This window comes from Centruroides sculpturatus, unplaced genomic scaffold, assembly GCF_000671375.1.
Source record: "Centruroides sculpturatus isolate CEXI.00-Female unplaced genomic scaffold, Cexi_2.0 scaffold1644, whole genome shotgun sequence".
NCBI lineage: Eukaryota > Metazoa > Arthropoda > Arachnida > Scorpiones > Buthidae > Centruroides > Centruroides sculpturatus.
In genome coordinates this window covers 66,171-138,259 of record NW_019385784.1, presented here as the reverse complement: position 1 = coordinate 138,259, position 72,089 = coordinate 66,171, and the positions used below count along the sequence as shown (strand labels likewise).

General features: G+C 32.8%; 2 protein-coding genes and 1 pseudogene across 3 annotated transcripts; all 3 read left to right on the top strand.

Moving 5' to 3' along the window:
• Positions 1 to 792: 792 nt before the first annotated feature.
• Positions 793 to 6,464, top strand: LOC111642113. The gene is made up of 7 exons (XM_023388394.1): positions 793 to 835; positions 1,818 to 1,949; positions 2,022 to 2,231; positions 3,574 to 3,793; positions 5,571 to 5,802; positions 5,888 to 6,017; positions 6,180 to 6,464. Exons 2-7 carry the CDS (start codon positions 1,833 to 1,835, stop codon positions 6,381 to 6,383), a joined length of 1,113 nt encoding a protein of 370 aa, XP_023244162.1. The 5' UTR covers positions 793 to 835; positions 1,818 to 1,832; the 3' UTR covers positions 6,384 to 6,464.
• A 35,532-nt stretch (positions 6,465 to 41,996) lies between these two features.
• On the top strand, positions 41,997 to 44,397 carry LOC111642111 (annotated as a pseudogene).
• A 15,030-nt stretch (positions 44,398 to 59,427) lies between these two features.
• Positions 59,428 to 71,816, top strand: LOC111642109 (leukocyte tyrosine kinase receptor-like). 2 transcript variants are annotated; one of them, XM_023388389.1, is made up of 28 exons: positions 59,428 to 59,653; positions 60,199 to 60,418; positions 61,281 to 61,414; positions 61,493 to 61,621; positions 61,696 to 61,851; positions 63,677 to 63,804; positions 63,869 to 64,041; positions 64,116 to 64,207; positions 64,276 to 64,317; positions 64,387 to 64,413; positions 64,491 to 64,650; positions 65,125 to 65,269; positions 65,347 to 65,466; positions 65,545 to 65,710; positions 65,785 to 65,961; positions 66,029 to 66,280; positions 66,359 to 66,454; positions 66,522 to 66,717; positions 67,425 to 67,515; positions 67,595 to 67,659; positions 67,726 to 67,855; positions 68,331 to 68,428; positions 68,505 to 68,597; positions 68,681 to 68,782; positions 68,856 to 68,990; positions 69,073 to 69,163; positions 69,235 to 69,342; positions 69,473 to 71,816. In XM_023388389.1, the coding sequence occupies exons 1-28, from the start codon at positions 59,479 to 59,481 to the stop codon at positions 70,031 to 70,033; spliced, it is 4,062 nt and encodes a 1,353-aa protein (XP_023244157.1). In that variant the 5' UTR covers positions 59,428 to 59,478; the 3' UTR covers positions 70,034 to 71,816. The 2 variants fall into 2 exon arrangements, with proteins under 2 accessions (XP_023244157.1, XP_023244156.1); XM_023388388.1 differs by having other exon boundaries at positions 61,490 to 61,621.
• Positions 71,817 to 72,089: the final 273 nt, after the last annotated feature.

Below are 72,089 nucleotides of genomic sequence, written 5' to 3'. Positions count from 1 at the left end.
TCTCCACGTCTGTAACGCCTAAATAGAGGCCAGTTTCCCTTAAAAAGATTTCTCATAAGGCATCCTCTTAGGCAGGTCGACCAAGTGTTGTGTTGCCATAACTAAACAAACAAACTGTCCATAAATCAGACAGACCAACCCCCGAAAAATTCCTAGGGATTACTTTTACCTGTCCGGATTTGATCCCGGGTTCCCCAGGGCGGTAGGCTGCCACCTTAACCACTCGGCCATCCGGCCGACTAGAGATACTATTATGTGCCAGGCTGCAACATACAAATTTTTGAGAATTCGACCCAAACTCGAAACGAGTTCAGTGTCGGACCAACAACGAATTTCACCGAGAAATATACATCTATATTGGCATACCGCAAATACCGTCAATCCCCAATAGCCACTCTTCCTCCACAGAAAATTTCTCCAATTGGGAAAATTCTATCTCTGTGAATTACAACATACATTATTAAAAGGGACGTTCCCACTAAAAAAACTGGAAGTTTCCAGCACGTAGTTATAATTTTCTTACAAGTACGGCTTTAAATAAAATTGCTTGTAATTTATAAATTAAAAATATATTCAGTAAATAGTTTAAAGAATTTTATCAATTAATTTTCATACAATTCGTGTTATTCAGTTATTTAACTTTAGTTTAAAAATTACATTTATTAAGCAATAATATTTTGATAATTTATGTCAGATATTTCAACTGGAAAGATAATAATTATCTAGGAAACGTTTGTTAGTTCTCAGGGTTTTATAATTCCTGATAAAAAAATTATCTATAAAATGTTTTCACAAGTCATTCGATATTTACAGTTCTTTATTATCTGTGTATCAAGTAAGTATTACAAAAATTCGTATTTTTTACTTGAAACTTTCAGTTATATGAAAAAAAAAAATTGTTAGAATTTATCTCATATACCTGAAAATTGAATACGAACTTAATTAATATAAAGTTTAGCCCAAAAGTCAGATAACTGATATTTTAAACAACGCTTTAAATAATTCTAAGACCCTTTTAGAATCGCCGTTTCTTGAAGGACACCTGTGCACACACAATTTATCACGGGTAGTACGAGTAGTCTGTGAAGTTGACATACTCAATTCCGTTTTTTAAGTAACCTGTGCCATTCGTTTGCCAATATTTTAATTAAAATTATAAGAAATTCTGGCAATCTGGATATCCCATGGTTAAATACAATAGATAGAAGGAAAAACGCTCATAGTCATCATATTGTAAGGTGATGGTAATGTTTGTAAAGAGTAGCTAGAGGTACCAGTGGTAGAGAGTAACCAGGCGGTGAGAAACGATGTCGACACATCCGAAGAATTTCCGGGTAATTTTTGGCCCAAATTCGATCCCGGTCCTGCAGAATGTTAAGATGACGCGTTATCTTTGGCTCTGCGACTATCTAAAAGATGAAATAATTTTAAAATATATTCATATCATAAAATTACAAAAATGAAGGATAATATAATAAAATTTCGATGTCTTCTACACGGTGTTTTATGTTTTTACTCTCACAAAGGTAAATTTTTACAACTAACTTATGCTAGAGTAATTTTTAAACTCTTTATACGTAGCTTTATATGTCGGCAGAGAAGAGCCTAAATAAAAACGTCGGCTTTTCTAGTGTTGATTGAATTCCGATGGTCGGAATCCACATGCAGAATCCATCTTCAAAATGTTTTTGTATTAGTCTTCATGTGTGTAATTTTATTTATCTAGGTTAACTGACTTTTCGGCCACTCTACTAATATTTAAATGATTTTGAAATTAATTAATTAATACTTTTATTAATATTATTTTGTAAATTTAGGAATAATCTGCAGAAATGGCAATCATTTTACCAGTATTGTTTACATATGCTATGGTTGGGATTACTTTTGATTACAAAAATTATGTAAAAGAAAATTTTGCTATTTATGGCACTTTATATGATAAATCAACAGTAAGTAATAATATAACGAACTTTATATTAAAAAAATTTAATTGTTAAAATATATAAATTTATATTTTTAAGGTAAAAATCGATGAGAAATATTCTTCACAATATAAAGTGATCGAAATTCCTAAAGACGTCAGAGATCTTTATGATATTGATGCAAGATTATCTTTGCGTATGAAACTCTATTCTTATAGATCGAATTCTTTCATTGATAATTTAATTAAAAATTCTATCGGGAAAAAACGCAACGATGTAGAAATCCAAATTTATGTTCAATATCAAAAGGTATATAAAAAATACTGTATTATTCAGTAAAATTCAGATTATTATAATCCTCAAAAGTCGAATTACAACACGATAAAAGAAAAGGCACTGTGTTACAAAATTCGCAGGAAATAAAGAGTTGCTTGAAATATGCAAACCATCAAAAATAAGCAAAAAGAGATGCCAAGCAAATTCATTTATTTAATAACGAGTCTACGTACAAATGAAGTAATAAATTATATTATCTGCAACTATATGCTATTTACAATATTATCGATTATTGCCTTAGATGGACGTCATGTGACATCAATATAAAACGAAGCAAACATATAAATTAAAGGAAAAAGCTTTCAGTGAAGTTGTCAACCGATAAGGTACCATACAGGCTCAATTGGTAATAAATCGGTGCATATGACGTTCCTGTGCTGATATATATGAAATATGTACAAGGAATCACGCGAGTTTTTATCTTAAACCATAATGCTGGGTGTTGGCCACTCTACTTTCCCATGATAAGAATTACAATGTAGCGTTGCTTTTAAATTATCTTGCTTCCACTTCTGTCTAAGTTGAAATAGTTTTTAATATAGACAGAAGTAGGATTTATCGATGCATAATGCTTGTTTCTGCTCGAATTTTTAGTGTTGTCGAGTTCTCTACAGAGCCATGCACTGAATCCAGTATCACAGAGTTAATGGTATGCTTTTGGCATGTTCTCTGGCTTGGAAGCCAATCTCATGCAAATGTTTCTTAATTGTCTGTATTATTACAATTACACCACCAGTATTCTGTACATAAGCCATAATTACCCTTCAGCAGAAAAAGAATTATGCACTTTTAAGTTCCTAATATGTCAATTCATTATTTTTAAAGTTTGCTTTTGTACACTATTCCCACGTCGGCATTTTCTGAGTGTTTTTGAATTCACTATACCATTCAGCATTGCACAGTAATGATATTAAAGCACAAATGAGTAGAATTGGAATTGATGACAATCCATATTTATCTAAACTAAACAATCATGTTTTGGTAGATACCAATCACATAGCGTTGTATTATAATTTTTTATATTCTGTGCATACTGTAAACTTCTAACAGAATTTTCTGCATTTATTCGTGCCTCATAAGGAAGTGATATATTTCCAGTGTAACAATTTTTATGCCTCTTCCGTTACTATCTGTGACATAATTCGATACTGAAGTTTAACTATTTGCATATCACAGACTCCTCTTTTTTATAATTCTATAGACTGACGCCTTTTCTTTCATTGTATTGCAATTTTACTGTTGAAAAATTTAGTTTCTAATTTATTCGGGTTTTTATAAATAAAATAATGATATTAATAGAACTGTATTTTAATAGAGTATAGTAGGAATTCCCGAAGATGCTAAACCATCCTATGACTTAGAATCAAGGCTTAATAAATCTTCTAGCACTCATTTTGTCAAGAGAACAAGAAACGGTGCAATAATACAAATAACACTCATATTTCCTTGTAAATCTGAGGATCATCGACAAAAAGTTTTAAAGGTTGTACTAAGCCATTTACAAAAATCTGGTACATTCGATAAAAACTTTATTGGTAAGATCTTGTATTGTTTCTTAGTATTTATCAGTATTTTAAATTCTTTATATACTTGGCAAAACATAATTATTATTATTTTTAACTCTACCAGTCTTGTTAGCATCAAAAGGTTTGTGATTACGTGGTTTGATTATTGTGGATGCCTCACCACGCAGACAACAAGAATAAAATTAACAATACAGAGGTACTTTAGTTACCTCTGTGCTTTAATTTTATTCCTGTTGAACCGTGCTGAATTATTTATTGCTTTCTAGAAAATACCTATATGTAATGTTGTATAGATACCCAGTAGTCCAAATTAAATCATATTTTGTACACTGCTATTTCCGTACATACAGAAAAACTTCTGCAGCAAAATATTTAGTTCTCAAACCCATCACTAAGGAAATTGTGGCGCTTCAAGCGGCAAAACTAAACATAGCAAATTTATAGTGTACAGTACAAGTGTCGATTTTTCTAGGTATAAAACTGCCTATAGTAAATGAAATATTATTAGCATTATTGTAGACCGGTAGTGATGATCGTTTATGTGCCTTGTAATGCTGTTTAGTAAAAAGAATGCTAATGCTCCATTGAAAGTAACACATTAACGAATCACAGCGTTACATGTTCTGCAGAGGTGTGGTTTTGAACTAAACGTTTTCTTGGTGTTATATCTAATTATGTGATAAAATTAAATGCTAAAAACAAAAATCAAAGAGGTTTAAAATATAAATCAGAAATATAAACGGGTAAGTTATCAATCCTTGACTTATGATACATCACTGTGGATCGTTCTAGAAGAAAGAAGTCATAATGTGGATACCGAATTTGTCCTCGAAGTTTTCTTCTATATGTATCGTGAACATTCTAAAAAATTTCGCCGACAGGTGTATAAGGGATTCTTAATTTTCTTCATTCTCACTGTATTTTTTAGACCATGATTCCAGATAACTCATACATCAAAATAGCTCTGTTACACCTCACTGTTACATATATAGATTAAAAGAAGGCACTAAAAACGATTTGGAATATAAGTCTGTAATACATATCTTTATTGATATATTTGTATTGTTTTTTCACGTTCATAAACAAAAGAAAAAAGCGTAATGTCCTTAACACGAAGAAAACGGAAAAACAGTAAACTTCATCGTAAATTTAGAAGCACTGTACTGCAATTTATATAACATTTTTTTTACACTTTTCGAGTAAATTTTGAATTTATGTCATCAATTCCTTCTGCTCTGAAGAAGGCCATTTTTCATGCTCATAATGGATTCATCCTGGACTCCAAACATCGATAGAACCCAACTTAACTGAATCAACTCACCTATAAAAATTTCTGACTATTAGAGTAATCAGAATAAAGACACTGCATTCCCTTTACTCTTAAAAAATTCTGAGGAAAAAAGTAATTTATTCCAGTAAACAGTATTTACTTGTAGCCAGGTAGATAACGCCATTAAACACTGATAGTTGGCTATTAGTTCGCACCAACCAACGGGCTGGTATCATAAAATAGTTTTACCCGGTGCCATCCCATGTGTTGCGTTGCCGTCTTCCATTAAACCAAACCGAACGATTACATGTCTTTAAAAATTAACTTTCAAAGCAATTATTTCAATTTCCTAACATTACAGAACTTTCATCTGGCTTTTCTGTACTTTCAGGATGAATCTTTACTTCAAGGATTTAAAACTGAATGATTAATAAATTATTTTATGATAATCCTTAAATTAGAAGTAAAACGATATAATTATAAATTAGTAATATACTTTAATACTTTTTCCTTCAGAGGGACTTCAGAATGTCGAAAAAGAACTTGGAAGTGATTACCCTGGATTCTATTTTCGACAACAATATTGTGCTGGATGTAGATCATTCTTAAAAAATAACTTGAAAGATATTTTAGAAACAGCTGAAAATCTAAATGAGATGTTGAAAAATAACAATGGGGTTCCAATTAAGATGGAACTAGAAGATCTTTCAACTGTGTTTAAGGGTCTGCCAGCATTTGAAGAAAACCAGTAAGTTTTCTTTTAAATTCTAAAAGTATATTCTGAAGTAGACATAATTTCTAAAAGTTTGGCAAAAATTTTATGAATTTTAAAGGGAAATAATTAAAAAATTGGATGAAGTTGAAGAATTATACAACGATATTAAAATTGCAAGAGAAACTTTCTTAGATTGGGATTACGATAGACCTATACCGGATGATAATGACTCGGAAGAAGAAAAAATGGTAAATTTGTTTTTATAACTAAAACTATTTTTAAAATATAATATATTTAAAAAATAAAGAACATAAATAAGCATAAAACAAAGTATAATTTAACATACTAATGATTATTCCTGAAGTACTAACAAATTTTTAATGTTATTTAATGGTTTTACTTTTCTACAGGTTCGACAATTTCATGTTGATTTACAACATGCAAGAGATGCATTTACAGCAGCTATAATTAATCTAGATATTTCTTCATCGGCTTCAATAAATCAATTCGATGAAGCTTATAAGGCGTATGGACCTACAGACACACACGATCGGTTCCAAAAGAGATTGGAAGAAATACAAAAGAAATTCGATAAAATTCATTCTAAACATTAAGATATGCGTTTGTTGTTCAATGTATATTTTTTAATATGAATAAATATGTTACAATATAGAAGAGTTACAGACAAACTGAAATTTGGCGCATTCGAGCTTTGGATTCACTTTAGAAACAGGCTTTATCGGAGGAAGTTACGTAGATATTTGGCTGAAATCTTAACTTCTATATTAAGAGAAACTTTTATTTTTTTGTAAAATTTTTCGTATTCAAAAAATATAACTTTTTGTTGCTGGTTTGTTTGTTAATATATAAATATAAAATATGAAACTTAAAAAATTATTAACGGTGTTGGTCTCTCTCGATTCCCGAAAGATTCTATTTGGAAGTATTTAGTGACTCATAACTCGAATGACCTGAGATGAAACTTCACATAATTTGAGTAATGGAATCTTTACTTTTGATGTAATAACTTCATACTTAATGTTATCAATACTGTTGCTCATTAGCATTGATTTTCAATTATGTAGAGTTTTGTCTATTTAACAGATCATGGGAGAAGTTCGTCAAGAAGAACACGTTCTTGATTTCTCTCATTTTAAGTTAATGTTGCGAGAGATCGGATCAAAGTTTCCAGTAGGATGCATGGCAATCTACACTATGATATGTATATGTTATTTAAACAGGTAGTGAAACTTCCCATTGCTCAACTTTCAAATACGGACAATTAAAATATTTTTTACAGATTTATAATGGACAGGTTTCATTTGACACACGTATAAGATAATTACATATGTTAAAAGAGTATGGTAAATATACATAAATAAACAATGTAAATCACGTATAGTACACTCCAATAACACGGTAGATACGTTCCGTATTTTATGAATTCCATGTTGTACGAGTCACTTAAATACATGAGCAAATTACAGCCCAGCACGTGTGCAGTTTAGGAAGTACGGCTGTTTGAAAGGTTTTCTTCCATAAAATTTATCGATTTTAGACTAATTTGACTCAACATTTCCAAAACACGTATAATTTTTTGAGAATAATCAATATAAAATATGCTTTAAACAAAAAATTGTAAAATTACTTACCGAGTGTGCACCGTTTGACGATGCCATTGTTTAAGCTTGTTTTCGTCGCGGAGCGGCGCATCAAACGGCGGGCGCGTGTTTCCTAATAAGTTAGTTTTCTGCGAAAAATTCGCTGAACTTTGGAGACATCATTAATATAAATATAATTTTTATGGCCGTTAAATAATAAATGGTTTTTAGTAGGTCTGTTGCTCGTTTAAACTCAACTGTTTGTGCAATATCCGCTATTGGTCTAGATTCGACCAATCCTGTCGCGACACGAGTCGGCGATGACATTTTACCGTATTATACGAGTCTTTTTTAGTGTGTTTATACGAATACGATCGCAATTTTTTAGCCGCTTTATACGAATCCGTATTATACGAACCCGTTTTATAGGTGGTTTACTGTATACAGTACATCTTAATCTCGAGTGCGCGAGGCAAGAAGTAAATAGCGAAGTGATTAGTAAAGTCATATTAATTAATTAATTTAACCAACCAATAGACACGCTGTTCTTTCTTACGTAAGGAAGAGTGGAACTAGTTGTGACACAGACAAGCAGCGATAAAGCTTATAACTTTTTTCTTTGAGGCTGATATACTGAATGCCATCATTGCAACATTCTATGTATCCCTCTTAATATTGCATATGAATTAGAGAGAGAATATTGCGCAGCATTTAAGTTTTAATAATTAATGTGTTTTTAGGGTCGAAAAGTAAAATTTGCGTTTGTGGATTAAATTACGTAATAATAAATATAAATAATATTTTTGTCAATCCAGGAGTATTTCAAATGGTCAGAAGGCAAACAAAATGCAAAATTTCAAAACACAATTTACATAAACAGACGCGCTGTCTATAATTTAACAATTTTTATTTAAATTTATTGGGTCCATTAATTCCGACGCGATATCGGTAAGATATTCATAATTGTGGCATGCGAAATGTTACAAGATTACGTAAAGGCGGCTAAACAAATAGTCAGAAAGATGTATTTTACAGCACTTTTATATCTTTAGAATGTCTGTACTGTAATGTGTCACAAACCACTCTTTAAAAATATTTGTTTTATTAATCCTTCCCAAAATTCATTAAAACCAAACTAATGGAGATTTTCTATTTTTCATTAAATACGATATTAAGTTTACCATATGATGTCCTAAACTAGGCTCACCACCAATTGTTAATTCACCTTTTACGTTCTATCCGTAATGATTTTGTCTCAGTTTGTCGATTAAATGCGAAATATATTTTCGACATAACTGCGGGACAGATATAATTATTTGTTTAATAATTGCATTCCACCATTGTTATCATCATCATCATCAGGTTTATCCTCGGATTGAGACGATACTTCTTGAATTTCGTTTGGTACGACAGACACTTTGACAGATTCTTTTGGCGCATGAACTGTTCTCTGATATTTTGAAATCAGTTGACTTAATAATTTGACTTTACTATTGTCGGCAAAATCGGTGCTCTCGAGTAAATCCTCGATATTATTACCAATTCTTATTTTAGGTTATTGATATGCCGGTAAAAATTTGGGATGAACCAGTGCCATTTGCTTTGCCATTAGATTCTTTTTCCTATTACCTTACCAATTAGCCCTCCTACCATGGACAATAACGGCACCAGTAGAAGAGGAAGAAATCCACGAGATTGATTAACCAAAACTTTTTTCTTGGTATTTAAAGCAACATGTTTTTCACTTAATATCCTAATAATTTTTTTTATATTTTTATAATTTATGACCATCAGCGGGTATAATCCCTTTCCGCAAATTATCGCATATTTTCGCACAAAACTTTAATTTGATCGGAGTCGCTTCCTTGAACATTGCGCTTCGTTGAAAAGGAGTAGTCTTCGCTAAAAGCTCCAACATATGATAATTTTTATGTTCTATTGCGTGACCTTGTTATATTGCCATAGAATTAAGGCACTGCCGAACAGAAAAGTGATTCCTTGCACTTGATACAGAAATGACATTTTTGGCAACCTTTATTCAAAGAAGATCCTTACACCTGACGGTCTCGGACAGGCGATCTTCGCAGAGAGGCGATCCAAGAAAAAGACAATTACAATCGATTGATTTGCTCTGTATTCTGTTTGTACTTCGTGCATATTTTCCTTTAGGCGTGAAACGTTCGCATCAATGTGCACTGTCTTCTTAATTAAAATAATTTTTTATTTATATATTTATTTGAACAAACCAAATGGATATGTAAACCTTTTCTATTTGTTTACGGAAAAGTTAGAAAACAGTTTACAAAAATGAAAAAGAAACTAGAACGTGGGGTAAAACTTGATAAAGTGTTAAGCCAATGTCTATTGCACAGTATATTTTCTTTTTACTATATTTCTAAAGTTTAAGAAATTTATCTTATTATTATCTTATTGGACACTCTTGCAATGATTAACTATTTCAAAGATCGGCGATTTCAATGCAATTTAAAACATCAACAACAAACATTAAGGTTATTATATCATTCTGTACTTCTAACCTGTAAACACTATCATATTATAATGTGTAGTTTATATTTAGTTTATATAGTTTGTCTTTTTTCCATTTCTTTTCATGCTAATTGGAGTATTTTATGATGTGCATAGAAATACGTTCGATATTTCACAAAAACCCAAATAACTTCTAAAATAGTACAGTAGAAAGCGACTTTCTCAAGGTATTTTTTTAACTGTCTATCTCCATTCCGCCGAGTGAATTTTAAAAAAAAATCGTTTATAGTTTGCATTCTCGTGGCGTACCCTAACTGTGTACCAAACTTCAAGTTTTAATTCCTAATCGTTTTTGCCCTGGGTTTATTATTATCATTATATCAACCCATTTCGATTATATTAGATTTGCTAACAGGTGGGTCTATTTCTTTTAACTGTAGCCGAGAAAAGCACGCAACTGTATGCAGGATATTTCAATGTTGTTTTACTTATGTGGATCGGTGTTTAACTTTACATTACTTGGACTAGTGAATTTGTTTTAATCGTTTCATTATACTTCATATGTAATTGTTTCGTATTGTTAAATTTTACTTTTATTTGTGGCCCTTATGCCAAAGTGGTATTTTTGATATGCAGCAACTGACTTAGTTGCTGCCTACCAAAAATGTGTAATGTTTTCGTGATAAAATATCAAAATAGTAGTAGCCCGGGGCGTCCCCTAGTCGGCGTTCTTTACAAATTTCCATGAGGCACAGTTCCTTTAACTTTTTTGTTCTTATCAATATGTTCTACAGCTCTGTACAGTCCCAATCGTATCATACGGATCTATATTTCTATCTATTAAACATTCTAAAGAACTTTAAAATAGTTTAATTTGTTTATTTACCTTCGGTTGTAAACCTCCATTTTAAATCTATCCGCCATTTTTTCAGCAAATTTCCCGTGAGTCAATGCGCGACGTTCACTGGCTTGTAAGTCACGAGATGTTGTAAACATGCGGCGCAAGGTTAATCTAGGCATATAATAAGGCAAGGCAAGGCATATAATAATTATTTATACCATTACGCGGTAAAAATAATTAATTCGTATCAGTAATAAATTTGTATTACAATAAAAATAATTTATTGTTAATTTAAAATCGTCGCTAGGGCGCCTCTAGTGCCCATTTTTGGCATACCGTTACGCGGACGGTCGGAGGACGGACTGACACGAGTTGAATGGGTTGTATAGATAGATAATTATATAATTTACTATAAAGAATCCAATGAAAATTATATTATCAAAAGTAACATAACAATTAAATATCGTATATAATTATCTATTATTGTTTTATTTTAAAATGTAAAATTAAAAATTGAATTAGAACTTACCTCAGATCGTGTTAATGCTCAGTGGGTCGGTTCGATTTACGTCAGGCAGATTTGGCGGGTTGATGCGAAGCGTTGTGATGATAGGTCGGTGTTGTGCAACTACCGTCTCCTATGGCACGACATTCGTGTCGACGACAGAGTGTAGGTCGCGTCGTCGGACTAAGACATAGTCGATCTGCGACATTGTGTCTCCACTGCGAAAAGTGGGCCGTTCCGGCAGTCGTTTCTTGAACCAAGTGTTGGTGAGGACAAGATCATGGAAATCAGCAAAGTCAAGCACGCGTTCACTATCGTCACTGCGTCGACAACAGCCCTTGCCACCATCACATCGGCTTCCATCAGCAGTCTCACCAACACTCTACTCTTAGTACAATAATACAGCAAAATGACTTCGGATATCAAAGAATACTTTAAATGAATGTAAGAAAGCAAGCGATATTGAAAAAGCTGTGTATATAATATACACCCGAAACTAATTAAATTAATGCTTAAAACAAAAAATGATGACTTTAATACAAAAGCTGCATCTTTCAGTCATTATCACCCGAATATAAAAATGTACCTGGATTGATTTGAAGACACAGATTATAAACGAAAACTGACGAAAACTTTTGAAAAATAATGAAGAAACCTCATATCAGTACGTCTTTTCTAATGAATAATGAATGCTACGATTATTTTTCATTTTATTCGACCATGTGTAATAAATTTTTACTTGATAACCTTAAAAAATTTTATTGCGTAAGCAGGGCTGTGGAGTCGCGTAAAAATCTACCGACTCCGACTCCAACTTTTCCTTACCATCCGACTCCGACTCTGGCTAAGGGCTGTTTCACACTATGACCGACTAGACCGACTGGCCCGACTCCGAGTCGTGTTGCCATGGCAACAGCAGTCTGCCGACCGACTAGTCGTTCCAGTCGGACAGATTTGAAAAGTTAAATATTTGAAGTCGGGTCGGAGTAGTCGGTGAGCTACAGCCAATGAGAGCTTCGAAGCTATAACCAATCAGAGTTTAGATTTATCCAATCTATGTCGAAGTTAGAAAATGGCGGAAAGTATAGATTTCTCGGAAGCTTTAATAAAAGAAGTCAGAACATATCCGTGGCTTTATGATATTCGGCGAGCCGATTATAAAGAGAACATAAAAAAATATTTCTTGGACGGAGATTTCCAAGAAACTAAACGTTGAAGGTACACGATTGACTAATCTAATAATCTAATAATGACGCGATATATCTAAATGCACGATCGTTTTCCATGATGGCCATGTTTTCTGTTTAATTTAAAAAACTTACCATGATTGGCTAGTGTATTGATCTATAACACGCGTTCTGATTGGTCCTTATGAGTCGGCCACCGACATATAATCGTACTTAGTGTGAATGCTTTTACTACTAGTCGGTCCGATTATAAAATCGGTCGGGTCGGACCAGTCTGTCTAGTCGGTCATAGTGTGAAACAGCCCTAAAACATCAAAACTCCACGACTCCGACTCCACAGCCCTGTGCATAAGTCACATTGTGATCGAGCTCGTTTTAGTACATTAGTAAATTCCAATTTTAATAACATTAATAAATTTTTGATACAGTAAACAAGTGAAGGCATTTCTATTAGTAATGTAAACACATTAAATGAAAATGCGAATACATACACAAATGAACATTAGCTCTAAAGGTATAGAGAAAATTAGTCATCTTCATCATAAAGTAGCTTTATTGACAGGTAGATGTATCGGCAAACCCAGCAAGTTTTGTTATATAATCTGCAGTTTATATTAATTTTGCATTTCGTTCAGTTTTATACATACAAAAGCAGCATGAATTCGAACATCGAACAAGAAATTTGCATGAATTGTTTCCTCGAACCTTGTTGGACAACAATCCTCATTTTTGGATTGGATCCTTTTCAAATTTGTTCTTGTGAACAACCAATTTACGAATTTAAATATCCGAAATTTAAAAAAATCTACATTAACATTGTTCAGTTCATATCCTGGCAAATCACTATTCTTTTCCTATGGCAAACGTTACCGGGTTTAGGCGAATACGCGTTGTGTCTTGGATTCTTTGATGCATTCAAAAGTAATGCCACTATAATTAAGATTACATTTCTACTTATATTTCTCGCGTGTTCAATCACTTTAACATTATCCAGCCGCAGCAAGATCAATCTAATAACCAGGTTAAGAAACAGATTCTTCTATGAAAAAATGATTCTCGAGAATAACGTTCTAGTGAGAAACGTCTCTCTTTATGTGTCTTTGATTGTCATCACATTGGTAATTGGTCTTCAAACTTTAAATTTGACTTTGTATTATCCTGCTTTAGTAAAGAAGCAGCACTTTCAATTTGAATCTTTGCTATGTATTGTTGGAACTGGAGCTGGAACAATTTTTCTTATCGGAGGAGTAGCACATGTTTTACTCTTAGCTGCTTTAATGGCATTTGTCTGTTATAAAGAGTTCGAAGAACTTCTTTGCGAATTGGTTTCGATAAAAAGAACCGACAGAAATGTGAAAACAAAATTAGAAAATTTGATGATTCGTCATCAAGAATTGTGGAATTTTATGAATCAGTTCAACACGAAATTCGAAATAGTTGCTGTAATTCTTTACTTCGGAATAATTTGGGGAACGAGCTTTCTGTATTACGCCTACTTGCATCTTGATATGCATGAGTATTTTAAAATTGCGAACTTTGCGTTGATGATTATTTTTTCATTCATTTGCATTATTTGTGGCTGTATACTGTGCTGCATTGCTTTTACGGTACTTACATTCGATTTAATCACACTTTTGTTATATTTATTAAATTAATATAATTTTAAATTTTCAGATGCAAAATGGATTTCAAGACATTCGGCAATTTGAAATTTGTGATTTACAACTGCAACAAAAGCTTAAAGTATATCAAAATTTTCTTTTTATAATAAATGAAATTAAGTTTCTTTAATATAATATTAAATTCTATTTTATTTCAGATATTGAACTTCATGAAAAGATTTGGTAAAGTTTCCTTGTGTCTATCAATTGGAGGTTTCTTCTGCATCAATAAGAGAATTCCTCTCAAGGTGAGTTTACTGATTGTGGTCTTTCGATATTAGGCACTATAATATTCAAGCACTTGTCAAATTATTCTTGATCAACACATAGTTTTAAATGAAGGCGATAAAGCATAACAAATACACATTCACGATTCATAATTTCGTGCTTTCCACGTTTACCCTTTCGTTGTTAGTGTTGTTTACGACAAACTGTTGAGTAGAAGGTTTTGAAAGATATTGTAGAAACATACTAAACGTGAAAAGTTCTTTAACTATTCTGTGATAATTGGACTTCGAATAAAATTTTACAGTGCAATTGATTTTTTGCAGAACTTTTGTCAAATCAACTTATTTCAATTTCAGGCAGAATTTTTGTTAGAAATCAACAACTGCTCAACATCCAATTGCTAAAATAAAGTTACATTAAACTTACAACTTTTCTTTTTCGTTCGTTTTTAATTGTAACTTATCCAAATTGTTTATATTTTTTTCTATTATATGTTACTGTATATTATGTAGTTTAATTATATTTCATCATTCAAACAGTACCTATTTTGTTGTCGGGAAATTAAATTCACTTGCACAGAACTCAACTGTAGCAAGTAGAATTAGTTAAAATGAGAAATTTTGCATAAAATACGTGGAATTTAAAATACTCGTGACTCAACAAACTGTCGTTTGTTTTAAAAATTAGTAACAATATCACTATTTTAATCAATTTTTTTTAAAATATATCTCCATTTGCAGATGGCCACAACTTTGCATTCTGTGTTTTCCGGATTAGTGAAGTTGAAGAATTCATCAAAACTTCAAGAAAGATGTGTTGAGATCTTTAGAAATATTTCACATGCGAAAGAGAAAAATTAATTTTATTTCGTTTTATCAGATTTTTCACAAATTTACAATTATTAATTTATTAGAGAAATGAACAGAATAAAGTTTGTATTGTAGCTCTGGGTGGATAATGAGAAAAAATTACAAATATTAACGAAATAAAATATTACGATCAGCTAATGAATCTTTCTTCGAATATATAATTAGGCCTACAACCAAAATTAAACTGAAGGAGATTTTCGTATGAAAATTGTTTTCGATTACTTCATTTTTATTATTATAGTTTATATTGAATCAGCGGAAAAATAAAGTATTGAGTGCTGAAAGGGCATTCTGTAGAGAGTGACATGAAATTAAAAGATGGAGCAACCTGTTTTTATTACTTGATGGAAGACGTAAAGGTTTTAATTGGTTTAAGTGGTTACAATACAACTCAGAATCTTCAGTGAGCAGTTGTCCCATACCAATTGAAATTGCGAAGAATTTAGAACCTGTGAAGACTTCTGAAGTTTTCATATTCTAAACACTATTTCAGTTCTTTATAGAGGCAAGACAAAGCTAAGCCAGCGGATCTATCTGGCCTTCGTGCCTTTATTGTACTGTAATTTATATAAGGACTCTCTTTTTGTTAACAAATTATAGAAAAATGATAAAGTGTTTATCTGTCGTCGTACGGTTACGAGAAACATATATTATGTCATTAAATATAAGATAAATAGGTACTTATTTCAGATTAATAATGTAACGTTTTCGAAAATAAAACTAAAATATTGCATAAGATGCAGACAGTTTACTATCAGCATGAAAGTTCGTTGTAAAACGGAAGTTTCTTGATTGAAACGCTTAGTTTGCTAAGATATATTTTTGTATTAAGTAGTTACAATTTTATTATTATTTCATATTTTAATATTGTATTTTATTCTATTGTACTTCACTTTCATGTTAAAATTTTTGATTTTGGTGTTTTTTATATTTAAATATTAATATTCTTATATTGTATATTTAATATATTTTATTGTATTTAGGAAAGTTTGTAACATGTGACTCAAAATTCAATCACCTTAGCACGGCCTATTTATTAGGTTGACAACGTTAGTGTATAAGCAAATAAATGTTTTACAGCAAAAGATGCTTAGTAATAATTTAGTCTTTTATAATGTTTAAATTTATTGTAGTTTTTAAGTCTACAAAACTCATCATAGACGAAACTTTTCCGAAAATATCAAAGTTACGTAAAGACCTTAACTTAGATCGCCATTATTTGGATCTTCCACTAAACTGAAATACTTTTAATTAAAATCCAATTAAATTCCTCTTTAAAATCGAAAGTCATAGCCATTATCTATGTATATCTTCTGTAAAGTATAAATCGATTTCTATGTAATGGGTTTATATAACTAATTGATATGCATTTAAATAGATAAACTATTCAAAAATTTAGAGTATTTAGGTTAAAGTTTTCATTAACTTATTATATTAAAAGTAATATTCTGGTTAAAAGAATAAATTTATAAACAAATTTTAAAGTGAATCAATTTTATAATACATATTTTCAAATAAAATGCTCACGTATTTTAATTCTCTGATACGTGATATAAGAACTATAAGTTTCATAAAACCACAATCAGTTGCAAGTATTTTCTGAAATAATCATTAAATTTAAACGGATTTATATAAAAGTTTATTATTTTAAAGCTGTATTTTGAGACACAGAAATTAATCAACTTTCTTCCCATTGAGAATGGAACACTGAATTACGTTAGATTTTGAGAGGGAATTTTTTAATTTTTTGAATTTTCGGATTTTTTATTAAAAATAATATATTTTCATTCTAAATGATTTTTCGAATAATGTTAATTTAAATATTTATTAGCATTCTTACTACTTTTGAAAATTATATATATATATATATACAATGTTTTTATATTTAATTCATTATAAAAACTAACTTAAAAATATAAATAAAATTACTTAATAAAATAACAAGAAAAATCAAAAGTAAACAATATATATTCAATTAATATATTTTTAAAAAGGTATATTTATATAAGTTTTAAAAAGTTTTCAACGAATAGTCGCTTTAAAATAACGAATATAATAAAAATTACTCTGATCTTTTTAACAGTCTTATTTTTGATTTGCTTGGTTCAATGTTACGACTTGATAAATTTATTGACACTTGGCAAATAATTTCATCATCAACTTTTAATTAATCTATATAGATACGCGTTTCGGGCTTTCGCCCCGCTTCAGTTACATAGGTTGTATCTTGTGGACATGCGAGATTAGAAAGGTGTTAAACTACAATTCAAACATCCCACACTACATAGAAGAAAACATATTCAACATGGAGTATGAAAAAATCGTTAACAGAACAAGCTCATTACAGAAGAAGAAAAAACATCTCAATGAACTGCGAACTAAATACCTATTAAACGGCTATTCACAATGAATAATAAATAACTGGGAAAGTAAAATCAATAATAAATGGCTGGAAAATAAACAAAACAAAAATAAAAACAGAGTAAGATACATATCCTTTCCCTACATTCGTGGCTTCTTTGAACAGATAAATAAAAGTTTTGATAAAATAAATATAAAACGATCTCCAACTTATAACAACTTACAAAAAAGAATCCGAAAGGCTAAACCCGGCAAAAATAAACAACCAGATAAATACAACACTACTGAAGTCGTTCATAAAATACCTTGCACATGTGAACCACCAAAAGCATACATTGGAAAAAACAAAACGAAGATTAGAAACAAGATTAAAAGAACACATCGCGGATTTGAAATATAATAGAATCAGCACTGTTTTTTACGAACATTATACAACTCATAACTACGAAATAGATAAGAATTACTTTATAATAGTACGCAAAGAAAAAAATTGGTACAAAAGAAAATTTAAGGAAAGCTACGAAATTACTATAGACAAAAATAATATTAACAAAAATCTAAGCATAGAAATTCATAAAAACTGGCTACAGCTATTAATTAAAATAGAATGTTTATACAGTCACAGGTAAGGCTGTGTGTGGCACTCAGGGGGTGAGATGTTTCATATTGCGAGGCATGTGGGGGAGGCCGTCAATTCGAAAGGGAAGGGAAGGGGAGTGGGAAGACGTAAAACGGAAGATGCCTGACAGATGTCCACAAGATACAACCTATCTATGTAACAGACTAAAGAGGGGGTGGAAGCCCGAAACGCGTATCTATATCGATTAAAAGTTGATGATGAAATTATTTCCCGAGTGTCAATAAATTCACCAAGTCGTGACATTGAACCAAGCAAAACAAAAAGAAGACACGGTTTCGACAAATAAATAAGACAAGTCTTGTTTTTGTTATTGAATATGTACAGTACTTACACCATGTAGTATCTGTATTTATATATGTTACTGTCAAAGACCGAAATTAAAGAATGTCGATAATCTCCGGTTAATGTTGACACATACAAAATACGTCGGTGAAAGTCCGAATATTTGGTTATATTATTATACATTCGAACAATCGCCGGTGTATGTCGACAAGCACAGATAAGCTTTGGTGGAAATCGAAACGACACCCGAGAAGCCGATGTCGACAGAGAGGCGACAGTCTGTCGCCAAATCTTCTGTGGGTAGCTGGAGGTAGCACAAGGTCTTTTGATCCCTTGAGGTGAGGATCGGTTTGTCAGGTCGAATGGCGGAGGATGACAGGGGTCGTCGGTAAGGCGTCGGCTATATCTGAATAAAGGACACCATTAATAGATCAGTTCGTAATCACGTAATAACGTAATCAGTTCGTAATTTGTAAAGAAAAGTTACTTTCCATAGATGAGATTTCTTCTCAAGAAATATCGTTGAGAGAAGCCGCTGCAGTTAATTCGAAAAGTGGAGGGCAAGGCTATACACGCTGTCATTGCAAAAAAAAAGTGTTCCACGAATAAATGCAGTTGTAAAAGCAAGGGACAAGAGTCCCTTGCTTTTAACCATTGCAAAGAGAAGTGTTCCACGAATAAATGCAGTTGTAAAAGCAAGGGACTCTTGTGCAATTCAAAGTGCCATAACAGTTTAAGTTGTTGCAATAAATAAGATTGTATAACGTTAATCACATAATTTATGTGTAAGTTTATTATTGTATTATTTTCTTTAATGATTAAGAATGTACTGTTCGTTTTAGGTTCAACAGTTTATTTAAATGTTCTGTTACTTAAGCTTTCTCCTACAGTATTTTCACATATTAAAATGTTGCATTTTTGTCTTAACGTAATAAAAATATTCTTATTCAACATGCACCATCAGTGCATGCCGAATGTCGACATTTGCCGGTGTAAGTGAGAAATAATGATATTTAGCAAATATTTCGTACATACACGAAACGACTGTGTGAATGCTGACATTCNAATAGCAATGACATGGAATTAAAGTTATTTTGTTATTATTTTAGATTTTTAATATTGACGTAATAATACAATATGGTTGAAACGAGCACACTCGTGGTTGTGTATTCAACGTATACTTAATGTGTAATTGCATTAAACCTCTGTTCGTATTGTGTTGGCCTATGATTATATGCATCGTTATTTACACGTTTCTTTGCGTGTGTATAGGACAGGATAGCGAATCTTTTTGTGTCTGCGTGATATAGAATAATCATACTTATTTTTCAAAATATTGATAAGTGCCGAATTTTTACACTTTGAATTACAATATTTAAATAATGAAATGAATATGATTTAATAAAAATACATGAAATGAAGCTGATCAAAAAAGGCCAGTCGGGTGAAAAACCGGAAAAAATATTTGAAAAACATGTGATAATCTAAAATCACATGATACAGTATGTTCCTTGCCACAAATTTTTTTGACGTGCTACTCTGGACACTCATGATATAAATTCCCCACTCCTGGTGTAGGATATATTTTGTTCTTTCAGCTGAAATGCCAATTATTCTGACTTCATTAACGTGGCAATAAAACTATGTAAAACTAGAAACTATAGAACTAAGAAAAACTAGAAACATTTAAATATGATAACAAAAATAATACATAATATAATACAGTAGTATATTACTTAGTTTAATCTAGCAGAAAAATTACTTTCGTTTTCGTCCAATCTTTCATTTAGATATGATATAAGATTAAGAATATTGACGTCCAACGCTTCCATAAAGAACTGTATTGCGTTTCATAACACGGGAAGATTATAAGAATAATACGGGAAAATTCCATAATATGATATAAGATTAAGAATATTGACGATGCCATAAAGAACGCATAAAGAATGCCATAAAGAACGCTTATGCGTTCTTTATGGCATTCTTTATGCGTTCTTTATGGCGTTCTTTATGCGTTCTTTATGGCGTTCTTTATAGCATTCTTTATGCGTTCTTTATGGCGTTCTTTATAGCATTCTTTATGCGTTCTTTATGCGTACGCATAAAGGTACGCATAAAGAACGCATAATCTTCCCGTATTATCGAACGCAATACAGTTCTTTATGGAAGCGTTGGACGTCAATATTTTTAATCTTATATCATATCTAAATGAAAGATTGGACGAAAACGAAAGTAATTTTTCTGCTAGATTAAACTAAGTAATATACTACTGTATTATAATGTGTATTATTTTTGTTACCGTATTTAAATGTTTCTAGTTTTTCTTAGTTCTATAGTTTCTAGTTTTACATAGTTTTATTGCCACGTTAATGAAGTCAGAATAATTGGCATTTCAGCTGAAAGAACAAAATATATCCTACACCAGGAGTGGGGAATTTATATCATGAGTGTCCAGAGTAGCACGTCAAAAAAATTTGTGGCAAGGAACATACTGTATCATGTGATTTTAGATTATCACATGTTTTTCAAATATTTTTTCCGGTTTTTCACCCGACTGGCCTTTTTTGATCAGCTTCATTTCATGTATTTTTATTAAATCATATTCATTTCATTATTTAAATATTGTAATTCAAAGTGTAAAAATTCGGCACTTATCAATATTTTGAAAAATAAGTATGATTATTCTATATCACGCAGACACAAAAAGATTCGCTATCCTGTCCTATACACACGCAAAGAAACGTGTAAATAACGATGCATATAATCATAGGCCAACACAATACGAACAGAGGTTTAATGCAATTACACATTAAGTATACGTTGAATACACAACCACGAGTGTGCTCGTTTCAACCATATTGTATTATTACGTCAATATTAAAAATCTAAAATAATAACAAAATAACTTTAATTCCATGTCATTGCTATTTATTGATTCAAGGATTAAAATATTCTTTCTTTCGATTTAAATAAGAAACAAATATTAGTTTTATGCTGCATTCTACAATTTACAGATTATCGGTCTGCATCTTCGCCTTCAACAAATTACATTCAGAGATATTAGCTTGAACCGCAATTTCTTAGTTAACTACCTGGTGAAAATATAGGAATACAGTATCATAAATTTTACATAAAATTTCTGATTTTTTTCATGTTTTCGTTCATTTATATATATTAAACATTTTCACTTCAGAACAAAATGAAGGTAATAACCACAATAATAAAGCCGAAGAAGAATAATTTATTATGGCCAATTTTAAAGATTTATTAGGAAAAATAATTTACAATCCAATGGTGAAGATAAGTATTATTATAATTTACATTATTAACTTATCATTTGGCATATGGGGCACATTTTACATGGAACATGGTGTTAAGTATAAACATTTATTTGCAAAAGACTCTCTAATTACAGAAAGCTATAAGATTTCTCTCAAGTACTTTAGAAATTATTCATATCCGTTTCACGTAATTATTTAAGAAACGTTGGATTACTCAGATATAAAAGTACAAAAATCGATAGAAAGTCTGCTGACAAAATTCGAGACTCATCCAAATATTGTCAGAGAAGAATTCACTGTGTCTTGGCTGAAATTCTACAAAGAATTTCAGAAAAGTCCAGTAGCAAAATTTTTATTACAAGGTTACAATATGAAAAACAAACAAGACTTTATCGACGGCCTTCAAAACGTATTCTTTAACATCAAAGCAGCCACGTCACTGTCTAATGACGTCGTTTTTTAACAGTAACAAAAGTGACATCATAAACAGTAGATTTCTTATTATGGAAAAAAAATTGAATTCGTCACCTGCAGAAAAAGACACACTAAAAGATTTATTGAAAATTGCTGAAGAATCCGAATTTCCTATAGAGGAGAAGGTGGTATTATGGAACCCCAATTACATTTAAGTGAATTGTAAACAAGGTATCATAACTACACCCACAGTTTTTGTGCGAAAAGTACTGGTAACTAGTAAACTAAATGTTCCTAATTGGATTTTTCGCTAGTGTAATTATAAGTATGGTTTTTGAAGGCTTTTGTACAAAAAGTCCGAAAGTAGGCTTAGAGAAAATCGGGTGGTAATATGGAACCTTACTGTATATTTTCAAAAAAATGCTTTAATGTAGCCAAAAACAAATAGGAAAGGACAAAAAATGTTAAATAATTACCAAATTATTTACTCCAATGTATTTTATCGCAAAAATGCTTTTATAATAGAAAAATATGACCTCCATCAACAATATATATTCCAGCAGCTCTTTTTCGATATTCTCGGGAAGAATTGGCTTTCTACCTAGTGTCTTTTTCACAAATTGCTCTGGAGGAATGTCTGCTTGCAAATAGAAAGTTCGGAGGAGTTGAGTTCCATATTACTGTAAAAGCACCAATGGGGTCCGTATTTCACGCATCGCCATCTCGAATTAACTTATGTCTGTCGAGACCAAAATTTAAAAAACGTGAACATCACACAGATTAATATGTACCCCTAAGTCTCTGGAACGGAATACATGCACCAGTGAACCTACAACTACACGATTTATATTTTAAAAATAATTAAATTCACTTAGCATTCAAAACTTGCGAATTTTGAAAAAAAACAAATTTGCTGATTAAATACGGACAACTGTTTAACTGAAGTAAAACGGGTTTTCCCATTGCTATGGATGTCTGCCTAGTTCAGTTCAGTCACATTCCGCTACAGTTTGCCTTTATTATCAGTTCGAAATGAGGTGGTTCCATAATACCCGCAGTGTTCCATAATACCACCTTCTCCTCTATTGCTGTATCGTGTTTTCTCGTGTCTAATCGAGCAAGGAATTGGACAAATGATTCACCAATTGTTTTGGATTACTGCTGTATTGATAATGGCAGTTTTTCTATTGTTCATACCAAATATATTAATCGCAATTACTGTTGCAATATCCATCGTATCTGCAATGGTAGAAACATTAGGTTATATATCATTCTGGGCCATCAACATGGATATTATATCAATGATGAGTCTTGTTCTGTGTGTTGTATTTAGCGTGAACTATCCTGCACATATTTCGTATTCTATGTCACCTCACAATGCAAAACATCAAACGAAAAATTAAAAGATTCTCTGTATCGTATTGGTTGCCAATACTTCAAGGATCGTTGACAACGGTAATAGGAATACTGGTTTTATATCCTGATGTATATTTTCTTTGCACATTTGCGAAAATTGTAATACTTGTTGCTATGGAAAAAGCTTTTCGTACTTTTTTTCGTTCCTGTTATTCTTTCTATCATTTATGCCATTTTCAATATTATATAATTAATTAATTTGTTGTAATGTGAAAAATCTTCATCTCATACTAATTTTTAAAAATCGTAGGTAAATATGGTATGTATATTATTGTTGTATATTATGTATAACTATTATTGTTAATATTTCAAATCAATTATTTAAAAAATAAATTTACGTCTCAATTTATTACAAAAAATATTTTAATAAAGTTATCTTTTTGAAGCTTTTAAGCACTATATTGAAAGTTTTATAATAATTTTTTTTGTAATGGTTTATGTTTTTATTTTTTATTTTTTATATATGCATAAGTAATTGTTGACCTACACTAGTTAATTACGATCAATGAACAAACTTTAGCAGACAAATTTTAATTTAATATACAAATTGAAAATGTATTCATTTTATTATTATATTTTAAAAAATTCATAAATGAAAGTTTTTGAAAGATTCAGTATAAATAATCTTCCCACAGAAATTTTTATTAATAGTATATGAAATACAGAAATAAATTTATTGTATTAGTATATGTATTTATGTATGTAACCTGTGAAGATATTAAATTAAATTCTTATGTTATAAAAATACAGTATTATGAAATTTCCACTGTTCACGTTTGCTTCATAAAATGCTATTTCTTGTAAGTAAATTTTTCTGAGATTGGACAGAACGAACTAAATTTACGCCATGTCAATTGTGATTTATGGGAATGTGTTACATGGAACGAAGTTACTGTTTTAACGTCTCAGTGACATTAAATATATATAGATATACAGAAATTTAACTCATTGGGCTGCAATTTTAAATTTTTCAAACCTGTAAATTCAGACTTGTAAATTTCCACTGTCATCTGTTTGTCAGTCTGACTGTCTTTCTGGAATCTCTAAAAAGGATTTATATATGTGAATGACCAGACAAGATACGGAAACAGTTTGAGCGGAGACACCCAATGAACTCTTGAGGAACTTACAATGCAAACCTGGAAGTCATGTTATTTCAATTCAATAATATACCCCACACACACGAAAGATGTTTGACAGATGACCGAAACGACTATATTGTTAAAGGAAAAATATGACGTCCCGATCCAAGCCACTTTGAAATGGAAGAGCTCATATTTTATATGAAATAAATTTAAATTATGATTAAAAATCGCAGCTCGGCATTTTGATGATGTCATAATAAATAATTACTCGTTACCCTGTAATCTATATATATAACCCATTCAACAGGTAACTGTCCGTCCGTCCGTCCCGTAACCGTTTGATAACGGACACTAGAGGCGTCCCTATCGTGTGTCATATTTCAAACATTCAAATTAAATTAACAATTTTAATTATTATTTACATTAACAATATAAATTATTATTATTCATTTGGCCAATAAATTATTATTTGGTCAATATAACAATATAAATAATTCAGTATATTTGTAATAGGAATTTATTGTAGTCACGGAATGCATGTAATGTTCACTAGGGGGGCGAATAACGAAAAATCGGATAGGTTTGAATCAGTACGTAAGCCAATAAGGTTTGAAATAGTTAAGGTAATATAAGGTAATATTTTAATATCTATTAACCCATAGTCAAGTTCAAATACACTTTAGAGCCAGTTAAATTTTAAACTTAATGTATATTGAAAGTAAACGTATGTACAGTTACAATTAAAGTTCACATATAAGAATTACAAACATTAGATATTAACAAAGTTCAAGGTAATCATCCACTGCAACAGGTCCGTCGGAAAAGCACCTTGCAATGTACAAATTCAAAGTTCACAACAATACAACAAGATGAGGCAAACTTCTAAAACAGCTTAGGCGAGCTAAGGTCAGCGTGAGTTCACTTCCTATGTCCGAAGCAAACTGATCTTCCCGCCAGAACTTCAATGCTTTTATAGGATTGAAACAGCATTGGAGTCCACCAATCAGCATTTACCAGCTCTATAAGACGTCCGCCGATGGTCTGATGTCTTTTAACCAATGAGCGGTTGAGTCTTCAAAATGGTCTGATCGCTGTTTCTATGGCGACAACGGTCATTCATAAAAAGGCGGGAAAACAGTGCCAGACGATTTTTCCATCCCGACACCCATTCAACGGGTAATGGCAATTTGTAAATAACGCCCACTAGGGGGCGTCCCAGGCTATTTTCTATAAGACATATATAATAGAAAAAAGGTTTTTTACGGGATAGAGATTTTCAGCTATTTCCGAGACATTGCCATCACTAGGACCTGTATTAAGTTTTTTAAACAATCGAATAGTGTAATTTAATTGCATTTAGATAGCGAATAGGAAAATTATTGCATTTATTAAAATGCAATAAATTAAACATAACATATATAATGCCAGTGGCATGCCGTCATTGGAAGCAGTGGATGTGCCACTTTCCTTGTATTTTCTAACAAATAAATACATATTAATTTTAATTATATGAAAGTAATCGTACAATATTTTATTATAACCGCATTATGTATCTTATTACAAATTTCTATACTACAAGTAATAATAATAATAATAATAATAATAATAAGATTGCAATTGTATATTCGAATATTAGTGGCAGAGTGGAATCTCTGTATTGTCAGAATCCAAAAATGCCAGATTCGCGGATGCGCTTTACAGAACACCAACCTCACCCGGTTTAGCTGGTGGAAGCCTACGACCTTGGGTGGATGCAACACGTATACCGCATCCAGTTCTATCCAGGACCGGTTCTGGGCTGTTAGCCGCCCGCCCGCAAGATATTTGGCCGCCCTCACCCGATTACGCGAATCACGAGTAGATTTATAACTTAACCCAACCGATAAGAATTTACTGGTATGTTTTTATGATAGTTCTGTATAGTTGACAGGAGTTTTAAAAAATCCATTAAAATATTTGATATTTTTATTCCGCTCTCCGATTTTATATTACTCACGGATTTCAATCTTAAACCAGTAATGTTACGATTTCGTATATCATATCTCTAAGGATATAGAAAGAAACAAGTACAATTCTTGTATAATATTAAAAAATTAACTGCTACTTTGACAGCATCATTTACAACTAAATTTAATTAATGAAAGAGATGCACGAGGTACAGAAAAAGCTCTAGAATTTATTTTCCTTAAATTTACTACTTATGTATTCGTTGTCATAAAAATTTGTCTTTCCACTTTTTTCACGAGACTAGAAATATTCGAGTACAAAGTAACCGGTTTCGACTTATTTCTACTTAAGAAGTTAAATAATTAAGCGATTAGGGAAATGGGGACACAAATAAAACCCTGCTGAAAGAACCGGAAGTTTACTTGAACAAAAACTTAACCCAGTACAGTGGGACTGATTTCTTTGAAATATTAGATGTAATAAAGACAGAAATTTTTCCAGTTCAACGAGAATGACCGAAAAGTTGTAAATTTTGGAAATTTCCATGAACAACACCTTGTCCTAAAACGAATTAGTTAGAAAACAAATGACTTCTAAGTTTAACAAATTTAGCTATGGTGAGAAACGTTTAAAATTTACAACAACCCTGTCGCGTCCTTTGAGATATACCAGTGATGAGACAAAAGAGGCAGTTGACATTAACCGGTATCGGCACCCTCGTAATTTGACAAGCATGCACGCACCGCACACCTACCAAGACCGTCTCTGATTCCATCCAAGAGCCATTGCTAGGGATCAATTTTAACTAGGATTGTTTTAATATTTAAAAATAAAGACTATTCTATATTATTGTTATGTACGTTTCTTCACAAAACTATATTTAATTATAATTTTCTTTAAAAGTATATTTATACAATTGAATATTTTGTACCAGGTATGTATAATTGTATATCCATCACACATTTTATTTTAACAAGTAAGTTTTTATAATTTTATTTTTAATTTTAGCTGTTATATTATGGCTAGCAATTTAGAATGTAATTGCGATATTTAAAATTTATTTCAAAAAGTTTTCGCTCGAGACTATATAATGAAAAAGAAAACATTATTAAAAGAGTAAGACCAATGCCTAAATGTAAATATATAAAATTACTTGTCCTGACTGACTTAGTTACTGACTGACTTAGTGACTGATTCATCATAACCCAACTAAAGAAGTGAAATTTGGTACACAGTTAGGGTACGTCATGGAAACGCACACTAAGAAGGGATTTTTCGAAAATTCCCCTGCGGGAAGAGAGAGAGAACATTAAGACTTAACCGGAAGGACGGCTTCTACTGTACTATTTTAGATGCGATTTTTTGTTTTCAATAACGTTTAGTCTTCATTAAGTACTTAGGTGATTTAATTGATAACATTTCAGACATTGTTATAAATATTTTCATATATTTCGATTTTTTAACCAAATGTTCGAACCGCTTTAAATTCGAATTTGTTGTTGCATATTCGTTCGATATAGAACGATTATAAACGTTCCAGAAAGTTGATCAAATTGAAAACAGTTCGTTTGATTCTCGGCAATTCTCATCATTCTCAGCGGTAGGTGTTATATAACAATTACTATGGTTGTTGAAATACTGAATATAAATAGGGTTTGCTTGCAAAACCTCCGCAGGCGAAGTCGCGGGTAACAGCTAGTTAAATATGCGTACGTCAACAAAAAAGTTTGTTCGACATTTTCAGTATAAAATTTATGAATATATAAAATGGCTTTCTGGATGCATAAAAATGCAAAAATTGTTTTGTTGGCCTTTCCTACTAGTTTCAAATAAAATTAGTGTGTGGAATGAGATTGGCTTTGACGATTTAAATAATTTGAGTAAAGCTGGAAAAAGACACGAAAATTGTAAATCTCCATCGATTCTTTCGTAAAATTGAAGCAATTTGGAAATCAAAATAGAATAGAATTAACATTAGTACACAATATAAAATAAATATTGAACATTATAACAAGATAGTTACATCTAATAGATATATTATATTTTAATTAGTAGATGTTATCGAAACGAGGATTGGCATTTAGAGCACGTAGAGAATCTATTGAATCTAATATAACAGAGGTAATTATATTGAACTTACTTATTTGTTAAGTGGTTAGATAATCTATTAATTAAAAATACATTTAGAGAAGTCTACGGTTTTTACTGGCTTATCGAACAAACGAATACGAATGGTCCATCACTGACTAATTGCCCCTGGAAGTCGGCTTTTTAGAGAAACACAGCTTCCCTATCATCAAATGTCACCGCACGCCACTGTAAAACGCTATAACGTTTTTCAAACAATTGCTTTATTGTAACAATTTAAAGTATTGCCACAATGTTTCAATAATACTGTGTATTCTAATTATTTATCTTTGAAAATAAATATATATTAATATTTACAAATCAAACACACAACACTTTAATTTGCTGAGAAAATTTTAATGAAAAGCAAATTAAGGTGTTGTGCTTTTCATTTACATGCAAATGCTGAGTGAGTGTACATCAATTAATATTTACTTTCCAACTTGAGTGGTTTTTGTGAAATTTTTTTAACAAGAAATGGTCGGAAGATATTTCAATTGTAGAGTAACATTTTCGAAAAAGGCGGTCGACATATTTCAATATTTAAATTCAATATACATTACATGTACATTATAAAAACTATATATCATATATCGTATCATATATATGATAAATAATAAATAATGTCTACTACCACTCCTTGACATTACAGCCCAAGTAGGGCCTTGGCCTCTATGACAACCGCAGCCCAATCTTGACGATCTTCTGCAGTTTCCTCCAATTACCGACTTATATCTTTTTCAAATCATCCTCCACAACATCCAGCCATCACTTCCATAGTCTTTCTCTACATCTCCTGTCACTCGGATTCCTGTATAGTTCTTCTTGGCAGCTCTATAATCTGACATTCGCTCAACATGCTTCAAATATCTCAGTCTGTTACTCTTTATTTCCACATCAATATCAATATAATCATACAGTTCTACAAATTCACTGTTTTTCTGCATCCTCCATTGCCCCGCCTCACACACTGCTCCAAATATCTTCTATAGAATTTTCCCCAAATATAGAATTTTCCTCTTCTCAAGCGTTCCTCCATAGTCATTGTTAATGTTTCTGAACCATACATCACCACCAGTCTAATAACTGTGCGATAAACAGCCACCTTCAATCTTCTACACAGGCTATAGGATTTAATAATTGTAGACAGGGCCCAGTAAGCTATATTTTCCGCTTCAATCCTTGTCTTTATCTTTTCTTTCAAGCTGTTATCACTAGTACTCCCAGGTACAGTACTTGAATTTTCACACCTCACATAGTTAACGCCGTTTAACTTCATGCATTTGTTTTCTCTTGCAGCAACTTTCCTAGATGAAAGCATGTACTATGTTTTACTGAAACTCCAATTTTTATGCCTCACTTTCCCATTTATCCGATCTTTCCACCAGCTCTCCCAGGCTGTGTATACAGCATACCAACATCTTCGACATAAGCTATATTTTGGCAAATACAGTCGAACAGATTGCCTGGTGAATTGGCCTCAACCTCTTTCATCACTCTCTCCAGAACTCTATTAAACAGCAGTGTGGCTAACATCTCACTTTGTCACAAACCTTCACCAATTTCAACTACTTTGGTCAGGTTTTCCTCTCCTTTGATTTTACATTTCGTGCTGGTTAGAGTCATTTGCACCAATCTGATTAATTTAGATGAAGACTCCATATCTATTATAGTCTGGTAAAAGGATCTCCTTTACACACTATCGTATGCCTGCTGAAAATCCACATAGAACTAATGTACATTCACATTAAACTCATAGCATGTTTCCATTACTTGTCTTATAGTGAAGATGTGATATGATGTTGATCCACCTTGCTAAATCCACAGTGGTAGTCGTCACCCAGTCTCTCTTCTATAGTGAAGTGATCCTCCTCGCCATGACTTTATACTGTGCATGAGATCTTAGCCAAGTAAAGATAGTTTTCCTGATATTGCTCTGTGGAATGACACAAGTATGAGATAAGCAGGGGGCCTAATGACCACTTACTCTGCACGGGCTGGTAAAGCCCGACTTCTGTGTCGTCGGATGGCTAAAAGAGGACAAACGCCAATGGGGAAGGTTGTGAGCAAATCGATAGATGTCCTTGGATAGACAGGATACAGTTTAAACAATTACACAATGCATTTATTAATGTGACCGGAGGGTTGGCACCTCTTTAGTGCCTTATCAGGACTGACATCACCGTGTCTCGTTTGACAAGGAAGCCGAGATAGCGTGTTGATTCGGATTCGACGTAGGTTACGCAAGCCGCCGCGTGCTCGGGCGATAGTATTCGGCTTGGACACACATTGAGAGACAGCGCACCGGATGTACTGCACTCAGACTCTCGGGTTAATAAAAAATAACCGTTTAATAATTTCTAATTAAAGGTTACAGGACACTTGTCATAATGTTCGGTTAACCAATCTATTTAACGGAGTGGTCACAGAGAGAGAGTTTACATGAGGTTCGCGTGTTGAGATAAATACCTGAAAGTATTCCACACACTAATTTCATTTGAAAATAGTAGGCATGCCAACAAAACAATTTTTGCATTGTTATGCATTTACGGAGCCATTTTATCGTGAAAATGTCGAACAAATTTTTTTATTGAAGCGTTTATATTTAACTTAGTCATTGGCCTTTCTCTTTTAATAATGTTTTCTTTTTCATTATACGATCTTGAGCCAAAACGTTTATAAAATAAATTTTCAATATCGCAATTACATTCTGAATCTCTAGCCACGATATAAGGGCTAAAATTAGAAATAAAATAATAAAAACTTACTTGGTGAAATAAAATGTGTGGTGGATATACATGCCTGGTACAAAATATTCTTCAATTGTATGAATATACTTTTAAATTAAAGAAAATTATAATTAAATATAGCTTTGTAATGAAACGCTTTGCATAAAAATAACAAAATATTCTTTACTTTTTAAATCTTAACCACTTAGTCAAATAGCTCCCTACGAATGGAATCAGAGACGATCTTGGTAGGTGTGCAGTGCATGCATGCATGCCAAATCCGGAGGATGCCGATACCGGTTAATATCAAATGCCTCTTTTGTCGCATCACTAGTATATCTCAAAGGACGCGACAGGGTTGCTGTAAATTGTAAACGTTTCTCGCCATAGCTGTAAAAATCTAAATATGTTAAATTTAATAGATTGAACGTCATTTGTTTTCTAACTAATTCGTTTTAGGACCAGGTGTTACCCACGGAAATTTCCAAAATTTACAACTATTCGGTCATTCTCGTTGAACTGGAAAATTTTCTTTCTTTATTACAACTAATATTTCGAGGAAGTCAGTCCCCACTGTACTCGGCTATAAATTGGTTCAGTTAAGCTTTTGTTTAAGTAATATTCCGGCTCTTTCATCAGGGTTTTGTTTATGTCCCCAATTCCCTAATCGCTTAATTATTTAACTACTTCTTAAGTAGAAATAAGTCGAAACCGGTTACTTTGTACTCGAATATTTCTAGTCTCGGGAAAAAAGTGGAAAGACAAATTTTTATGACAAACGGATACATAAATCGTAAATTTAAGGAAAATAAATTTCTGCGCTTTATTTATACTGTACCCTGTGGGTCTCATTTAGTTGTAAATGATGCTGTCAAAGTAGCAATTAATTTTTTAATATTATACAAGAATTGTACTTGTTTCTTTCTACATCCTTAGAGATATGATATACGAAATCGTAACATCACTGGTTTAAGATTGAAATCCGTGAGTAATATAAAATCGGAGAGCGGAATAAAAATATCAAATATTTTAATGGATTTTTTAAACTCCTGTCAACTATACAGAACTATCATACTAGTAAATTCTTATCGGTTGGGTTAAGTTATAAATGTACTCGTCATTCGCGTAATAGGGTGAGGGCGGCCAAATATCTAGCGGGCGGGCAGCTAACAGCCCAAAACCGGTCCTGGATAGAACTGGATGCGGTATACGTGTAGATCCATCCAAAGTTTTAGGCTTCCACCTGCTAAACAGGGTGAGGTTGGTGCTTTGTAAAGCGCGTGCGCGAATCTGGCTTTTTGGATGCTAACAATACAGCGCTTCCACTCCACACTAATTTTCGAATATACAATAGCGATCTTTTCTTTTTTTTCACGTGTAGTATATAAAATTGTAATAAGATACATAATGCAGTTATAATAAAATATTGTGCGATTATTTTCATATAATTAAAATTAATATGTATTTATATTTTAGAAAATACAAGGGAAGCGGCGCATCCACCGCTTCCAATGACGGTACGCCACTGAAATACAGTATACAAAACGGCAGCTCTTAGCAAAGCCTATTCTCGTTACAGGGAAGAGAGTTCACAAATCGCTAACAAAAATACCTCTATCAACAAATGAACTATATGTGTCGATAATTTCGTAGGGATAGTAGTCCTCGTCGATATGCCGAACTGTATGGAAGTCCGAAGCCGTGATTCGTCTTCAACCGGTGTCTTGTTCTCTCGTTGGATCGGGTCCGTTGTAGGTCTGGGATTGCGCACAGTTACCAAGTATAACTTCCAGTTCGATCGCCCAGAACTTCAGGGACTCGAGCTTTTATTCACTTGTCATGGGAAGGAGGTCACGTGATTTTCCATATTGACGATGACAGTGCATTTTCTGTCCTATGTGTCAACTTTCCAATCTGATTGCTAACAATCAGGGTGACATCCAATCCGAAACTATTCGATAGTTTTTCTATCGAGGTACGTTTACGTAGAATTATTTTAGTAAAATGGGTTAAAACAACTCCCAAAACTCGTGGATATCACACTGTCCCGCGCTTTCTTTAAAATCATTCGTCCTAATTGGACGGTATGATTTTAATTTCTCTTTAACAATTTTCAGACAAACATGGATAATTTGACTTAATTTTTAGGATCATGCATGCTTTCGTTTATGCTAAGATTTACAATTGTTTCCGATAAATTAGGGTAGGTTTACCCGAAAAAAATATCTACGTGACAAGATCAACCATTGACGCGTAACATGTGTTATCAGCACCAAAGACGCGATTTACAAACGGAATGATTTTCTGAGGTCTGTGACCCACTGCCACAGTTTCTTGTGGATTATTTATCCTGTCGGATCCGATATGGATCACCTACAAATTATACATGGCAACGATAATTTAATTAGATCTTATAACAACACAAAACGTATTTATATATATGAATCTATGAATTACGGTAAAATATCTATAAAATCCAAAGTATTCTTACAAAAATTGTATCCTCATATAAATATTAGTATCTCTGAACAGCATACCGAAAAAGAGTCGGTGTGATATATAGAAATCACTTTTGATGACCGAAACTGAAATGGAAAGAAAAATGGCATAAAATTTCGGAAAGAGGGGATGAAGCAGAGAGGACGCCTTGCATATAGAGAAGTAAAGAAAACAGGTTAAACATGAAAATGATGAACCAATATACACGTGGAAAAAAGTACATGGAAAGTAATAGAAGATTTAGTTCATAATTTTACGAGATTTCTTTTTCTATCTAGCTTTATATTCTTTAACACACGAGTGATGAACCTCTTTGAGACGGAACGTCATAAAGTAAGTATATTTATCTTTAAAAGCGCTTATGTGTTTTATTGGTATTAGACTTTAAATTACGATGTTTCAGGAAAAGGAATGAATATCTATTAAGAAGATTAAACGTGTAAAAGCCAATTAGAGAATAAATAATCAAATGACAAACCGAGAGGATTAAAAAGACAATCGATAAGAAGTAGTCCCATAAAACGTTACGTGCCAAATTATTTCTTTTGACTTGCCACAACTTCTCTACTCTTAGTACAATCTTCTTCTTCTTTGGCCTTAGTCCCACTTAACAGCAGGATTGGCACACCTGGATTTTATTTTGAATCTCCATTTGGCCTGATCATGGGCCTAGTCTGGGTGTAGGCCCACGGCTTGCAGGTCATGGTGTAACGTGTCCATCCAACGCTAACTCGGGCGGGACCCAGTTACCTCCAAATTTAGGCCCATGTGGATGATGGAGTCAGAGTCAGCACGGAGCACATGACCATAAAGGTGCAGGCGCCACTCGCGCGCTTTCTCGCTGATCTCAGCAATTCCATACCAGGCTTTGAATGTCAACGTTGGGTACTCGATAAAATCTGGTAAGGCCACTCATCCAACGCAACATCCTAGTCGCCATAGTAAAAAGTTGGCGGTCGATGACCTTTGTAGTTGGCCTGCACCCAGCACCATACAGTGTGACTGGCCAGACGACTGTTCTCTAAATCTTTGACTTGAGTTGGTCCTTGATGCGTCGGTCGCACAGCACACTTATTATTGAGTGCCACTTCAGCCAGGCGGCATTGATGCGTGAAACTGCCTCATGATACAAGTCTCTGTCGGCAGAGATCACAGACCCAAGATAATTAAACTGGTAGCGAAGGCCAACGCCATCGACAATGATTGTACCTTGTTCAGTCGGGCTGTCTGACCGTCTTTTTCAGCTTCAGTTGGAGACCATGTTGTGCAAGGTGACTACACCACATCTGGACGAGCTGCTGCAGGTCGATCTTGTCAGTGGAGTCAAGGAGCACATCGTCAGCATAGAGTAACGTATACGGTACATGTCGCTGGATGTCACGTGTGATGGCATCGAAGACAACGATGAAAACAAGTGGGGGAGAGAGTGGAGCCCTGGTGAACACCGATGGAGACACGGAATGATTTTGATGTCCCAGCGACGCCACAGACACGGCTCGTTGGATTGCAGTAGAGCAATTGCACCCAACTGATAAGTTCCCCAAGAATGTGATGTTGGCGAACAGCGGCCCAGATAAGTTTATGTGGCACACAATCAAATGTCTTCTCAAGATCAAGAAAGGCAATGTGCAGCAGGATCCTCTTCTCATAATGCCTCTCAACGAGAAGTCGAGCAGCGAAGACAGCATCTATCGTGCCACATCCCTTGACAAAGCCTGCCTGGTTTACAGTGAGCTCGACGAGTTCACGGATCCGGCGGTCTAAGACAGGCTCAAACAACTTCGTAGTGGGCGAAAGAAGTCGGATCGGGCGGTATTTTGAGCACTCGGCCAACTGCCTTTCTGTTTCCAGACAGGCACTCTAATACTCTGTTGCCTGTCGGTGGGCATCCTCTTCTCCTCGATGATCAGATTGAAGAAAGTGGAAAGCCTCCAATCTTTCGCCCTCTAAAGATTTGAAGCAATGTCATCTGGTCGGCATGCCCTGTCAGCCTTTATCTTCATTAGTGCACTGTACACGGAATTTTATATACTACACCTTGGTATTCGGTCGGTATTTGCTGGTTTTTCTTCTGGTTCGAGGTAAACAGTCTGTTAACCTCAAACCAGAAGAAAAACCAGCAAATACCAAGGTGTAGTATATAAAATTCCGTATACCTGCGCAAACAAAAAACATTACATAGGAGAAACAAAAAGTAAAGTAAAAACTAGACTGAAAGAACACATAGCGGACCTAAAATACAATAGAATAAATTCTGCATTTTACAAACATTGTACTATAAGCAACTGTAATATAGATAAAGATAACGTAGAAATACTGCATGAAGAAAAATTAACATACAAAAGGAAGTTTAAAGAAACCATAGAAATCATGAAAAGTAAAGACAGTATAAATAAAAACTTAAGTCTTAAAATAAACGAAAACTGGATTAATATATTATAAATAATTTTTTTTCCTGTGAAAAGCAGTTTCTCCTAGAAATAATTTTTCCAAGACAGATTTTGGTAAAAATCAAATCACAAGGTGGCGAACGTCATACGTGGCAACACTTGAGATACCAGCGCATAAGAAAACATAAAAAGGGGATGGAAGGTAAAAAAAGGGGCAAAAACAGTTTAAAAATTTTTACAGTTGTGTTGTATCAAAATAAGTCTAAAAGAGAAGATTTTAGAAGATTTTAACCTTTTAATTTGTAATATATACTAGTTTATTTACAAAAGATTAAAGCAGATTTTACATTTTTTTAAATTAACCAAAAGGTACTGTACGTATATATATCGTTTATGTACTCATTGTTTTATGTAAATTCTCTACTGTAATAAGTTAAAATACATATATTGTAGTTTAGTTGACTGAAAAGGGGCAAAGCCCGAAACGAGTACAAAACAATGTACCGTATCGACTCAACTCATAAAGGAATTTGATGGAAAATTTGCCATGTGTCTTTGAAATAAAACACAACACTAGTGTTTACTACGCCACAAATGTACCTGGATTGATTTGAGGACACAGATTATAAACGAAAACTGACGAAAACTTTTGAAGAATAATCAAGAAATCTCATATCAGTACGTCTTTTCTAATGAATGCTACGATTATTCTTCATTTTTTTCGACTATGTGTAATATATTTTTACTTGATAAACTTATAAAATATTTTATTGCGCAAGTCACATTATGATCGAGCTCGTTTAAGTGCATTAGTAAATTCCTATTTTACTAACATGAATAAATTATTAATACAGTAAACAAGTGAAGGCATTTCTATTAGTAATGTAAACACATTAAATGAAAATGCGATTACATACACAAATGAACATTAGCTCTAAAGCTATAGAGGGTATAGTTACCATAATCATAAACTAACTTTATTGGCATGTAGATGTATCGCCAAATCTAGCAAGTTTTATTATATGATCTGCAGTTTTAAGCAATTTTGCATTTTGTTCAGTTTCATACATACAACAGCAGCATGAATTCGAACATCGAACAAGAAATTTGCATGAATTGTTTCCTCGAACCTTGTTGGACAACAATCCTCATTTTTGGATTGGATCCTTTTCAAATTTGTTCTTGTGAACAACCAATTTACGAATTTAAATATCCGAAATTAAAAACGATCTACATTAACATTGTTCAGTTGATATTCTGGCAAATCACTATTCTTTTCTTATGGCAAACGTTACCGGGTGTAGGCGAATACGCGTTGTGTCTTGGATTCTTTGATGCATTCAAAAGTAATGCCACTATAATTAAGATTACATTTCTACTTATATTTCTCGCGTGTTCAATCACTTTAACATTATCCAGCCGCAGCAAGATCAATCTAATAACCAGGTTAAGAAGCAGATTCTTCTATGAAAAAATGATTCTCGAGAATAACGTTCTAGTGAGAAACGTCTCTCTTTATGTGTCTTTGATTGTCATCACATTGGTAATTGGTCTTCAAACTTTAAATTTGACTTTGTATTATCCTGCTTTAGTAAAGAAGCAGCACTTTCAATTTGAATCTTTGCTATGTATTGTTGGAACTGGAGCTGGAACAATTTTTCTTATCGGAGGAGTAGCACATGTTTTACTCTTAGCTGCTTTAATGGCATTTGTCTGTTATAAAGAGTTCGAAGAACTTCTTTGCGAATTGGTTTCGATAAAAAGAACCGACAGAAATGTGAAAACAAAATTAGAAAATTTGATGATTCGTCATCAAGAATTGTGGAATTTTATGAATCAGTTCAACACGAAATTCGAAATAGTTGCTGTAATTCTTTACTTCGGAATAATTTGGGGAACGAGCTTTCTGTATTACGCCTACTTGCATCTTGATATGCATGAGTATTTTAAAATTGCGAACTTTGCGTTGATGATTATTTTTTCATTCATTTGCATTATTTGTGGCTGTATACTGTGCTGCATTGCTTTTACGGTACTTACATTCGATTTAATCACACTTTTGTTATATTTATTAAATTAATATAATTTTAAATTTTCAGATGCAAAATGGATTTCAAGACATTCGGCAATTTGAAATTTGTGATTTACAACTGCAACAAAAGCTTAAAGTATATCAAAATTTTCTTTTTATAATAAATGAAATTAAGTTTCTTTNGCGTTCGCATCAATGTGCACTGTCTTCTTAATTAAAATAATTTTTTATTTATATATTTATTTGAACAAACCAAATGGATATGTAAACCTTTTCTATTTGTTTACGGAAAAGTTAGAAAACAGTTTACAAAAATGAAAAAGAAACTAGAACGTGGGGTAAAACTTGATAAAGTGTTAAGCCAATGTCTATTGCACAGTATATTTTCTTTTTACTATATTTCTAAAGTTTAAGAAATTTATCTTATTATTATCTTATTGGACACTCTTGCAATGATTAACTATTTCAAAGATCGGCGATTTCAATGCAATTTAAAACATCAACAACAAACATTAAGGTTATTATATCATTCTGTACTTCTAACCTGTAAACACTATCATATTATAATGTGTAGTTTATATTTAGTTTATATAGTTTGTCTTTTTTCCATTTCTTTTCATGCTAATTGGAGTATTTTATGATGTGCATAGAAATACGTTCGATATTTCACAAAAACCCAAATAACTTCTAAAATAGTACAGTAGAAAGCGACTTTCTCAAGGTATTTTTTTAACTGTCTATCTCCATTCCGCCGAGTGAATTTTAAAAAAAAATCGTTTATAGTTTGCATTCTCGTGGCGTACCCTAACTGTGTACCAAACTTCAAGTTTTAATTCCTAATCGTTTTTGCCCTGGGTTTATTATTATCATTATATCAACCCATTTCGATTATATTAGATTTGCTAACAGGTGGGTCTATTTCTTTTAACTGTAGCCGAGAAAAGCACGCAACTGTATGCAGGATATTTCAATGTTGTTTTACTTATGTGGATCGGTGTTTAACTTTACATTACTTGGACTAGTGAATTTGTTTTAATCGTTTCATTATACTTCATATGTAATTGTTTCGTATTGTTAAATTTTACTTTTATTTGTGGCCCTTATGCCAAAGTGGTATTTTTGATATGCAGCAACTGACTTAGTTGCTGCCTACCAAAAATGTGTAATGTTTTCGTGATAAAATATCAAAATAGTAGTAGCCCGGGGCGTCCCCTAGTCGGCGTTCTTTACAAATTTCCATGAGGCACAGTTCCTTTAACTTTTTTGTTCTTATCAATATGTTCTACAGCTCTGTACAGTCCCAATCGTATCATACGGATCTATATTTCTATCTATTAAACATTCTAAAGAACTTTAAAATAGTTTAATTTGTTTATTTACCTTCGGTTGTAAACCTCCATTTTAAATCTATCCGCCATTTTTTCAGCAAATTTCCCGTGAGTCAATGCGCGACGTTCACTGGCTTGTAAGTCACGAGATGTTGTAAACATGCGGCGCAAGGTTAATCTAGGCATATAATAAGGCAAGGCAAGGCATATAATAATTATTTATACCATTACGCGGTAAAAATAATTAATTCGTATCAGTAATAAATTTGTATTACAATAAAAATAATTTATTGTTAATTTAAAATCGTCGCTAGGGCGCCTCTAGTGCCCATTTTTGGCATACCGTTACGCGGACGGTCGGAGGACGGACTGACACGAGTTGAATGGGTTGTATAGATAGATAATTATATAATTTACTATAAAGAATCCAATGAAAATTATATTATCAAAAGTAACATAACAATTAAATATCGTATATAATTATCTATTATTGTTTTATTTTAAAATGTAAAATTAAAAATTGAATTAGAACTTACCTCAGATCGTGTTAATGCTCAGTGGGTCGGTTCGATTTACGTCAGGCAGATTTGGCGGGTTGATGCGAAGCGTTGTGATGATAGGTCGGTGTTGTGCAACTACCGTCTCCTATGGCACGACATTCGTGTCGACGACAGAGTGTAGGTCGCGTCGTCGGACTAAGACATAGTCGATCTGCGACATTGTGTCTCCACTGCGAAAAGTGGGCCGTTCCGGCAGTCGTTTCTTGAACCAAGTGTTGGTGAGGACAAGATCATGGAAATCAGCAAAGTCAAGCACGCGTTCACTATCGTCACTGCGTCGACAACAGCCCTTGCCACCATCACATCGGCTTCCATCAGCAGTCTCACCAACACTCTACTCTTAGTACAATAATACAGCAAAATGACTTCGGATATCAAAGAATACTTTAAATGAATGTAAGAAAGCAAGCGATATTGAAAAAGCTGTGTATATAATATACACCCGAAACTAATTAAATTAATGCTTAAAACAAAAAATGATGACTTTAATACAAAAGCTGCATCTTTCAGTCATTATCACCCGAATATAAAAATGTACCTGGATTGATTTGAAGACACAGATTATAAACGAAAACTGACGAAAACTTTTGAAAAATAATGAAGAAACCTCATATCAGTACGTCTTTTCTAATGAATAATGAATGCTACGATTATTTTTCATTTTATTCGACCATGTGTAATAAATTTTTACTTGATAACCTTAAAAAATTTTATTGCGTAAGCAGGGCTGTGGAGTCGCGTAAAAATCTACCGACTCCGACTCTTCGTTATCATCCGACTCCGACTCCGACTCGAGCTAAAACACCAAAACTCCACGACTCCGACTCCGACTCAACAGCCCTGCCAGGGTTGTGGAAGTCGCGTAAAAATCTACCGACTCCGACTCCAACTTTTCCTTACCATCCGACTCCGACTCTGGCTAAGGGCTGTTTCACACTATGACCGACTAGACCGACTGGCCCGACTCCGAGTCGTGTTGCCATGGCAACAGCAGTCTGCCGACCGACTAGTCGTTCCAGTCGGACAGATTTGAAAAGTTAAATATTTGAAGTCGGGTCGGAGTAGTCGGTGAGCTACAGCCAATGAGAGCTTCGAAGCTATAACCAATCAGAGTTTAGATTTATCCAATCTATGTCGAAGTTAGAAAATGGCGGAAAGTATAGATTTCTCGGAAGCTTTAATAAAAGAAGTCAGAACATATCCGTGGCTTTATGATATTCGGCGAGCCGATTATAAAGAGAACATAAAAAAATATTTCTTGGACGGAGATTTCCAAGAAACTAAACGTTGAAGGTACACGATTGACTAATCTAATAATCTAATAATGACGCGATATATCTAAATGCACGATCGTTTTCCATGATGGCCATGTTTTCTGTTTAATTTAAAAAACTTACCATGATTGGCTAGTGTATTGATCTATAACACGCGTTCTGATTGGTCCTTATGAGTCGGCCACCGACATATAATCGTACTTAGTGTGAATGCTTTTACTACTAGTCGGTCCGATTATAAAATCGGTCGGGTCGGACCAGTCTGTCTAGTCGGTCATAGTGTGAAACAGCCCTAAAACATCAAAACTCCACGACTCCGACTCCACAGCCCTGTGCATAAGTCACATTGTGATCGAGCTCGTTTTAGTACATTAGTAAATTCCAATTTTAATAACATTAATAAATTTTTGATACAGTAAACAAGTGAAGGCATTTCTATTAGTAATGTAAACACATTAAATGAAAATGCGAATACATACACAAATGAACATTAGCTCTAAAGGTATAGAGAAAATTAGTCATCTTCATCATAAAGTAGCTTTATTGACAGGTAGATGTATCGGCAAACCCAGCAAGTTTTGTTATATAATCTGCAGTTTATATTAATTTTGCATTTCGTTCAGTTTTATACATACAAAAGCAGCATGAATTCGAACATCGAACAAGAAATTTGCATGAATTGTTTCCTCGAACCTTGTTGGACAACAATCCTCATTTTTGGATTGGATCCTTTTCAAATTTGTTCTTGTGAACAACCAATTTACGAATTTAAATATCCGAAATTTAAAAAAATCTACATTAACATTGTTCAGTTCATATCCTGGCAAATCACTATTCTTTTCCTATGGCAAACGTTACCGGGTTTAGGCAAATACGCGTTGTGTCTTGGATTCTTTGATGCATTCAAAAGTAATGCCACTATAATTAAGATTACATTTCTACTTATATTTCTCGCGTGTTCAATCACTTTAACATTATCCAGCCGCAGCAAGATCAATCTAATAACCAGGCTAAGAAGCAAATTCTTCTATGAAAAAATGATTCTCGAGAATAACGTTCTAGTGAGAAACGTCTCTCTCTATGTGTCTTTGATTGTTATCGCATTGATAATTGGTCTTCAAACATTAAATTTGACTTTGTATTATCCTGCTTTAGTAAAGAAGCAACACTTTCAATTTGAATCTATGCTATGCATTGTTGGAATTGGAGCTGGAACAATTTTTCTTATCGGAGGAGTAGCACATGTATTACTCTTAGCTGCTTTAATGGCATTTGTCTGTCATAAAGAGTTCGAAGAACTTCTTTGCGAATTGCTATTGATAAAAAAAACCGACAGAAATGTGAAAACAAAATTAGAAAATTTGATGATTCGTCATCAAGAATTGTGGAATTTTATGAATCAGGTCAACACGAAATTCGAAATTGTTGCTGTAATTCTTTACTTCGGAATAATTTGGGGAACGAGCTTTCTGTATTACGCTTATTTGCATCTTGATATGCATGAGTATTTTAAAATTGCGATCTTTGCGTTGATGATTATTTTTTCATTGATTTGCNTACTAATAGTTCACGAAAATTATTATTTTCGTGAACTATTAGTATTTCAGTGTGTAAATTTTCTTTTCTCGTCTCCATACACATGGTCCTTCGTGAAAATTGTTTCAATTTTGCCATATCTCGATGCTTCTGCTTCTGGTGTCGCCAAATGTTTTCCCCTTTTCCATAAGTGCTTAGCACCATATAAGGAAATTTATAAAGATCTTTTAACTAGAAGCAAGCAATCTAAAATTACAAACACTTTTTCAAAAGGTAAAGCATGAATCTGAAAATAATGCAGAAAAATGGAGGATAACGATAACTTGCCAAAAATAAAACGCTCTCGGTTAATAGTGCTTTTAGTGATGACAAAGAAAACTGTTTAATTTATATTAATATGTATCACTTAAGAAAATTTTAATAAAGATATTTAACTTAATTATGAAAATATAGTAGCATGTTTTTTAATTTTTGGAACCTAACCCTCCTTTTCGTACTAGTTCTTTGATTCGCATGACACAGCAATTTTTTGGAACGTAACTACCGTGTTATACGGGGGTTACCTGTACTTACACCATGTAGTATCTGTATTTATATATATTAGAGAGAGTCTGATGTCTGACATCAGCAACGATTTTTTCTGCCAGAAATATTACGAAAATTGAAACATGGAATGTGCGCATTCTATATCAGAGTGGAAAACTCACTCAGCTATTATGGACATTTGATGAAAATTGGTTGGACATCCTTGGTGTCCGTGAGGTTAGATTGATGACAAACGGCCTAATCAGTAGCGAAGGCAAGACCATTTTGTATGCGGGCCAAGAAGAGCGGCACGAACTTGGAATAGGTCTTATTCTGAGTAAACAAGCAACAAAAGCACTTCTTGAATGCAGACCCTTTAGCGATCGGATTATTACAGCTCGCTTCACCCATGGACAAGTTAAAACGACTGTGGTGCAGGTTTATGCACCAACTAATGATACGGAGGGCACAGTAAAAGATGAATTTTATGAGCAGCTTCAAGACGTCTTTCATGGTATCCCGAATTATGACCTAACGGTCACTTCAATGTCCAATTCGGCGGTGATCGTCGATGACTCCAGACTGTGATTAATGCTCATGCGTCCTGTGCTCTTATGAGCGACAATGGAGAAAAGCTAACATCGATTTGTGAACACAACGGTCTGTGTGTTAGGAACACACACTCCAACATCGGCATATCTATAAAAAGACCTGGCAGTCACCATACAGGAACATTTTTAACGAAATAGATTTTATTTGTATTAGTAAAAAGTGTAGGTCATCACTGTGCGATGCAAGTGTTCACAGAAGTACATACCAGTAATTAGAGAAAATTAAATTCAAACTTTGTAATCAAAAACAACTCTCGCTAAAAATACTGTTTGCGATAAAAAAAAATTAAATGATCCAACCATCGCTGAAACATTTACTCTGGGGTTTCATATTCGCTTCGCCCTTCTTGGAGAGATGACAGATACGGAAGATTTCTGTGAAACCTCAGAGACATTACCACAGAGTGCATCCAAAACATCATTGAAAGACATCGTGGAAGACAAAAGAACAGTGGATCCAAGATCGCTCGTGGAAGTTGATTGATGAGAGGAAAGCTGCAAAACATAAATGAGACCAATCTAAAACAATTGCTGAGATGGAGGAACGAAACCAAAGATACACCGAATTGGATAAACGTGTAAAAAAAAGTTGTCATAAAGACAGGAAAAAATGGTTAGAAGAAAAGGGCGTGAAGCACAAAAGGCTTCTGACCGAAATGACCCCGAAACTTTTTACAACATAGTCAATGAATTGACTGGGATGAGGAGAATTGACTGGGACTCCAGCGTTCCAATAAAAGACAACAATGGAAAGCTTCTGATTGCTCAAGATGAGCAGAAAAAGAGGTAGATGGAACATTTTTCGAAAAAACATTTAATCAAGCAGAACCGACCGTCATATACGATTTCGATATTGAGGATACATAGAATGAGCTTCAGGTGGACAATAGCGATATTACCCTTGAGGAAGTAAAGCTTGTAATTAAAAGCCTAAAGAATAATAAGGCAGCTAGTTCGGACGAAATTACGGCTGAGATTTTGAAGCATAGAGAGCAACCCATGTTGAAAATATTAACGTTATTGTTTAACAGGTGCTGGCAGTGTGGGGAAGTCCCAGAGGATTGGAGAAGAGGCACTGTAGTCAGAATTCTTAAAAGGAGAGATATCACCGAATGTACCAACTGGCAAAGTATCACTCTCCTGTCTTTGCCTAAAAAGGCATTTTGTGTGCTTTTAAAGCTAAAATATCGACAAAAAGTTCCAAGCACACCGTACAGTACGAGGTATTCGCTATCTGAACGTCACGACACTAGCGGCATCTCGTGGTAAAAACCAGAACTACGGCTACGGAATCATTCTGTAATTAGACGCCAGTCAATTACTGGGGAACGTCTGAGTCGTCTCTGCACTGCACACGATATAGATATCATTACTAGTAACCTATATGGATTAGAGGAAATGATAGAACTGAAGTAAGTATTCGAGTGGGATTGAAGATGAATCTGCAAAAGACAAAAACTAACGTTTAATGAATTAACTGTAAAAAGGAAGATTATGACAGAAAGAACACAAATTGAAGAAACAAATTAAGTCTCTTTGGGTCAAGAAACAACTAAGGATAACAATATCATGAATGAAATAAATAGAAGAATTAGAATCAGATACAGTACATTTGACAAAAATAGCATAATTCTAAAAGCAACCTGCCACTGTGACCGAAAAGAAAAGTATTCAACCAAATATGGTATGGGCCGAATACATTACTAGAAGACAAGTCGACTAATGTTTTAGAGTGGTACCCACAAACGATCAAAAGTCGAAGACGAAGACCCGAAATACGATGGCGTGACGAAATAAGGAATGTAGTTGATGTAAATTGAAAAACCAAAGCTTTGAACATGGAAAATGAAAAAGATTAGAGGAGTGGATTGATAATGGTTAATCATGATGATGATATTGATATCTTCTTATATACTATTCTATATACAGTACTTCCTTTCATATGTAACTTTCTGTGTCTTCCTAGGCAAGTGGACTCTTTATATAAAAGAATTAAACTTGGTTTTGCAATGTGATAATATTTATCATCTTCATTTTGTGGTGATAAATTTAACTCTTAATCAATCACTTAAAAATTAACAGATATTTTTCTATTTATATTGATATCTTAGAAAGATATGCCGATAAGTGGACAGACACTGGTATAACAATACGAAACCGTGAATTTATCGATATTTATTTAAACGTTATAAAATTAAGTATTTTTCTAAAGGTATACCTTTAGATAAATATTTAAACTTAGTGAATGTGTGCGTTTTCACAAAACAATATAAAATATCGTATTTTTAATATATTATTTTTTATAAGCTAATTAGTTTACGGAAAAACAATGTTTTTAAATCAAATACAAATTACACTATCCGCAGTACATTGTGACTACATAACGGCGTTTAGGAAATTGATTCTGAATCGAAAAGAGGGCAAAAGGGGCCTTTTCCCTTGTTATATATAACACCCGGAAAAGTAATACGAAATTATTTGTTTTGTTTTGTGTAATATTTTATCCTAAAATCAAAGTTAAATGTTATATTAAATATATCAATAAAATAAATATAAACAAATATTTTTTTATATTTGGAGTTTATTAAATACTAGCAGTTAAGCCCGGCGTTGCTCGGGCAAAAGTAACAATAGCGAAGATTAAGATTATTACGTTATAGTCAACCTTACCCGTTTTCACAGAATGCAAGAATTGAGTACCCCCGTTTCCGGACTAATTAGAGAATTTTTAGATGTGTCTAAAAATATGTTCGATTTCTTGCAAAAACGAAAAAAACTACATCTGCGTCTTGCACGTCGCTTTCTCTTAACAATTCCATTGTTACGTAACACTTCCATTGTTGATAGAAGTGTTGTCTGAATCTTGTCCCTCTCCCCCGTGGGGAGGAATTTCGAAAAATCCCTTCTTAGTGTGCGTTCTCGTGACGTATCTTAACCGTGTACCAAATTTCAACTTTCAACTCCTAACCGTTCAACATCCCGGAACATTTCAGAATGTTGTGGAATACTCTCAAATACTCTCGAACGTTCTGGATTGTTCTAGAAATTTGTAGAAGGCGAAACTTATAGCCCTTATATCTTCAACAGCACGCCCTTCAGGTAAAAACGGGAACCTTCTTCGTGGATGGGGGATAGAGGGCTACCATACCATATAACTCCCTTGATCGTACCGGGACTCGTTTTTGAGTTTTAGCGGCACGCACATTGTACACTTACCTTTATAATATATATTGATTTTGTAATCTAGGACCCTTGAAGTGCCCTTGTACCCTTGCCGCTTCTCTCCGGAGCCCAAATTCCAGTCAAATAGTTGCTGATGTGAAAAGACAGTGAACATGGTACATCAAGATAAAATACAGGTGTTGTCCTTATTGATGTTATATGACAAAGAAGAAATCTGCTGAATTTACAAGAAAAAGTAAGGATACAGCCTACCTTTATATAAAGTATATTAACTTGTCACTGGAACTACAGTTGGACTGGAAAATGAATTTGGAAACAGGAATAACCCTGTAGGAACCCTGATTCCTGTTTCCAAATTCATTTTCCAATAACTCCAACTGTAACTAACAGGAACTTACTGGTAACATTATGTCTTAAAATATGTAATAAGCTCTCAGACTAGATGTCAATATATAAGCTTGAAAACATTAAAAGTAACTAAATTAACATGAATTCTACTAGCACAAAAAACTATGACGTATTTATAATTATATCAGAACAGCAAACAAATTAGAGTTTAATCAATTATTATTGTATGAAACTAAATTTCCTATGTTGTTATCTGTTGGTTCGTTAGTTTATCCGATATGCAAATCTTTGTTCTTAAACCGATCCGGACAAAAGTGTGCATGAGTATTACGTATTGTTAGACCCTGGAATCGACACTAAGCTGTATGTTACCCCAAAATAATAGGATAGGATAGAAATTCTACATTCTTTACTTGTTGCACCATCTATTAGCAGAAGTAATATATAAATACTAATTGATTTGTTGATTTTTGGATTGTTGATAAGAGATTGCTGGTTCACTTGCCGAAAACTGCAGAGTAACTTAATTAATGCCTGCCTAAAGGTATCCTCACTGTAGAATCAGGTTAAAAAGTTGCTTCTTTCAACGAATATAAGGGTTCATCTATTGGGAGACAGATCTATATAGAATGTTGCTAATCAACTTTTGCGTCTCGGTGATGGTAAATTCAGTGAAAATTCAAATTATAATTTGATTACACTTACTATATAAACCACAAATGGATATACGAGAAAGCAATATTGGCATCTAAAAAGAAATGCATTGCCGAACTGAATGTGCAAGTCGAAGCACAACTTTCACAAAGTTACGCAATGTACAACTCCATTGGTTTCGTTTAGGCGACAGGTCGGACAGAAAAGTACCCAGTGGAGTTTTTAAACTCCTTGGAATGGCCTTAAACATCACCTCATAACCTAGAGCTATAGATTCGTACACCAGTAATGCTTTTGCAAAAATTTCGACTTACCAAGATTTTACAATCAGACGAGAATGGTCGTTTTTCTCTCATGTCCAAGCAATATTTTTTAATTTTGCAGTTTCATTATTCTAAATACTTGGGTCAATAAATTTACGTTTAGTTAATAGCACTGTTGTTTTTACCATCCTTTCTAAAACCTGATCAACGACAGGGACACATCCCTAGTATTACAATAAGAAAGAAAATTTTATTGTTTTAATTTAAATCAGAGACGTTTACAGTGGAAATGAAATCGCATATATATCTGTTACTCGATACATTCTTCAACTTCAAAAGTCCCGAAAACACAGAATGTAAAGTACTCGCCATCTGAAATCAAACAAAATGAAATTTACTATTTCATATTATCAATTCTTCAAATATTATGTAAAATTTAAAATAAAATTACTTTCAGAGGGATTCTTTTATTGACACAAAAGAAACCTCCAATCCACAGACACAGAGATGTTTTTCCAAATCTTTTCATGAAATTCAATATCTAAAAAATATTTACATTCAAAGTTCAATTTATAAATCAAACTTAATTTATAATAACATTACGATTACGATAAACTTTACCTTTAGCTTTTGTTCAAGCTCCAAATCACAAATTGCAAATCGCCGAATGTCTTGAAATCCATTCTGCATCTAAAATCGAAATATAAATTAATTAAGAAATTTAAAAATTAAGCATTTCCTGCTTAGTAAATAAATACCGTGAAAGCGATGCAGCATAGCAAACAGCCACATATAATGCAGGTAAATGAAAAAGTAATCATCATAGCAAAAATCCATATTTTGTAAAATTCGGGCATATGCACATAAAAATAGGCATAATATAAGAAACTCGTTCCCCAAATTATCCCGAAATAAATATATAATAAAGAAAATTTAAATGTTGTATTCCATTGATTCATATAAATCCACAATTCTTGATGACGGATCATCAATTGCTTTAATTTCGTCTTCAGATTTCTGTCGATTACTCTTATTGAAAATTGTTCATCTGAGAGTTCTTCAAACTCTTTATGAGAAACAAACGCAATTGAAGCTATTAACAGTAAACATTGTGCCATTCCTCCCGTCATTACGCTTGCCGCAAATCCAACATCAACAGTACAAAACAGTGCTTCTAGCCGAAACAGTTGTCTATTCTCCAACGCAGGATAGTAAACAGTCAGAGTAATAACTTCAAAAATCATAATTATTAATATGGCATTCAACGAAAGGGGAAGGACGCTCATTCTTAGCCGAGCATTACTTCTGACAATATTTTTCTGATGAAAATAACTGTTTCGAAGAGTTTTTAGTAGATGGAATTTTGTTTTATTCGTTGAAGTCAAGAAACTTGAATAAGTCGTAAATAGGATTAATGCTGTAATATTCATTATTTTAGCATCGTTCTCGAATATGTCATACCATCCGAGACACAAAGCATATTCTCCTATACCTGGTAACGACTGCCATAGCAAAAGCAAGGTAAATTGCCATAATACAATTTGAACGAACTGAATGTAGATCTTCTTTAATTTCTGAATTTTTAATAAATAATTTGGCTGTATGCAGGAACAAATCTCTAACATGTCCACACCGTAAATAAGAGCTGTGGTCCAACAGAGTCTGAGGAAACAATTCATGCAACTTGTATCTTCCATATTCGAATTTGTTTTGTTTGTACTGTGAAGAATGTTATAATGTTAAGACGGATTTTCTGTAAATGCATATGCAAGGTAAATGCATCTTTTATGGCATCTAAGATACTAGACAATGAATTTTCTTCTGTGATTTCTGATCGAATGTGTACAGGCAAATTAATATCATAAAATTTCATTCCTAATTTTTATGGTTATTAGAATTAATTTGAAGAAATATTTTAAAAGCATCATCAATAATACTTGTGCTAGTTGAAACGAATCCATTAGCTATAAATTCTTTATGTATTATTAAACTTAATTGCCAATTACAGTAAAAGCTATGCCATTAGCAATGTTCAATATTTACTATATTGAACGTTGCTAATGAACATTCGGAATAGTTCTTAGTTCTATGACATAATTGACAAAAATAATTGGCAAGTTTATTTGTTCGTAAACGGCATTGATGCTATTAAACTTTCGTAGTTAAAAGTAGAGGGAATGACAATAAAGATAAATCTTGTGTCATATGTCGATTAAGCACATGAAAATTTTACACTTTATTCGTATTTACAATTTGTTTAAAAACAAATTATTAACCAAAAAATAAGGATTTTATCTATACTAATATTATAAAGAGGTAATGTTTGTAAGTTTGGATGTAGCGGGTAATCTCCGAAACTACTCATCCGATTTCTAAAATTCTTTCACCAATATTTAGAATGGAACTTCGGGATGGACATAGGCTGTATATTATTCCGGTAAACATTGATATAAATTAAAAGATATCATCTAGGGTTAAGGCTTTTATGTCCAACAGATGGCGCTACGAGTACGACGACCTAAGTTTGCTTTTCTGTGAGGATGAACTAAAGCGGATCATCTACCTATTTATATAAATAAAAATGTAATGTTCGTTTGTTCCTACCGATTCCTTTGAAATTTTGACACAACGCTGCATTCGAATACACACGTGTTTTTATATAATACACGTGTCGAAATTCCTCCCACCCGGGGGAAGATGGNTCATCTTCTATCTATTTATATAAATAAAAATGTAATGTTCGTTTGTTCCTACCGATTCCTTTGAAATTTTGACACAACGCTGCATTCGAATACACACGTGTTTTTATATAATACACGTGTCGAAATTCCTCCCACCCGGGGGAAGATGGTTAGGATTAAGTCTTATTGTAAAGAACTCTGCTTCTATTTATACTATTTTAGATGCGGGTTTTTGCGTTTTTGATTGCGTTTTAATAGGGTATGTCAACAGAATGTACACTAAGAAGAGATTTTTCGAAAAATTCCCCCCATTGGGAAAGTGTTATACATTTATAATAGATACATTTTGAGCCACAACAACGCGTGGCGGAGTCTGCTAGTATTCTTAATAATTTTATATTACTGTATTATTATATCTAATAAATGACATGAAATGTGTGTAATACAATCTATTAAAAATTTAAAATTTTTCGTTATTGCGGTTATTATATTTTTACAGATTTTTAATACAGTTGTGTGTCGTGTAGAAAATAATTTACAAGCCCAATTCTTTCCATTGATGCTATTGTATTTCCGTACTTACAGATGAAGAGATAGGGCGTAAAGGGTGGGCATGTGTCATATCTCGAGTGGATACACGAAAATTTCATGTTATTAGCATTTATAATTTGTGTAAACATTAACTCCTATCCCTATTCAGGAAGAAATACAGTAATTGAAAACATTAGTTATAACAAATCAATAACACAACAGATTTCTATGAAAAAATTAAGTAAACCTACTATCTATTATTGAAGAACCATTAAATTCAGTTATTAAGTTAACCATTTAATTAAAATTTATATTCATCTGAGTGTTTCGTACTCCAAGGAACGATTCTACTGTTTTAAATGAAAGGAGAAAATTCATATTCATTTCACAAATTGTTACTGAATATTCTCTTTTCACTCGAGTGCTTTAATTTTTAACTATTGTATATCTCTTTGCACAACACATACCATAGGAATAGAAGCATTATTTAGTTTATTTTCAAAATTTTAATAATAATTGCTTAGCAACAGAATGTCCTAGGTGATAAAGGTGCTCTGGAAGCTGAGATCGCATCTGAGCAGTCAAAAAATTCTAGTAATTTTCACGCACGGTTCGTCCCGGATACTTTAATTAAGGGGTTAATTTAAGCCCTGTCCCTCACCACTCGCTTGTCCCCATTATGAGCTTGGCCAAATACACTATAGCAGGGGTGTCCAACCTTTTTGTTTCTCTGGGCCGCATTGGAAGAAGTCAAGGAGTTTTGGGCCACAAGTATATATAATATATACTTGTGGCCCAATATACAAGTATATTTAAAAACTAACATGTCTAGATTATAATAATAAGTATTAAAACTTTATCAAGAAAAAAGGATATTTTAAAAAATTACTTCTACAGAGACTCAATTTTTACTTAGAAATAGATAAATCCATTTATTATAAAAGAGACTAAAGAAAATTCATTTGAAAAACACAAATATTTGTTTTATTTGGGTCTATAATTAATAAAAAGCGACGAAACACCATTTTAAAGTGCATTTTTATTCAATTAATGTAATTATAAATAATATTAGCCGAAAAAGTAGCCAAAGCGCCAAATGATATTTTTTACGTCAAGCAAAAAAGTAGCCACATTTGGCCCAATGTAGCCAAATCTTGCAACGTTGGAAGAAATACTAAATAAAGCTGGAGTTGTGAATCAAAGGATTATAGACCCAAGTGCGGGGAAAAAGAGGCAAAGGACAAAAGATAAAGAAGTGAAAAAGGTTGAAAAATTACGGGTCTATATTTGTTTAACAGAAGATCTATTTAACGTTTCTCACTACTACATCTTTTGTCCTTTCTCATCTTTCCCTCCCTTTCCCAAATTTGGATCTATAATCCTTTGAGTCACAACTCCAGCTTTATTTAGTAATCCTTCCGCATTCACACATTTCCAAATATTTGAAAATATTTTCTTTCCACTCAAAAATAAAATATGAATAAAGGTTTACGGCTTTGTGAAACTTTTTTTTTTGAGTTTATGCCGTTGAAATAAATAAATAATAAAAAATTTAAACATTTGTCGGTTTTGTTTACACGTTTATTGGGCCTTGGGCCGCATGCGGCCCGCGGGCCGCGGGTTGGACACCCCTGCACTATAGTGTGATTTAAAAGGTTCTTTTAGTGCTCACAGAGCACTAAGAGAACTTGAGTGCCTCTTAGGTTCAATCCTAAGAGTTCCAATTTAGGAATTCTTAGGGTGGGCTTACTGAAGTCCACCCAGGACTTCCTAATATTGAAATTATCATCATTAAATCCATACACAAATTAAAATTAAAATTATCATCATGTATTGTGATCTAACATAGTGATTAATCTATCAATTTTAATTAAAAACATTTTACATGATTACAATTAATTTGAAAGCATAAGTATTTTCAAAATCAATATAAACGGTTTATTTGTTAATTTATTAACTAAACTTTAAAGTTGAATAATTACTTTAAGTATTATAAATTAATAAAGAACCTGCCCCAAATGGGAATAGAATTATGGGTCCATTTTGATGGAAACTTGACACGTTTCGCAACTGCCATCCTCGCGGTTCGTGTTTCGTAACGTTATTTAAATTATTTTAAAGTTTTGCACGACTTTTAAAGTACTAAAAACAATTCTCGGCTACAATTTTGTTCATAATATAACTTTTAAAATTACTTTTTATTAAAAATGCAAAAGATATAATTTTTTACGTAATATACTTTAATCGGTAATAACAGAACACAGAAAAATATAATTTGGCTGCCTTACTAGATTTAAAATTATACGAAAATCAATTTCAGTTCAACGCCCCTCCTGAAAGTATTATTTATTATTTTTCTGTAGTGTCAATAAAGTGATACCAAGAGCTGACACGTGGAAATTTACGCACCCTTCTTTAAAATAAAATAAAAATAATCAAAATAACCTAGACATTGATGTGTTAGATAATACTAGGGTTGTAAAATAATCTATGAGAGAAAAACTAGCCTATGAAATGGTTGTAAAAGAAGAATATAAAGCAATTCCTGGAGATGCCAAGTATCGATTGCACTACTCCCGACATGCAAGGTAAGCTCTTTACTACATAAAATACCTCTTCGCCCGATTGATTGCAATTTAATGGATATTGAACTGTAATAAGCGGGAGCACGTGTCCGAATAAATTAGATTTCTGCATTCCTTTTTTTTCCTGAAAACTACTTCATTTAGTATCAGATAACTGCCTATTGCGTTTGCAAGTAAACAAATAAATTCGAGATATATTATTGATTGTTGCTGCTCACCTGGATATTTGATAGTCCGGTAGCTTTATAAGTCTAGTGTTTACAAAAACCATTTAAAAATTCCTCACTTAAAATCATTTACAGCCAGGTTAAAGAACTTTGAACTTTCAGCAATTGTTGAAAGTTATTTTTATTGAGTTTAAAATATTTTATAATATTTTTTTTTATTATTGTATTTTTTTTTATTTGGCATCGAAAAAATTGTTATAAAAGGGGATATAAAAAAAAGTTGCATCGCGCCATCTTTTGACAATAAGGACAACTTTTTTCGTTATATTTATTAAATCGTTTAAAATAACGTTTAAAGATCATAAATAACTGCAGCTTGCCTAACATTGCTTATTGATTATCAATTGTAATTACATCAATTATTTTAGTTTACATTTGGCGACATAACGTCAAGTGCTCGTTTCTACACCCGTTATTTTGTACCACGTCATTATACAAACACAAATTTATCGGTAATATTTACCTGTATAAATGAAAATTTCTTAACTACATCTAACAAAATTCAATTTTTTACGCGTTATACAATACAGTGTATTTAACCGGACGTAACCCGAGCTTTCTAGATGCAGTACAAGCAAAAAGGAACATAATGTTTTTGGGCAGGATGTCGTCTCCACCTTAAAACAATTACCTGACTCCGTTTATAAAATAATTTAATATTTTATACAACGAGAGAGCTTTTAATTAAATTTTAATCGCGAATTTAAAGCATTTAATCTCGTATAATACACATTTAAAACCGGTACAACAGCCATCTTTCCTTCTCCTACCCTAGAGAACAATTTATTCTGTTGATTTATATTCTTCTGGTTATTCCAAGAAATGCTATCTTCACTGCCAAAATGATCCAAAAGATAATTCCTTGGCGATAAATTTTATTTTTAAATCGACCTTTTTTTTAAAAAAAAAAAATACATAAATTATTTCTTTATTTGTCTTGAGACTAAATTATAAATGGCGCATTTTATTACAATCAATTTATTTTCTGTGTACTAAGTTAAAATTAATCTCTTCATTTTAATTATTTGGAATGTAATTCATCAATATTTCATTTAAAAAATGAAAAACAATTGAGAAATTGATAGAGAAAAGTCTACTCAAAACTGTGCTTACGTAACAATAGAAAACAGTTCGTATTATTGCGTATCTGAAATAATTTACAAACGTAATAATGTAAAACAGTAGTGAGCGCCTCCTAGATTTACATTAAGATGTTACGTTCTATTACGTAATAATATAAATTAAATACACGTTATTGAGCACTAATATAAATTAAGTTTATACTATTACGTAAATATTACGTAAATATTCAATAAATTACTTAATATTTACGTTATTTATTGAATATTTACGTGATCACAATGCACAGATAATTTATTTTACTATGTAAACATTACGAAACAATGATTATTAAAATAAATTAAACCTTTTTCTTTCATTATTGTCTACTCTTTTATTTGGCAATTAATAAATATGATAATAAATAAATAAATAATATAGAAAAATTTTATAATGGCACGTGATTATATTAATATTTTCGTTAATTATTGTTTAATAATTGTAATAACGAAATGTGATAGCAGCATCTTAGTAAAGAAATGCGCTAAAGAGTAAACGACCACAAAGCTATCAAATGACATATGTCAAAGGTCACATTGAATAATACCAAGAATAGCAACGGTAGAAGTTATTATTGTAATATATTAGAATAATAGTGATATAATAGCAGTAAATTATTACCGTTTTATTATATTATCCTTATATTAATATAATATTAATGTTTACGTTATCGAGGGGTGAATGACAGGAAGTAACCGCTTGATTCTTGAAAACTTTTCTTATTTTCATACACGTTTAAGTTGAAATTACTTTAAGAATTAATGAAATTCGAGAATTTGTTTGCTCGATCGATATTCATTTCCAAAATGGAAAGAAAGATATGTATATATATTCGGTTAGTAAAAATAAACGAATTTCTGCAAAAAATATTATAAATCACTGCTTGAGAGAATTGTGAGTCTTTGATGTCTTTCCAAATATTTTTACGTGTTGCTCTCCTTTTTTTATGAATAATAAATGATATTTTTACCGTAATGTAAATAAACAGAAGCGGGGGGAATGCTTAAAAATAATATGAACCCAATTAGCAATATACAAATATATCAAAACAGAAGTGTTGGCTGTCTTGTGTGAAAACAGCAACCTGTGAACTCGATATACGCCATTTGTGGCCATTAAAATATACATATTTTACACAGAAAATAGTGTCATATATGGCCGTTGACCTCTAGAGATATTGCTTTCACTTTAATCTAATGTTTAATTTTTGATTCAACCAATTACGACTTGATATACATTTTTAATTATTAAGTCATTGCACTTTCAACGAATCAGAGAAACGAATGTGCTCACTCGTTAAAAGGTCGTACGGTTTTTTAAAATAACATGACTGAAAAAATTTACAAAATTTCTGAAATTATTTTAGAACAAAATTGGCACTAAGAAGGCTTTTTTCCGGGTCCATTGTGAGTTTGGCCAGACCCACGATGGGGTAGAGGGGTAATGAGGTTTTTCCCGAATAATTCTGAGATTGCTCACCCGAATTCGATCTTGGGACCCCCAGAGTGAAGGTATTTTTGTGATTGGGCCTCCTAAGTATTACAGCTTAGGGCCTCAACTAAATCAAGTGCTGTAGTGTCTTACCTCTATACATCATACTTTTCCGTTAGCAATAAAATCGTGTCGGTTATCTATCTAACTCCTTTGGGGACGAAATTTTTTGAATTTAAATAACGTTTGTACCGGAAGTTCATATATAGTTAATCGGGACCTCCTGCCCCTAAGCTTTCCAAATCTGGTCTTGAATCTCATTTATCTAACACCATTCTCGGGATTAAGGATTTAAGGGATTAAGGACACACAGACGGACAACGTCTGTTGTCTGGCTTTGCTTAAAAATTGTACTCCAGCAATCAAAATAATTACTTTAATTAGGATGAAATCTCATTTTTGAGGCAGAAAAATGACGATTATCGATGAACTCTTTGCAAATAAGATCGCATACAATTTATTTTGAAAAATAAATAATAAAAAATTCATTGATTTATAACCGCTTGAACTTCATCAAAGTAGCCTACTTTGAGCTGTTTGTCGACGGAGATAAATATATTAATACAATCCCCACATTAATCGAAGACTCTGGTTCAATTCCACCAGGGTAAAACTAAAACTTGAGGTGAGATAAGATTGCACTAAATGTCCGAAGGACCTCTTAATTAATAATAATAGGCCTCCAGATGGACGGCCAAACCTCTGCGACTTTTGAGCATTACCATTCAGAACCCAATATTTGTCTTCTAGGGAATCTTTTCTTACTTTGTTTATGTCAGTTATCCACGTCACAGTGAACCCGACAATTGCATGTAATTTTAAATATTGTATTAGGGTATAATTGTAAATTTTTTAAAGAGATCCTGAATATTCCGACAACATGGGGAGATCGAGTTTGATTTATAAACGTGATTTTCCTTACTGATACTCTTGTTATTAACTTCCAGTTTACTCTCAATCTCTCCCTTATCCGTCGCCGACTACGAACAACTCCAGACAGCCTACTCATAAAAAATGGTCCAACTGAATAACTTCTTCCAAATTTATATTGTAAGTAAATATATTCTTGTCCTTTATGTAGTAAGCATCTCTAACTAGTATTTTATTCCCTTTAGATATTTCCTGGATAATCGTATGGAGTAATTTTTTCCTCCTTATCCTCCTTTCCTTCTTATTAAAATATATAATTTCTCAAATTTCCAATTACAATCTAATAAAAATGATATTTCGTCTTGATAAAAATAAGAAGGATCAATCTCGGACGTGTCACGTGACAACCATTTTCGAGTCGCTTAGCAACGGTATCTAAGCAAACAAATCACAATTTTCCAATTTTCTCTCGGTGTCATTCCTATAAAACGGCTTAAGAATACTTCTCACGTTATTAATTTTAATATTTATATTAATAAATCATAAAACTTTTGTTTCATTTTTAACGATTTTAAAAACAACTTGGCCGTTAGGATTATTCGATGATATTTAATTACGTTTAATTATTCATATCGAGCGCATGCGCGCGATGACGTTGCATTTAAATATTTAAAATTTTAAAAATATATTTATAATAAAAGTAAAATAACGGTAATAAGATATAATTTTAAAATTAATTATTTTTAATAGTACGATTTATAATATTAATTTAGCATAATCACGAGTTACAGGAAGAGAGAAAATAAATAAACCCGTTCAACTACTTGTTAAATAAACAAGATGTTCAGATACGAAACGGTTGTTGCTTCATAGACATCGAACGGTTTATTTTTGTTTACAGAAAAAAAATTTACGTAATAATGGCGTGGGCGTTAATACAATATCAGAGCGACATAATTAGAGAAAAAAAAATACGAATAAGATATATAAAATTCCAAACAATATACGCGCTGTCAATCACTTAAATCCCGCTTCACCTTCGAGCTTGGATATGACGCAGATAAGCATAGGCACGCGAATATCGATCGGGTCTACATACAACTGGGAAACATTAGTAACAGCTATAAATTATCGACACGATTATAATAGTTATAAAATAAAATACGAGGCGCAAATGGGAATATCCAAAAAAAATAAAATAAATAAATAATATTTTGAAAACCAGACGATAATTTCGCCCGAGCTGCATTTGTCCGGTAGATGGCGGCGTCTACGTCGCTAACACAACAGTCGGTTGCCATGACAGTCGGATGTTGGTGCGATGGAAGCTGATGCGAGAAGATGAAGACGATTCTGTTAGTTCTTTCGTGTTTTTCGTCTTGTTTGGCATTCGATTGTGATTTTGAAACGAGCTGCAGCTGGAAATGGCACATTAACGATCCAATTTCCATCGTATCGGCCTTAAATTTAACAGACGATAACTTTATCCAGAATCGCTCCCTGAATGACACCTATGGTGAGTTTCAATGTCTTATAAAAATCTAAAACGTTAATTAATTGGGGGAAATTATTGTAATTCGCCATAACGGATCCATATTCTAGCGATTTAGTGAGATATTTAACTAGTATTCGGCCATTTTTTATGTTAAATATCGAATCAAATTCCCCCTACCAGCCGGAGAATTTTTTACGATCATAATGCCACCTGGCGATTACTCATGAAACGAACTCCGCCTGCGAATTAAAAAAAATCGCCGGTGGGTTGTTTATTTTCCTGCTAAAATCGCTTTTTATTATTGTACCGGGAGGGAAATAATGTTTATCGGCTAACGGGATTTTTGAAGTTTGGCCACGGACCATCTGGCATGGCTTCAAACGCTCGTGTCAATGACACGGATGAAGTCTGTACAGAATTCACGAATTATCCCCGCTAAATGAGAATTAAACTCTGTCGAGGGATCAATTTTCACGTCAGAATATTAATTTTAAGATTCGCATGTTTTTTTTGCGTTTAAACACCCCTTTTTCGTGCTTAAATCTATTAATTTATACCGCTTTCAGGTAATTTTTTGTATTATGGAGTGGCTAAATCATACTATGAGGTAGATGTTAAGAGAATAAACATCTCTAGTCCTTGGTTTGTGAATGGAAGTGGACACGACTGCACCATTGATTTCGATATGGTGATGAGAAATATGGAAGACGGTTATGTGGAAGTTTATGTTGAGACTGAAAGAATATCTTGGGTTATTGCTCGTTTTGCTGGAAATTCGCTAATTGAGTGAGTATAATTATGAATTTTTTTAATTATCCTCCATTAATTTTTGCCTTAATGTCATAGTAAATGAAAATTCTCAGATATCTAAACAAATGGAGCTTATAATTAAGAATACTTAAATTGGCAACAATGGAGCTTATAATTCTGTTTTTAGTAAGAAATTCATGCTAAAATTTAAATTTATAACCTCTGTTCAGTATAGAAGAAACTAAATTTGGATTTGGATAGGTAAATAATAATTAGCTTCATTAGATTAATATTAATTACTTTTCGTTAATCGATATTCATAGAATATTTATAGGGCCTTATACTTTCATGTTAAAATAATTAAGTCCACATTGGATTAAAAATTTTATATTATAAATTTTTAGTATCAATAATTTAATGCTATTATATAACGTATTTTTAATCCGGTAACTTATTGATGAGTTATATAAAGAAGGGAAAAAAATAGATAAAAATATGTCTTCTTTCTAATATAATTAAGCTTATTATACAGAACACTCGCCTGTACAGTTTCTCTAAACGTTAAAATATTTTATGATGAATGTACTGATACATGTACATCAATTTTATGGGTAGAAGCAAGTTAGGTTATATGTATGTAATAATTTGGGATAGGAAGAATTATTCTTGCAGATTTTATAATTTTTATGATTAAAATTTCGATAAACTTTAATTTATTTTGTATTCCAATCGTGTTATAGTATAAGGAAAGTATCTTTCATACACCACAAAATTGGTTATGGGGTATAAAATTTCTCGTTACATAAAACTGTAAAACGTGGTTCCAATATTAACCTATAATTTTAGTGTTAGGTCCAAAGTGTGTTGATTATTTGTGAATATTTTCCTTTATTTACAGCTGGAAACACTTTTCGACAAGAATAGGTACAATCAGTAAACCGTTTCATATCCTATTAGAAATCAGCCCCCCTAATAATTCTTTACCAGTTCACGTGGCCATTGATAACCTAAAGCTTGACGGATGCTTACGAAGTAAAGAACACGTGATTATATATTTACCAATTATAAATGGGATTTCATTTTAATTTATAAACAACTTTTGTATAGCAGCGTCGGCTGTTACCGTTCCCTGCGAACCTCATCACTTTAGGTGTTCTCAGGGGACGTGTATCGAAAAGGAGAAACTTTGTGACTTAATTTTTGACTGTCCTGATGGTGAAGACGAGAAGAAGGATTGCGGTAGGTTCAATTTATTATATTTTTATATTTAATTTTTTATTTTTTTATTTATTGATTGTTTTCGCTTGACGTAGATTTAATGCCTTTCGGTTCGAGATGTAATTTTGAAATGAACATGTGCGGGTGGACGAGTAACGGTGACGGACAGAGCAGATGGATACGTAACAATGGAAGCGTTTTAGGAGGAAGAATAGGGCCTCATAACGATCACACGTATGAAAATGAAACAGGTAGGGTTTTATTCTTTGCAAGCGTTTCATAATATCATTTATAAGTACATTAATTTTGTATAAAATGCTTAACTTCTAGTCTTCTTCCCTAGACCCCACTTAGCCACTGTTTTTTTTATCTCTGCATCTCTTCAGTATGTCTTTGAAGAGGTGCTATTAGTATATTTCTAATATTGTTAATCCAAGTTGTCCAAAGTCATATATACACTGTCACTGTTACCAATTATTCTTGGATAACCAGTGTACAATGAAGCTTTTAGCATTGTAACCTTATCTGTTTTGTCACAGGATCATTTATACTCATGGAAAGTTGTTTTCTCAAAGAATCTCCAATATTATTAGTCTGTAATATAATCTTTACTTCATACAATAGAGCCACATAGAAGTTATAGTTTCATATGAAACAATAACTTCTATATGGCTTAAAACTAGGAGAACTTTGTCCCTAACTGGAGCGCAGCGACGGCTTGCTAACTCACGTTATATCGTTAGGAGGCCTAAATTAAAGCGAGTCATCACACTGTATAAGCAGTGAATTTTTACTTTTGTTCTTAAACTTCTTAACTTACATAATAAACGTTAGGCATGGTTTAATACGTTAACGTATACAGGTATCTCTTGCATAACGCGCGAAATTAATTGCGGCAATTTCTTTATGTACGCGGCTTTACCAGCTGTCTATACTTAACGTAAATATCATATTTTAATATACGTGGTAGGATCGAGGGATTAATTAACCGCGTTTAATCAAGGGATACCTATATAGGTTATGGGTGTATACGGTGAATTTTTCGAGAAAAATGAAAAAATAAGATCGGTATTCATAAAACATTTTGGCAAGAGTTTCCCATATTTTGAATGTCGGGTAGCTCGCGCTCGTTTGTTTACGTTTATAGTCCTACAATTCAAAATTTTTCCATTGACTTAATATAAGAATGACTTTTGAGCCTCGATATCGTTCTAAATCGAATTTAAAAATTCGGTTTCGTCACGACACACCATTACATTACTTCCATTTAAGTGCAAAATTTCGTTCGAATCTGTCGAGTCATTACTTCTCAAAACGTGTTTCAGTGATTTGTCAATCTGATCCACTGCTAAGGAAGCTTGCTCGCTTCTCTTTCTGAACTTCAATCAACATCCTGTTACTCTCTTATCACAAAATACCACATTTTATTATTTTTTGTGTGTTTTTAATTGATTATAGTGCAGAAAATCATACAAAACTCATGAAGTTTAGGGCAAATACATTGAACATATTTGCAATATAAATGGCTCCACATCATGATTTCAAAGATTGGTACACGTCTTAATTTATTTGTAATTAAGAGTTAAACTTTGTAGTTAGGTTTGGGTCTCTTCGACTTCAACATAAAAATAGATAAATGCCGAAATTTTTATTCAAATAATAAAAGATTTTTTTAGAAAATAAAAAAAGTAGCAAAAAACTAATTTCGCACAAATGACGAGTCTCATAAGCTATATTCATAAGTAGTTTAATGTTTTTAACTAATGTTTGCCAGAATAATTTCTGATGTTGCCAAATTTTGTATTCTATTCTTAAACATAAGAAAAAACTAATAAAAGTTTTAGTTTCACTTAGCAAAAATATTTTTTAAAGGCTATAAAGTATGTATATATATATCTATATATATATATATATGANAAAAACGGACAAGGTGGAATATATATATACAAAGAACGGGAATCATAATTTTTAATTTTCGATAAATCTATACGCATCTAAATTTATTTTGTCATATATTATTAAATTAATTCTAATATAACTGGATTATTATCAGATGTTTTATTGATATCTTTGCAGGTATCTATATAATTGCTAAGTTTCCTAAGAAATATTTCGGTCATAACGCTGTATTAAGAAGCGTGCGATTTCGTCCTCCTCCACGTTATCATCGTTCCCCTTCGTCTTCCTTCTATCAAAGTTGTAAGGTAAGCGTAATTAATTCTATAGACAAGAATTTAAACAATTGATGTTAAATAACATTCTATACAGGTTAGGTTTTACTATTATATACACGGCAAGAGCCCATCTGTTTTGAGTTTACGCTTAAATACTTATCATTCCAATTATCCGGACGGTAGAATTTTCCCATTATGGAGTGCTTCCGGCAAGAGAACAGATTTCTGGAATCTTGTTGTTTTGCCTCTGCCAGATATCTTAGATATGTAAGAATTTTACGAAGAGTATTCGTTAAAAATTCTTTATAATTACATTTTCTACAACTGATTTACATTTGCAGTTACGATCTGGAATTTAGAGCAACGAATGCTTTACGACAAACAATTGTGGCCCTCGATGATATATCTCTAACACCCGAATGTTTTGAAATTGGTACGATTTTATCTATCTTATCGCCTGCTCTATCAGTATTATGTTAATATCTACTTATTTATTTACAGGAGCTCGTGAAGATATTGCGAATGTGACTGATTATCTTATAGGTATTTATAACAAATTATAACAAAAAATTATGCTTTAATCCCTTTATAAATGCTACTTTATCTTTTCAGAAAAGAATTCGTCGAAAGTGCATACAAGTAGGCGATTCTTAACATATAAAAGCTTAAATTTTCTTATTCTTACATTATACTTATCAACTTTTTGTTGTGTATAGAATATGTTTTTAGTACTTGTGGCATACGGGGTAACAGAGGACCTACGGAACAAGATTGTAGAAGATCATACAAAAATTCTTCTACTCGTGTCAGTATCCAATCAAAGAATCTGATGGATGGAATCCAACAATGGGTTGTTCCTCAAACTAATATTTATACGTAAGTCAGTTCAGTTCTTAGAATCGATTAAGGAACTTTCTATCGATTCGGTTTCTGAGAAATATCATAAAATGTCACGTCGTTTCTTACACAAAGTAATGCATTTGCTACCGCTAATTTGTAATCCAATAGCTGAAACTACTTTTAGAAATTTCCGTATAATGATAACTCATATCGATTCACATTTATTTGCGATTTATTGTTTAAAAGTTACCAGTTTCGTAGATTTTTCCAAATTCTGAGTATTAGAACCTATCTGAAGAATAAGTTTGTGTATTTTTGTTCCATATAGCCAAAGATATGCTCGATTTTATCTAATTTTCTCAAGTTTTACTTAAAACTACATACTTTATTTACACTAACCCAATTTAATAGCAATTTTAGTTTATTTTTTGTGTTCAACTTAACATTTTGTAGTATTAAAATACTACAAAATGTTTTTTGTAGTATTAAAATACATATTTATATTTTTAGAGTTTTTGCTGGAGGTGCGAGTGGTGGACAGGGTCTGTTTAACAAAGGTAAAAGTCGTGGTGCAGTTGTCAGAGCCTCCTTCAATTGGACAGCTGAAGAAGTTATTTTTATACTAGTGGGACAGAAGGGAACGAGCGCGTGTTCTGTAATTATTTTTTTCCGTATCTTCATTCCAGATTTAGAATATGCCTGTATCTGTTTCTGTGTCATTTGTTTTTACAGATATCAGATGATTGTGACAATGGTAACAGACGAATAAGAAGTATTGAAGAACTGCAAAAACTGAAAAGAAAGAAGGATGGAGGCGGAGGAGGAGGTGGAGGTGCTACATACGTTTTTAAAGTATTTAACTTTAATAATTTAATATTAATTGTATTATTTTAAGAAACGAGAATCTTAATCGAAACTCTTTTTTTCTAGATAAAAAATGGTGGTAAAGATTATATTCCTTTAGTGGTTGCTTCTGGAGGAGGAGGCTTGGCTCATACGAGAGATGACAATTCGGAAACTGCAATTATACCAGAAGGTAGAGGCGAAGATAATCAGTTTGGTCCGTCTAATGGATTTACTCTCCCACGTGGTGCAGGTTAGAGTTATTTATTTTCAGTCGGATGCTGATCTTGTCAAAGAACTGTTTATGAATGTTATTTTACTATCAAGGTGGAGGAGGAGGATGGAACGACTCGACTCACATCAGTAGAAACTCTGGATTATCTCTTCTATCCGGTGGTTTTGGAGGTTATCCATGTCAAATGGCCAGTAGCTTTAGTACTTCTGGAGGATTTGGAGGTGGTGGTGGAGCTTGTTATTCTGGTGGAGGAGGGGGAGGATATAAAGGTCGATACAGTCTGGTACATATTTTTTATATGTACATAACATTATTTAACATACTCTAATATTACAGGAGGGAATGCTGCCGAAGTGGATGAAATTACTAAAAACGGACAAGGTGGAACTTCTTTCGTTTCCTCTCTATCAATTCTCCCTCTTATTGAGCCGGGAATGAATGAAGGAGATGGATTTTTGCAAATTCTTCCCGCACAGTCCGATTGTGGATGTCAATATTTATGCATTGTTATAGATATGACAGAAATTACTTATCAGTGTATTTGTCCAGAGGGTAGTTCGTTAGAAGACGACGGAACAAGCTGTAAAGGTAACATGCATCAAAGAACCTTATTTATATATAATTAATTCTTTTAATGATTTTAATATTAAATTTTTTTATTTAAAGCTCATAAGGAACATCTCTCCATCACAAATCTTGTAGTTATCATTCTTTCGTGTCTAGTTGTTTTGACTGTTGTTGGTTTTATTTCCATCTTAGCACGTAAGTTAATTATGAAAATGCTATTACAAGCGTAGTCTTATATATTCTAACAAAAAATTGATTTCAGTTAGTAAATATCGTAAAAAACAAAGCCGTGATTTGAGCCACGAGCCATTAAATAATCCAGAGATGCAACTCAGTCGATTAAGACAATCTGGAGGGGGCATGGTGACCGAATATAATCCAAATTATGAATTTGGTGGAAGCGCTTGCACTATTCAAGATTTGAGAGAGATACCGAGAGACAGTCTCACACTTGTCAAGTGAGTAAGCTTTATTTTTAACATTGTCACCGCCAGCAGCTGCTAGATGAAAGGTTCCTACTTTAGGTCCATCTGACTCGTATTTTTTATGTCCCACTTATTATATCCCACTAAATTACGGAATCCCTCTTTCACAGTTGGATACTTAATAAAATTTTGAGGTGTTCTCCTCTTCCTCTCTCATTTATCATTAGAGATTTATGTGGAAAATATTTATTTATGTATTAATAATTACTAAAATGCATGCAACATCCCTTTTATTTACACTTAATCGAAGGAAATGCAAATTAATAGCGTCAGATAAGCGAGTTTTTGCAATTCTAAATTGCAAATTTGCATATATACTTTTTAAAGATTAGAAAATAATATGCTGACGTTTTAAAAAAAATTATTGCTGTCAAGTTAGCACTTAGTGGGATTTTTCTATTTCGGTCTTCCTTTGGCAGGATTTTTGACTTTCTTTTTTAATTACAGTTACCAAAATACTTCTTGGTACTTGTACTCATCGCATATTAAATTATGAAAAACAATATTGATTTAATACATGTATGATAATAAGATTACAAATTTGATTATTTATTTACTTAGCAGGATTTTATGCATATTTTAACAATTAATACAAAATATGTGATGAAATTCTTTAATTTTTTGACAAAATATAATAAATTATGAAAGAGTAATGACATTTTTCCAGTTTACTTCCTCAGGGCACTCGGTCAGGGAGCATTTGGTGAAGTTTATCAGGGTTATCTTTCTGACATATCTGGCGAATTAGGCGATATGCCAGTTGCTGTCAAGGTAGAAATGTTTACTTTTAAGAAAAGATAGTTTAACAAGCAAAATTTGTATTATTCAAATAATAACTTCCTTGTTCTAGACTCTTCCAGAATTATCTTCCAATCAAGCAGAGATGGATTTTTTCACGGAAGCTTTAATTATGAGGTGAGATTTCTTTTATCTAGAATATAAGTTTCTAAATAAATATTACATAACATTATAAATTTATAGCAAATTTAATCACCCAAACATTGTTCGATTCGTTGGGGTGTGTTTTGAGAAACTTCCAAGATTTATTGTATTAGAACTTCTCTCGGGTGGAGATCTGAAGTCGTTCCTTCGAGAAAGTCGACCCAAACCGGTAAGTTATGTAGACATTTTGAGAAATGCTATAGAAGGTAAAGTTAAAAACCCAGTAATTTTGTCTGTAAAGTGAGCATTTTGACGTCATCCCTTCACTTTTACAATAAACAAGTTTTAAAAATGACGTCAAATTGACATAAAAGTGTTCACTATCCCACCAAATAGGCCTTTGGCTAACCTATTTTATCATAAAATAATTACTAAATGTTAAAATTAATCAATTATCAATGTTTAAATCTATGAAAGGGCATTTCACTAATATAATACACTGTAAAAGGATCATTTTTAGAGCATAATCCGCATTACCTAATGAAACACTGATTCAAAATGTATAAATTCGCTTATGAACGTGTTGCATTTCTCATATTTATGCGGCAATATCCATTATTTTTTAAGTTTAACAATTATGTTTAAAATACATAAAATACAAACAATAATATTCATAAATAATATATTGTCATCTAATTATTTAGAATAAACCTTCACCTTTAAACATGAGCGATTTGCTGCATTTGGCTCTCGATGTAGCTAAGGGATGTCAGTACTTGGAAGAAAACCATTTTATCCATAGGTATGTTAACAAGAATTTACAGTTACCATTTAATTTTTAGGAAATTGTAATGAATTTCCCATTAATAAATTAACAGAGATATCGCCGCTCGTAACTGTCTTCTGACTACAAAAGGAGTCGAAAGAGTTGTCAAAATCGCAGATTTTGGAATGGCTAGAGATATATACAGGTAAAACTTATTGTATTATTGCGAAAATACATTATAGAATACACTTTTTCAGTAAAATAAATTTACTGTCTTTACATTACTAGGGCTGATTATTATAGAAAAGGAGGTAAAGCTATGTTGCCTGTCAAATGGATGCCTCCTGAAGCATTTTTAGATGGAATTTTCACGTGCAAGACGGATGTTTGGCAAGTATTCATCATTTTTAAATGAAGTTACAGTAAAAATCAAACCCTAAACATAATTTTTCTCGGTTAAAAGGTCTTTCGGTGTTCTTTTATGGGAAGTTATGTCGTTAGGGTACATGCCCTATCCCGGTAGAGGTAATCAGGATGTCATGCAAATGGTAACATCTGGTGGAAGGTTGGAAGCGCCAACAAATTGCCCTAATCCTGTGTGAGTAATTTTCATAAGTTTAATGGATTCTCAAGATATTCTCATCAAGAAATCAGTGATAAACATTAATATAAACTTGCAGATACCACATCATGATGCAGTGTTGGCATCCTGTGCCCGATCAACGACCTTGTTTCAGTACAGTCATAGAAAGAATTGGATATTGTCTACAGGTCAATTGATTACACAACAATTTCGCGTGTTTCCTGTACATAAAATTCAATTTTTCAAAATTTGATTTTAGGATCCGGACGTTCTAAGAGCATCATTGCCCGTGTTTCATCGCCCACCTTCCATGGAGAGGGATGCGACAGTTATGAGACCACCCGATACCGATAGCATCTGTTTACAGGTAAGCGTAACGTTGAACACGTTTATTATTATCGATGGCCACCCGTTGATGAACAACGAAGTCATTTATAACGAGTGTGGCGATTGGTTAAACCTTATTCCCACTAAAACCGTGTGTAAAAATATCCCAGGTGCAACGACCAGATCGTGACATGCAGTCACCAGGTTCCGAGGATTATCTCATCCCCATGCCATCATCGAATTACAGTTTAAGTACGGAAAGAACGGAATTACAGACATCGAGTGCCGAATCGGTCGACAAATTACTAGAAATCAACGACACTAGACGACAAGAAACTAATGACAACCAAACATGGGAAACTAGTTTCGTATGTAACGGTAACAGGAGGAGAAAAGACGGTTATAACGACGATGCACTGATGTGGTGCGAGAAACCGAACGTGGAACGTGTTTCCAGTTTGAAATCATTGGATTCACTACCGTTAGCTCCTAGCCTGAATCACGTGGGGAAGAATAGCAATGACGTCACCACGCTGGATGCCGTAGCTCTCAATAGGCAAATGCCAACATTACCCATCCAGTACGTCAACGTTGACGTGAATTCGAATAGCCAAAGTCAATTGGATGTGGATGATCAAAATCATCTCAATCATAATTTGTTAGATAATTATTCGTGTACTAATCCCGCCGTTTCTTCCAACTTGACGAACGAACAGAGAGTCAATTGTTGATTTTACACACGCAAAATCGGGAAGAATTATTTTAAAACAAACAAAAAAATACAGTATTTATTTAGTGGAATAGTTCCTAGCTTATTAGTCATGTAGTATTTTTTATACCTGTTTTCTTTTCTTTGTTAAGTTTCTTGTTCTTGACCGAACGTTCGTACTGGTATATTATATGTATATATATAAAAAACAAGTATCTTTATATAGTAGAGATTGACTTCAAATTAGTATTTTAAAGCTTCTTAGAAGATCAAACTTATATGTATTTTGATGCTATTCTCTCCAGAAACTCATCATGTGCATTAAAAACAAAAAGAAGCATTAATTTTTATAAGAAACAAACACGTGTTACGACGCAGGATTTTGTTTCTCCATGTTGACAAGTGCACACTAGTTTCGGTGGCATGCCACTGCTTTTTTTAGTGTTAAGTGTACTAAATTTGGTGGTAAATTACGCCACTTTTGATGACAAGTGCACACTAAAACTAATTATTTTGACGTATGTAAGCTGTTTTTCAGCTTTCACTAGAAAGATTGACGTATGCGCATGATTTTCTTTCGTCGATGTTCATGTAACTCTCGTGTTGTCGACACCAATACCAAAATTTCTCTTCCTGGAAAGGGCGTAACGCACGAAAATTGAATTAAAACCCTTAACTTCCTCATTACTCATTGTAACCCGCATCTCAAAGCATGATTTTGTGACGTCATTGCAAGCAAATTAACGACTCTCACAAGAGCTTCAGGTAATCAGAAAAAGTTTTAGAAAATTATATTTTTTCTAACACAACAATGCCTCAGAAAACTTTATATTGTTTATTTTCCTATTCAAAAAACGTCACGGGTTATTCAATACCCGATTCGGTATTTATTCCGTGACGTTGTCTTGTTATCAGATCTCATTGAACGAGCTCAAATCGAGAAACAGGTGGTGTTTTATCAATTAGTGATCTCATTGGATGAATTCAAATTTAAACACGATGATGCGGCAATAGATTTTCTTCCATTTTATTGGATAAATTTAAATCCCATCATGACGTTTCGACAGTTTGTCATTTCATTGGTGTAATCTAAAAGTAAACGTGACGTTGATGCGGCAGGCGCCATTTCATTGGATAAATTTAAATTATGGCGTGACGTCGTAGATATCTGTAGTGTAATTGGATCATGTGTATGACGCATATTTTTAAAAGTTGTTTCTGGAGAGAATTAAGCCAAGACGATCAAAAATGGTCAAAAAAAATATATTGTGTACCTGTAGTGGAAATGTGCCAAATAACCTCAGGTCTCTCGTTCTGTTTTATTTTGTAATTGACCAACTTGACCAACTTTTTAAGTACAAATATGGTTGATGTTTTTGTGTTATTTTCTATGAAGTAAATGACATACAGCGACCTCTGTTGTTGTCCGATCGAAAGCTCAGAAGATAAAAAAAATATCCTGTGGCGAAGGCCCACGCTCAGAATATACAGTATATATATACATAATATATATAAATATATTTTATTGTTGGTATTTTAAGTCCAGATGAACGTATACACATGTTGTTTCTAAATCATTGTAGTGTTTAAAAATGACGTCATCGGAATGGATATCTGATGTATAGAAGGATGTATTAAAATTTGTGGTAAAACAAAGCTCACCCTTTGATTGTTTTCACACATATAATGCCACTTTTAACTGTTTTAAAATACAACTAATTTCATCATCATTTAAGTGTTCAACAATTCTTAAACATGTTGCTTTTTTTACAATAAAATATAAAATATGCACATTTTCTGAAACAGTTGCAAGTCCAGAGATAAATGAAATCCTTTTAAATTTATTTTGGGTCGTGTTCTAGAAAAAAATTGTCATTCTTTTCTCTGGAATATTTTTTGTATCCCAGACAGAAGAACTGCAGAATATGTTTTAGGATTTTCTCAATCCTAGCGAAAGTCTAATGGAGGCTCTCGAGCTATGTTCAGTTAAATGAAATCCTGAAAATTATTTTACCCTTCTTCCAATCCCATAAAAAGTTGCTAGCCCTATCTATGCAAGACTGAAGGAGGCCCTAAAC

Bases quoted from the DNA above. Each gene is read 5' to 3' on its own strand.
- LOC111642109 (XM_023388388.1), top strand. From the start codon at position 59,479: ATGAAGACGATTCTGTTAGTTCTTTCGTGTTTTTCGTCTTGTTTGGCA. The intron at 65,270-65,346 runs GTAATTATTTTT...TTGTTTTTACAG, and splicing joins AGGGAACGAGCGCGTGTTCT to ATATCAGATGATTGTGACAA. The intron at 66,281-66,358 runs GTAACATGCATC...TTTTATTTAAAG, and splicing joins CGACGGAACAAGCTGTAAAG to CTCATAAGGAACATCTCTCC.
- LOC111642113 (XM_023388394.1), top strand. From the start codon at position 1,833: ATGGCAATCATTTTACCAGTATTGTTTACATATGCTATGGTTGGGATT. The intron at 1,950-2,021 runs GTAAGTAATAAT...TATATTTTTAAG, and splicing joins CTTTATATGATAAATCAACA to GTAAAAATCGATGAGAAATA. The intron at 5,803-5,887 runs GTAAGTTTTCTT...TGAATTTTAAAG, and splicing joins CCAGCATTTGAAGAAAACCA to GGAAATAATTAAAAAATTGG.